Here is a 72,089-nt window from a genome sequence, read left to right on the forward strand (position 1 = left end):
TGCCTCTGAAGAGAGATTCTAGTACTTGCAGCAAACAAGATACTAGATGAAATGAAAGTATCAAAGTTCTTGAATGTGATAGGACAGAAACGGTACAGCGTTTTACCTGGTACAATAACTTATGAGGAATTAATGAAAACCCTTGAAGAACCCATTAATCATAGCATTTGGCATTAAATGAGAGACAACTGCAGATTCAGATTCAGATTCATCGAAGTAGTCAAGATGAGGATGAAATATTCCACAATTTGTAGCTCAATTTGTGTGCTGCAGAGACCAGCTAAGAATGGTAAGTTTTGGAGGGGGCGAGCAGGGCCCTGGAGTGCTCCTCGCAGCTCCGGCTGCCGATACGGGACCCTGCACATCCGGCCGCGTGTCTGTGCCTATGGTGGTGGCTCTACGCGACATGGCGCACCCATGCCTATAGGTTCCTGATAGTGTAGGGGTGGCCACAATGGAAAACTCCATTGGTCGACTGCAGGGACGAAGAATCCTGCTGCCAGTGGGAGCGCGCTGCGCCGAAAAACAGGTTGGCAGGACGAAAAATCCCCCCCCCCCCCATAAACTTTACGGAAAAGGAGAAAAATGCAAAATGTTCCTATCAGCAAAAAACTATCTTGGCCATGTAATTGGTAAGGAGGGGCTCCACAAGGAACCTAAGAAGATGACTGTATTTTAGATGCGCAAAGACTTCAGAATATATCTGTTGCACGTTTTGCTATGGGTGTAAAACGCGTTTATTGGAGTGTATTAACTTGCCTCCGTTAAAGGCCGTGTGCTTAACACTACTAGGCTCTGTGTATGTATTTTTCAGCTCAGGGGTCGCCAGATGCCGTATAGACACCTCACAAATATTCCAAGGTCAGGTTCAAAGTAATAAAACGATACACCGATTAGTGAGTTCCAAACGATCAATATTTATTATACAATTATAATAAATACGCATGCACACGCTAAGGGACTAAGCTATGACTAAACTAAGCAATCAGAATACTTAACTAAACAGGAACAGGCAAGGTCAGGGAGCGAGGCCTTCGTTCCGGTCTTGGTCTGCAACCTTCAGAAAGCGTGCTGGTCACTGGGGGTCTAGTGGGCTTGGTTCGCGTAGCGAGCGTCGTATTGGCACTTACGGTTCGGCGGCTGGTGCTCAACGGCTCGAGTCAGGATACAATTCGAAATTCTTGGTCAAAGCCGGAGCACGAAACAACAGACAGGACCATGGGTGGGGGTCTATCTTTTATAGGGGTCCCCAATGTCCTTGCCTTTTTCTGGGCGGGCTTTACCTTCAGGTATCGATTGGATCACTCCCAATTGATATCTTTTGAATTCCTCCAATGTGAGGGTCTCTCTTGATGGCGGGGGCGGTTTCTATAGTGGATACTTCTGGTGCCGCTCTGTCTGGACATCCACTCAAAGTATCTTATTCAAACCCAAATGTTGCCATTGTGTGTGCCTAGATCTGGACTGCCTCATTAGTATGTAAAGCGTTTTGCCATTATCACCTTTGGTTTGAGATCTTCCACCTGGCCAGAAACTAGTTTTGCTGCTTGCAAAATGCTAATGAGTGTTTGCAGGCTGCTGCCTTGGCTAAACTGCTTTTCCCTGCAGTCTTAGCGATTCTCCATTTTGTTTAGTTCAGTGTCCATTTTAGGTGGCTACAGTGGCTACATATCACAACTGAAATTTTGTTGAGGACTCATCAATTACTATGGAAAAATTTTTCCAAATCTCACTGCCATATTAAAACCACTTCATACATTATGTGTGAACCAACAATGGGTATGGTCTGCAAATAGGTATATAGTGAGGTCAAGAATGTTTTCAAGAAATCGGAAGTGTCTTAGTTCATTTCTACCAAAGCTGAAAATGCAACTCGCAAGTGGCACATTCTCTCTATGGGGTGGGTGCAGTTATCTTTCATTCAATGCCAAATGGAGATGAAAGACCAATAGCTTTCACTTCAAGAACAATGACAATGTTTTGTTTTTTTAATTTAGATTACCCAATTATTTTTTCCAATTAAGGGGCAATTTAGCGTGGCCAATCCACCTACTGTGCACAGTTTTGGGTTGTGGGGGCGAAACCCACGCAGAAACGGGGAGAATGTGCAAACTCCACACGGACAGTGACCCAGAGCCGGGATCGAACCTGGAACCTCAGCGCCGTGAGGCGGTTGTGCTAACCACTAGGTCACCGTGCTGCCCACAATGACAATGTTAAACAGAATTATGCTCAATTGGAAAAAGAAGCCTGAAATGTAATCTTTGGAATCAAACTATTTCATCATTACTTGTATGGAAGATGTTTTAGCTTATTAACAGATGACAGACCTTTGGCAACCATTTTTGGTCAGACAGAGGAATACTCCCACTAGCTGTGAGTCATTTACAGAGATGGCCCCTCATCGTATCAACACATAACCTTGAGATTAAATACAGAAGATTGGAGCAATATGTGAATGCTCTATCACACCTACCGATGTGGGACAGAGCCAAATCACAGGAGAACTATGTTAACTATCTGTACCTTGACCAGGTGGCTAGTGTACCTATTACAGTATCTCAGGTGCAAAGACACACATGGCTAGATCCAGTGTTAGGGAAGGTCATGGACATGATCTTGAAAGTTATTCCACTGTATAAATAGAGAAGAAATCCAGAACAAGGGAACTTGAGCAGTACAAAACGGAGTGCTTATATGGGGAATCGGGGTTAGCATTCCTCCATGCTTGTTGAGCCATATATGGATCAACTCCACGCAGGACATCCAGGAGTTGCACATATGAACAAACTCACATGGAGCTATTTCTGGTGGCCAGGACTAGACTCACAGATTGACGGAACAGTAGGTCAATGTTGGTCTTGTGCCAGGGTACGAAATGTTCCACTTCTGCAACCACTTCACCCTTGGAATTGGCCAAAGCAACCATGGCAAAGAGTACATTATCGACTTTGTGGGACCAGTTGAAAAATGTATGTTTCTTTTCCTAGTGGATGCAAATTCCAAATGGCTGGAAATCATGATAATGAAGACAACGACTACAGAAAAGACAATGGAACACCTGGACAAAGTATTTGCTTGGTTTGGCAAACAAGAATAACTAGTCAGAGATAACGGGACTCAGTTCATGTCAAAGGAATTCATGCAGTACCTTGAAACAATGACATACAGTATATAAAAACCACACCTTGTCATCCTTCCACAAGTGGATTGGCAGAGAGGTTGGCACAGTCATTTGAAAATGCTATCAAAGCCTCCAAGGTCTAAGGACCATTGTCTAAGAGCGTGAACTAGTTCCTCATTTCCTATAGAAATACTGCTCATGCAGCCATTCAAACCCCAATGGCAATATTGCTTCAAAGCGGAAGCCTGAGGCCTGCCCCACGATGCTCCGCCTCCCCCGACCGGACAAATTCCCGACGGCGTGGGACAAGCGTGGTCTCACCCGTTGTGAATTCAGCGTGCTGGCTGTGGACTCAGTCGGGTGTCGCCACAGTCGGGGGTGTAGCCATCTAAAATGGCCACCTGCAAAGGACCATGGGAATTGTCAATTTGGGGCACAGACTAGTACACAGCCTCTGTGTATTGTGCAAAGAAGCCAGACCTGACAGAAACTTGCACCTATTAAAGGTTAATCCCCATTTTCCCCATGACATTAGAACTCGAATCAAGGAATGGCAACAGTAGCAGACTAACCGGCGCTACTACCCCTTATTTGGAAAGGCAAACATGCCTGGGACAAGGACAGCTAGGACCCGGCCAGCCATCGAGGTATCCGCCCCTTAATTGGCCAGGCTCAGTGAGGGTGATCGAAAACCTATCGATCCATTGGATCTGGGGTTAGGACCGCCCCAAAGGGCACGAAAACCCAGGGGAATAAGAACTACAAACCGAGAGATCAGCCTCTTTTGGACCGGCCTGCGTGCGGCCAACTGCAGCATATCAATCAGCCAAGTTCAAGGACCTGCAATCGCTACCTGAAGGACGAGCCCAGCCGACCCATGTGGACACAGATAAAGGCCTTATCGCCATACAGAGCCGTTCACCCTGAAGTTAAGTAAAGGTCATCTTAGTTATTAGGTTTAGTTTAGTGCGTAGCCACATGTATCATTGCACATAGAAATAAGTCTTGTGTGTATTAATAAACTGTCTTTTGAACTAATATACTGGTTGTGTGGTCATTTGGTCAATATAAGAAACAGCTTGTGGTTCACGTAGAAATAAAGAAGTCAACAGGGGACGGCCGATCCGCGGGCAGCGGGGTCTTCAATCGGGGCTGGGGACACTGAGGGGCAGACGGTCCGGTGCACGCATGTGACCAAAGGGGGTATTATATTTGCGGTCTGGGTTCGTGGGGTGAGTCCACCGTGAAGCATGGCGCGGCCACTGCAGGCCGCCGCCGTGCGGATGCGTGGCCACGGACCCGGCAATGTTCCGGGCTATATCAGCAGCTAGAGCTGGAAGCTCTATGCTGCCCCCTGCTAGCCCCTCCCCCGCCCCCGGATCAAGGAATCGGTGGCCGTTTTGCGCCAGTTTTCTGGCGTAAAGCACCACCGTTTTCAAGCTGGTGTGGGGACTTAGTCTCCCCAATGGAGAATCCAGCCCCATGATGCAGAATTAGTTTGAGGTTAAGTCCTGGAAAGCACTAGTGGTTCAATGGAATGTGGACATGCTGTCCTCCCTCAGGATGATGGCATTTGTGCGTCTACCATTGCCCCTCCACCAGTGACTTTGTCTGTCAGCCAGCCAGCCCAGAAAGCTGCCACATAAACTGATGTGGTGGAGTCCGAAACTGGGCCCTCAAGACCCAGAACTGCTCAGCATCATCTAGCAAGGTCATCTGCAGTCTCAACCCATTTACAGTCAGCAGCCTCCCATCAGCCACGCTTGCAGTCATTGGGGTAACATTTTGTAGAGACACTAAATCAAGCAAAGGAATCCACAATACAAGCACTAAGGGAATGCAGAAGGATGATTCTTTGAGCATTGTATGAAATGTTGGCTGTTTCATGGATAAAGGGTATGGAATGATTTGGGTGTGGTGGCTTTTGTTATAGGATTGTGATTCAGGAAATTCCAATGGTCCATCACAGAGGGATGATAAAGTAAGGGACTGTAAAACCCATTGTTCTATTCAAATAGTACATTCACGGATAACCCAGCTGGAATGTGGATGTGGTGGCTCCCTCCTCCCTCGAAGGTATTTGCTGAATCCAGAATGAAAAGGGCTGTGCTTTCACAGTGGCAAAGTTGGAGGATGCAACTGACCACCAAGAATCAGGACACCTGATCTGGCGAGTAGTGGAAGGGAGTCATCCGAGGCAGCAAAACAGTTATATTAACACCCCAATGATGTAGAGTGGGTAACACTTTGTTTTTTAAAATAAATTTAGAGTACCCAATTCATTTTTTCCAATTAAGGGACAATTTAACATGGCCAATCCACCTGCCCTGCACATCTTTGGGTTGTGGGGGCGAAACCCACGCAGGCACGGGGAGAATGTGCAAACTCCACACAGTCAGTGACCCAGAGCAGGGATTGAACCTGAGACCTCGACGCCATGAGGCAGCAGTGCTAACCACTGTGCCACCGTGCTGCCCTGCTGATAGATTGCTGGATCTGTGGTCCAGCACACAGTTGATATATTACGGATTCTGCCAGGATAAAGAGCATTCACGAGAATGATGTACTCAGTGTGGTCACACATAATCTGCAAATTGAGTGAATAAGTAACCTTTGCAGTTTTAGTATATCTTCGCAATGAGATGTGATACCTGAAATGGCACCATGAGGAAGCCCACTAACCTGAAAAAGCCATTTATAGAGTATGCTTTTCTCTCTGCTTTAATAGAACAAAATGCAGCGGAATGCACATCCTCCGTTCCTCTGATCCAGCGATCGACAACAAACAGGCAGATGTTAGTCACGACACCTGCTGCACCCTGAGGGATAGGTCAGGGAGAAATTAAGAGCCATGATTACCGTTATGGCCAAAAGCTATCCCACTCTCACCTGTGATATGGCTGCAAATCGAATTCCAAAAGTTGGCAGAGTTCAGTGACCTCCTCATTGGTGAATTGCATGTGACACATATACTGCTTGGCTGAGGGGGAGGGACGACAAATGCTCCTGGACACCTCAGGCGGGGTAGGATCTCTTGCCGAGAGGCTTTCCAAAGCACCAACACAGCCCCCCACCCCCTCCAAACACCTCCACCACCACTCCTTCTCTCTGAAAGAAGCTTGGGCGCGATTCTCCGACCCCCCACGCCAGGTGGGAGAATTGCGGGAGTGCCGGGCGATTCACGCCACGCCGCCCTCGCACCCCCACGCGATTCTCCCACTCCCCCCAAAACGGCGTGTCGCGTTTTGCAACAGGCCGCTCGGAGAATCGGCGCTCCGGTCGAGCGGCAATTCTCCGGCCCGGATTGGCCAAGCGGCCTACCGAATCCGACCGGTTCACGCTGGCGCCAACCACACCTGGTCGCTGCCGGCGTGAACATCGCGCGACCGCTGCGTGTGGTGCCACCGATCGTCGGGCCGGCGTCTCTGAAAGACGCTCTCTTTTCCCTCCGCCGCCCCACAAGATCAATCCTCCATGTCTTGTGGGGCAGCGGAGGGGAAGACAGCAACCGCGCATGCGCAGATTGGCGCTGGCCAACCTGCGCATGCGCGGGTGACGTCATTTAGGCGCCGCCAGCCATGTCATTCAGGCGGCGCCGCTTTGACGCAAGCGTTAAGGCCCGGTGCGTGAGATTTACACGCCGCCGCTCCTAGCCCCCCGGGGGGGGGGGGGGGGTGGAGAATAGGGGGCGAGGAGCGGCCTCCGACGCCGGAGTGAAACACTCCGGGTTTCAGTCCGGCGTCGGCGCTTTGTCTCCCTTTGGGGGAATTTCGCCCCTTGTCTTTTTAGTTGCTATCTCTGCACCATCTCTTTCGCATGCTGCAGCCAAAGGGCAACTGTTTCTATAACCTTCACAGCTCAGAGCAAATGGATTGCTCTAAAGCCATACAGTCGTAAGCAATGCCTTCCTCGTGGGGACTTTACTGACTGTATCCAGTTCCTCAATCCTCCCAGTCCTTCCATTAACTTAAACAGAATCAATAGAAAGTAATTGAAACCTGTTGATGATTCTTTTAATTAGTGTTTGTGCAACTGAATGCATCTTCAACAGTGTAGGTTTAAGACATGGCAGTAACTAGAGTGGTAAATCCAAAATGGCAGGTTATACCCTATGGCATCTAAAATGGAGGTGTGCATTTCCTCTAGGGTGCCTCCGCCAACGTTCTGTGGGTCGGGGAGGGCTGCTACAACCGATTGGTCTAAGCTCAGAACTGTGAGCTTAACCTGCTCTCTCTCGTCCAGGCCGTACATGGTTGCCTGTTGCTTTACTTTTGCGAAAAATTGGTGGGGGTCTGCGGTGGGGAGAAACGGAGTGATCTTTTCACACGCGTCCCTGAGTTGGGTTACAGTTAAGGGGGTGGTGTAGGTAATATCGGGTGCGCCTTCTGTGGTCGCTTTCCTTTGGGTGGTGACTGGATTCATTGGTGCGGTAACTATCTGATCTGTGGGGGGTTAGGGTGCTTGTCGTTTCTGCTGCGCTGCTGGCGCATATGTTCCCTGAACATAACGCTGCGCTGTCTCGCTTAATTCCTTCCAGTCTGGGGCATTCTCCTCATCTAACTGTGTTCCAAAGGTGCTTTGGAACCCATTTTGCACTGAAAGCAGCGATTGCAGCTCCGAAAGTTTGTCGCAACAAAAACGCTTTCAGGTTTTCCTTACAACCCTGTTAGTACGCATGCACTAAACACACTTCCGAATTACGTTTATTCGTTTGAACACCTTGAATACTTGTGATTTCTTTCCTTTTTCTTTACTTGGATTTCTGATTCAAATTTCAGGGTCCTCGACGGAGTGGGGGTGCCACTTGTAACCGCGTCCCGTCAGGAAGTCGCCACTAAATGTTGCACGTTTTACTTGAGTGTATTACGCGTTTATTGGAGTGTATTAACACGCCTCCGTTTAAAGGCCGTGTGCTTAACACTGCTACAGCTCTGTGTGTGTATTTTCAGCTCGGAGTCGCCAGGTGCCGTATTTAGACACCTCACAAGTATTTCAAGGTCAGGTTCAAAGTAATAAAACTATACACCGATTAGTAAGTTCAAACGATCAATATTTATTATACAAATATAATAAATACGCATGCATACGCTAAAGACTAATACCTATTTCTACTATTAAACGACTAAATACTTATCTAAGTAGGAACCAGCAAGGTCAGGGGGCAAGGCATTTGTTCCTTTCTGGGCTGCACCTTCTGTTCGCTAATAGTCGAATAATGTATAAGCAATGCCGGGTTCACGTAGCGAGCGTCGTTTTGGCACTTACTGAACGATGGCTGGTGCTCAACGGCTGGTGATGGAAGACAGGATCTGGAGGCTGGAGTCGGAGTCGAAACAGTAAGCCGCAGCAACAACAGACAGCGAGGCCGGAGCAAAACAGACAGAACCATGTGCGGGGTCTACCTTTATAGGTCCCCCAATGTCCGTGCCTTTTCGGGGCGGGCCTTTACCTGCCATGTATCGATTGGGCCATTTCCCAATCGATATCTTACAAATCCCCCAATCTGAGGGTCTCTTCTCGATGGGTGGGGCGGTCTCTAGGGTCTTTTGTGATGGATACTTCTGATGCCGTTTCGTCTGGGTGTCCACACAAAGTATCCATTCAAACCCAAATGTTGCTATTGTGTGGGCCCAGATCTGGATCGACTCATTACTATGCAAAGCGTTTTGCTATTTACACCTTTGGTTGAGATCTTTCACCTGGCCATAAACTAGTTTCGATACGTGCAGAATGCTAATTAGCCTTTGCAGACTGCTTGTCCTAGCTAAGACTGTTTTCTCCCTACAGTCTTAGCAGTTCTCCATTTTGTTAGCCCAGTGTCCATCTTAGGTGGCTACAGTTGTAACATGTAGCATCTAACATGTTACACTTGCTGATCTGAACGATCCCCAGTAATGAACTGTAAGTTATTTCTCAATTAGCTTGCAATGATCATGTCATAATCATTAATCTATAAATATCATTGGCAGCGATAACCCCTGCTGGCAGCATTATAGAACAAGCCAAGTAAAGCTACTCATAACGTTCACTATATATACTATGAAAAACAATAACTAACCAAGAATAATTTCAAGGCTGCAATCTAACCTCAGGGAATTCAGGAACCATTATCTAAATTCCATCAGTAGATTGCTGACTTATAATTGGGTAGCCACAATTTTATATTTAATATATACGCTCAATGGATAACAATGAATACATTATTACTTCATTTAGAATACAGACAAATGTCCAAGGGAAAGCCATGATATATGGAAAGAAATGATTAAAATCACTTTATTCAACCTACCTAGATGCATTTATGACAGGGTGCGGCTCATTCACTCGAACAGTTATCTGATGTCTTATGCTCAGTTCAATTGTCTGTCCTTCAAATTGCTCATAATGTTAATCTATTTGCTGATAGATATTGAAGCGAAGATTTCGTAGGAGCATACACTGATCACTTGAACATGATCACTTTTGCAGCTTCCTAAATTGGTAATGACATTCTAACTGACAAATTTTCTGCACTTTATTTGAATCAATCTTCTCTAACTCTATTGGCACCATGAGATGAATTTTCACGTCCTGCCTGGAGCAAAAAAGGAGGAAGATGAGGGACTAGTTGGCATGTCGATTCCCTGCCACCATTCACGGCGCTGGACAGTTTCATCAGGCTGGGAGGGTGGTGACCCCAGAAATACGCTTAATCCATTACCCATGACAATTGAGATTATTAAAAAGCTCATTGACATGTCACTGAGGACAGTAAGAAGTCTTACAACACCAGGTTAAAGTCCAACAGGTTTGTTTCAAACACGAGCTTTCGGAGCACGGCTCCTTCTTCAGGTGAATGGAAAGGCTTGTTCCAGAAATGTTTATATAGACACAGTCAGAGATGCCCCGGAATGCGAGCACCTGCAGGCAATCAAATCATCAAAGATGCAGAGAGAGAGGTAACTCCAGGTTAAAGAGGTGTGAATTGTCCCAAGCCAGTTCAGTCGGTAGGCCTCTGCAAGTCCAGGCTTGTTGGTGGGGGCCGAATGTAATGCGACATGAATCCCAGATCCCGGTTGAGTCCGCATTCATGCGTGCGGAACTTAGCTATAAGTTTTTGCTCAGCAATTTTGCGTTGTCGCGTCTCCTGAAGGCCTCCTTGTAGAATGCTGACCCGGAGATCAGAGGCTGAATGTCCTTGACTGCTGAAGTGTTCCCCAACTGGAAGGGAACAGTCCTGCCTGTTGATAGTCGCACGATGCCCGTTTATTCGTTGTCGCAGTGTCTGCATGGTCTCGCTAATGTACCACGCTTCGGGACATCCTTTCCTGCAGCGTATGAGGTAGACTACATTGGTCGAGTCGCACGAGTATGCGCCGCGTACCTGGTGGGTGGTGTTTCCACGTGTAATGGTGGTGTCCATGTCGATGATCTGGCATGTCTTGCAGAGATTACCCTGGCAGGGTTTTGTGGTGTTGTGGTTGCTGTTCTGAAGGCTGGGTAATTTGCTGCAAACAATGGTTTGTTTGAGGTTGCGCGGTTGTTTGAAGGCCAGTAGTGGGGGTGTGGGGATGACCTTGGCAAGATGTCCATCCTCGCTGATGATGTGTTGGAGGCTGCGAAGAAGATGTCGTAGTTTCTCCGCCCCAGGAAAGTACTGGACGACGAAGGGTACTCTGTCAGTGGTGTCCCGTGTTTGTCTTCTGAGGAGGTCGGTGCGGTTTTTTGCTGTGGCGCGGTGGAACTGTCGATCAATGAGTCGAGCGCCATATCCCGCTGAAAGATGCCCTCGTACGAACGGGATATGGCGCTCGACTCATTGATCGACAGTTCCACCGCGCCACAGCAAAAAACCGCACCGACCTCCTCAGAAGACAAACACGGGACACCACTGACAGAGTACCCTTCGTCGTCCAGTACTTTCCTGGGGCGGAGAAACTACGACATCTTCTTCGCAGCCTCCAACACATCATCAGCGAGGATGGACATCTTGCCAAGGTCATCCCCACACCCCCACTACTGGCCTTCAAACAACCGCGCAACCTCAAACAAACCATTGTTTGCAGCAAATTACCCAGCCTTCAGAACAGCAACCACAACACCACAAAACCCTGCCAGGGTAATCTCTGCAAGACATGCCAGATCATCGACATGGACACCACCATTACACGTGGAAACACCACCCACCAGGTACGCGGCGCATACTCGTGCGACTCGACCAATGTAGTCTACCTCATACGCTGCAGGAAAGGATGTCCCGAAGCGTGGTACATTAGCGAGACCATGCAGACACTGCGACAACGAATAAACGGGCATCGTGCGACTATCAACAGGCAGGACTGTTCCCTTCCAGTTGGGGAACACTTCAGCAGTCAAGGACATTCAGCCTCTGATCTCCGGGTCAGCATTCTACAAGGAGGCCTTCAGGAGACGCGACAACGCAAAATTGCTGAGCAAAAACTTATAGCTAAGTTCCGCACGCATGAATGCGGACTCAACCGGGATCTGGGATTCATGTCGCATTACATTCGGCCCCCACCAACAAGCCTGGACTTGCAGAGGCCTACCGACTGAACTGGCTTGGGACAATTCACACCTCTTTAACCTGGAGTTACCTCTCTCTCTGCATCTTTGATGATTTGATTGCCTGCAGGTGCTCGCATTCCGGGGCATCTCTGACTGTGTCTATATAAACATTTCTGGAACAAGCCTTTCCATTCACCTGAAGAAGGAGCCGTGCTCCGAAAGCTCGTGTTTGAAACAAACCTGTTGGACTTTAACCTGGTGTTGTAAGACTTCTTACTGTGCTCACCCCAGTCCAACGCCGGCATCTCCACATCATGTTACTGAGGGGCAAGTTCAGATTTTGATGCATGTGCACAGGTTGCACAAGCTGCCTGGGACATACCAGTTGCATGTAACTGAACACGCAACAGGGAGCCAATCAAGACCAGCCAAGGGATTTAGATGGGCACCAGGAAAAGATGAATGGCACAGAGGAAGCCTTGACGGTTGGTGCATCTGCACCATCAGGTCAGCCTAGGTTGCAGAGTGAATAGTCAGTAAACAAATAAACGGTGCAGACATTCGTCAGTGTGGTGAATGTAACATGGTAATTCACACTGTATCTTTGTAAGCGCAGTAGCGTTATCCGACCACTAGGTGGAGTAGCTCTGGGAATGCTCATGAGTTTGTACAGGGCTCTACCCTTGGCTCCGCCCACGACTCCTCCCCCTTGTGCTGCTGTATAAAGACCCTTGTTCAGAGTCAGTCTGCAGTTCACCGAGAGTTCATCAACGGATAACAGGCTGGCTCTGTAGTAAGTAGATTAAAGCCTCTGTTCATATCGGAAAGCACGTGTCTGGTGAATTGATGGTTCCATCAGTCAGCACCTGCAGGAATCACATGGCAGTAAGAGGAGGGGACATGACTGCCAAACATCATTTGATAGCCACTTAAACACAAGGAAGGTAGCAGCTGGCAATGGCAGCATGACTCTTGTGTCTGCTGTGCACTCCATTTCATGGCCCCCGAGAGAAGAAGGGACCTGGAAGATAGTGAAGTGCTGAATAGTCACAGAACATCAAAGGGCAAGGATGTGACCTTGTCAAAATCGGAGCAAGAGACTGTTTCTCCACCCACTACCCCCCACTCCATCCCACCCCAGGAGCAGGTTCAAGACTCAGATATGGTCTCACCCCTTGGAGGTAAGTCCTGTGCCATATTTCGTATATACTGCAGCTGAATGATATATGCACGCAATTCATTTGCAAGCACTGTCATTGCTCCAAAAAAAATTAAAACAATATGACACAAGCAGCTACAATTCTGAATTTATCCTTCATATGATCTTCTCAATCAGCGATTAAGAAAAGCCACCATTATCACTCTTTGATGTGTTTCACAGCCAGTAATAAAGCTGAATCCATCTAAATAATTCTAATGCAAGTCAGGATTCAGTTAGAACAAATATGCTGCGGCAAATCACATTTACTGAAGCAGCATTAGCACTGTAAGCCTGCATCAGCTATTGGAATAACAGGAGGTCTGTGAAAGAATGCAGGACATTACTTGGACCCCTTTGGCATAGACATAAAAGTTATGAGGGGTTATAATTATTAGTGTAAAATAGTGCATTAGTAATAAAATACCATTTTCCTAATACACTGGCTTATTTGTAAGCACTAGATGCGGTCTGTAAGTAAGTCACTTCAGCACAAACAGTCCCAATTGAAAGGATAAAAGAAAAGGGAAGCCTGAATTTAAACCTAACTTGTTCATCCAGGACAGGGTAAGTTAAGATGTCCATATAATACCCCAAATAAATGTATGGCAGTGTAAATAGATAGTGTAGCATGTGTGTAAGAATCCTTCCTGTTTATTTCCTTTGTTTCCATTTTCTTTTCTTTTATTATTTTTGGTCCGTGGACCGTTATTTGAGCAGAGTACTCAAACTGAAGCAGCCTGCTCGTCAGGACATTGTGTTCCAAAATTTTATATTTTGGAAAGGAGAAATAGACTCGACAGCGCAGGGCAAACGTAGGAACCGGTTGTGGGGGTAGTCATCTGCTTCGCTGGCGAGCAAACTATGGGTTGGCCAGGGCCAGTGTTCTGCCTGACAACAGTTGATGATTGGTTCCTGTGTGATGCTTTCTGAGAGAGCTTGGCAGAAGTATTTAGACCTTGGAAGTGAAAGAGACAGTCCCTTTCTCTCTCAATGCTGAAGTATATAGAATCATAGATGAATCACTACAGCGCAGAAGGAGGCTATTCGGCCAATTGAGTCTGCACGACCCTCCCAATGAGCACCCTACCTAGGCCCACAACCCTACTCTTTCCTCATAACCCAATAACCCCACCTAACCTTTTGGATACTAAGGGGCAATTTAGCATGGCCACTCCACACAACCTGCACATCTTTGTTCTGTGGGAGGAAACGGAAGCACTAGGAGGAATCCCACGCAGACACAGGGAGAACACACAAACTCCACACAGACAGTGACCCAAGCTGGGAATCGAACCTGGGACTCTGGCGCTGTGAAGCAACAATGCTAGCCACTGTGCTACCGTGCCACCCCTAAAAGCCTGGAAGGGAGAAGTACTGAAACCAAAGCTAATTCCTTTCAATTTTATTAATAATTTCTTTACCTCCAAGCCATCCTTTTCTGTGTGTGTGTCTGTGTATGTTTAGCGAATGGGGTAGTTAGGAAGAGGGTATTAGATAGTTACTTTTTTGTCCGTTTAATTATAATGCTGTACATAATAAAAAGTTACCTGTGTTAAAGTTACAAACCTCTTGACTGCAGTTTATTGGGCCCAGCCAAGGTCTTCGGGTATTTTGAAATAATGGGCTGGGTTCTCCAGCCTTCCAGCTATGTGCTTCACAGCGGCGGCAGAGAGCCTGCCATTCCCTGGCGATAGGATTCTCTGCTCCCGCCGCTGTCAATGGATATTCTCATTGAAACCACCCTACTCCTTCAGGAAATCCGCGGGCAGGGGTGCGCTGCCAGCGGAACCAGAGAATCCCGCCGATAACATAGCATTTTGGGTTATGATCAAGGGTTTTTCAATCACAAGGGAAAGACTTGCAGCCAATTAGGCCACAATGGCGAGCAAAGGAACTTTTGCATGGCTTTTAATTTCTTTAGCAGAAATTAAGAAACTTAAAAGAGACAAAGTTCATTGTATTTTTGCCTATTCATAGAAATATAGAAAATAAGAGTAGGAGGAGGCCATATGGCTCATCGAGCCTGCTCCGCCATTCATTATGATCATGGCTGATCATCCATTATTTGCTGGATATTATTGTCTTGCATGTATTTTATTTATGGGGAAAGTTTCATTTGTTAGCTACCGTGTTCTTGCCTGAAAATGGCCGGCCAGCAATTGAATGTTGGGGCGATGTGTTGTGTAGAGATGCACCGAGGCCACATCACTGATGGCCAGTGGACCATCCAAGTATAAGGCAGAATTGCAAATGGGCGAGGAGCCCATCTGCTTGAAGCAGGCAAGAATTTGTTTAAATCTTCAAATCAGGGTCCAGTGCAATTTGAAGAACACCAACCGCGATTTTCTGGTTCAAATGAAAGGATCCTGTGTCGTGCATGCTCTGTTCATTTATTTTTATTTTTATTTTATATAAATTTAGAGTGCCCAATTATTTTTTCCAATTAAGGGGCAATTTAACATGGCCAATCCACCTACCCTGCACATCTTTGGGTTGTGGGAGCGAAACCCACGCAGACATGGGGCAAATGTGCAAACTCCTCACAGACAGTGACCCAGGGCCGGGATTCGAACCCAGGTCCTCAGCGCCATAGGCAGCAATGCTAACCACTGTGCCACCGTGCTGCCCCTCTGTTCATTTATACTATACGGTGAGCAGCTCAACCACAGTTCAAACAAAGCCAAGAAAATTTTCAATATTTTAAGGGGACTGGGGGACCAAGAGCTAGGTTTCCTCTTCTGAGTTTTGAACCCCCCCCCCCCCCCCCCCCCCCCCCCCCCCCCCAGGCCACTTCCAGACAGCTCCTGCAACCCTATTCACTTTTGCGATTCCAGGTTCCTACTGTCAGCATGGGAGGTGTCCGATTCTGCCCACTCCCACAATCCACAGCATGTTAATGAGACTCTGGCCTCAAGAAGGCTCCAGTGTCATGTGGGCACCAATAGAAGGAAATGGTATGTGACAAGTTCTGGACTGTTTTGGACAGAAGCCCAAGTTCATCTTTCTAATATATATAAAAAAATCTCATATTCTTTTAAAATAAAAACCAGGTGAATGCTGATAAATTTACTCCATGGTGTAGGTCACATCTCAAGAATATTCTTGAGGGCAGAATTTAATGTTCTACCTCCACTCCTTGAGGCAAGTTTGGAGGCGGGGACATTGTTTGATCAGGAGGGAGAATGCGGATTGAAGATTTCACTACCTACCTAACCCCCACCCCAGGTTATGCTCAGGTCGGTAAAGGTGGAGGGCAACCTTTCCACTTGGAGGCTAGGTAAAGGCCACATAAGGGCCTTATCCAGCCAGCTCAACCAGTAGCAGGCAGAAAAGTTGGCATGCAGGGAAGCTGCTATTCAAATCCTGTTGGGTTTGCCAGCCGTCTACCAGGAGGAGCCTCTTGATTATGGGCACACAGCCTGACCCAGAGGCCTTGAATTGGAAGGGGGGGGGGGGGGAGTGCCCTTAGGAAGCCACCAACCGGCCCTTACTGTTGAACCTCCTATCCTCTGCCTCCGACTGGTGACCTCCCTCTCCATCCTGTCCAACAACCTGCTCCCCAAAACCCCCCAACCTGCCCATAATCACCTCTGTCTGAGGAGGAATGGCTGATCCCTGCTGCAGGCTTGAGTGTGATACCAGGATTGGCCACCATTCCCGGTGGCATTAATGGTACTGGAGAGCTGATGGCCTCTGAGTGGCTGTCAGCTCTCTGAGACAGGATTTCATCCCAACTGGAGGCTTAATGAAGTGGGAGGTCTGATGCTGTCCAGGTAAGTGCCTTATTACCTGGTAATTGCATCAGCCTCTCAGAAAGAAGTGATGCAGGTTCAAACCTGTTCTCAAACAGTGGACACTTCCCTGTCATACTCATTAAATTCCTCAAATAGTGTCTTCTGAAGTACTTTTGTATGAATATCAAATTTAATTGATTCTGCAACGGGATATTTTATCAAAAGTGCCAAGGCTATTCATCATGTTTATCAAACAATATTTGAGTGTTCTTTTTACTAATGAAAATGAGACATGGGCAGCACAGTGGCACAGTGATTAGCACTGCTACCACATGGCACCGAGAACCCGGGTGTAGTGATAGCATGGTTGTATTGTAATTCACTCACTGGCCACTAGGAGTCTCATGAGTATACAATTGAATGTTAGAGTCAGGTGACCTCAGACTGACTGAGGAGCTGGAAGAGAAAAGTTGCGTGTTCATGTTAATACTGTTATTCATCTGTTGTTTTAGAATCATAGAATCATAGAATTTACAGTGCAGAAAGAGGCCATTCGGCCCATTGAGTCTGCACTGGCCCTTACAAAGAGCACCCTACCGAAGCCCACGTATCTACCCTTTCCCCGTAACCCAGTAACCCCCACTTAACATTTTTTGGACACTAAGGGCAATTTAGCATGGCCAATCCACCTAACCTGCACATCTTTGGACTATTGTATATATTTAACTCACAGTAAATGTTAATAAATCGTTGATAGCTTTAGCTACAAGTGTTCTTGTAATATAAATCAAGCCATCGACAAGAACATTTCACCGGGTTCGATCCCGGCTCCGGATCGCTGTCTGTGTGAAATTTGCACATACATTGTCCCCATGTCTGCGTGGGTCTCACCCCCATAACCCAAAAATATGTGCCGGGTAGGCGAATTGACCACACTAAATTGCACCTTAATTGGGAAAAAGAATTGGGTGCTCTGAATTTATTTTTAAAAATTAAAAAATAAAGTAAGGGATATTGGGCTGAATTTTCCCAGCCCTGTGGAGACAGCATTGGAGATAAGGAGTAGCCAGGAAAATAGGGGGGAGGGGAGAATGGGGGAGCAGTTTCGGGTCAGCTTCACAATACCCCCAGGCGAATTTTACACGGTCATGCTTGGAACAGGATCGCTGTTTTTTTTCCCCCAGAGGCAATTAGAGCAATTAATGTCCCTCATTTTCCAGCAGCACATCTTATTTCCCACAATTGGAGCAGCTCCCCAGATTCCACCACCACCTAGCATGGAGTCTGGCAACTCATTAGAGGTGGTCTCACAGCTGCAGGTCAGGTGACCACTGTCCCAATTACAGGGTTGTGGGGCCGAAAGTCCACAACTGAACCTTAAACCAATCCTTCAAAAAGGTTTTCCCTCCATCCCAATGGCACTTCCAGCTTCAGGGCTCAATATTTTCTGACTCCTCTTCAGACAACGAGGAATGCCTCCATGTTGAGGTACACTCGTGATCACCTTTCTGACACAGCAACGCTGTCCAGCCTCGGGGACTTACCGACGGCAAGCGAGGAGGTGGCCTATTAGGAAGCCGCTTCCCGGACGATGGTGGCAGCAGGCACGCTAACTACATGGCCAGTGTGCAGAGTCCCGTATAAACCTGACGCCAGTTTCCAAACACCTGCCAGAAGCGAGTCAGAAATTATTGCAAGGAATAAAGTAGCAATAATAGCAACAACACTTTGCATTAATGTAGCATTTTTAACATCAAAAACACCCACAGACAATCCACAAGAAAATTGTCAAAGAAAATTTGAAAACGAACCACATAAGGAGTTATTAGGTTAGGCTATCAAAGGTTAATCAATTAGAAAGTCTTAAGGCGCATTTAAAGCAGCCCAGATAGCTATGTAGAGAGATTCAGGGATGGTATTGCAGAGCTTGGGCCTGAGTAGTTGAAGGATCTATCGTAAATGGTGGAGGGGTTAAAATGGGAATGTGCAAGAGGTCAGAATTTGAAGGATGCAGAGATCTGAGATGATTGTAGAATTGGAAGAAGTTACAGGGGTAGGGAGGAATTTTAAAGCAATGGGAGAATTTTAAAATCGGGACATTGCTGGACCAGGAACCAATGTAAGTCAGTGAGAACAGGATTGATAGATAAATGGGACATGGTATAAATGAGCGGACAGGCAGCAGAGTTCAATCTTTATGGCGATATCAGGATCAGTTGCTTTTGGTTAATTTACAGCCCAAGTTCTTTGTAACCTTTCGATAAAAGAGGCATGAGAGGCAACACAGAATCAAAAATAATTATTCTTTCTGAAAAAGCTGTTCTACTTGCAATCTCAAACGGGCAACAGTCTGCATCAGTACTTCATTTCTTAGACAACTCTCCTTTTAGAATTACAGTGCAGAAGGAGGCCATTCAGCCCATCAAGTCTGCACCGGCTCTTGGAAAGAGCACACTACCGAAGGTCAACAACTCCACCCTATCCCCATAGCCCAGTAACCCCACCCAACACTAAGGGCAATTTTGGACACTAAGGGCAATTTATCATGGCCAATCCACCTAACCTGCACATCTTTGGACTGTGGGAGGAAACCGGAGCACCCGGAGGAAACCCATGCACACACGGGGAGGATGTGCAGACTCCGCACAGACAGTGACCCAAGCCGGAATCGAACCTGGGACCCTGGAGCTGTGAAGAGATTGTGCTATCCACAGTACAGCTGGGTTTATCAGCATATCAAAACATTAGTTCCACCAACTCAACATTCCTACTCTACCTCAGTTTCCATTTTTAAATAGCTCATTTAAAAAGCAAACATACAATCACCATTCCCATACAATCACCACGACATATTCCCAATTACTGGATTTCCTTGCTTTTCCATTTATCATGATTTCCAAACACAGTTTATATTAAGGGATAATTTTATGAAATCACACTCAATGTAAGGAGCCTTGACACCAAGTGCATATCTATAGAGAGTCCATTCACCTGTACTTGTTAGGCTTTGACTTGATAGGCTCCACCCCTATTCACTCAAATCCTGAACTTCAACTTTCAATCTCCTGGTGCCAATTTCTGCCAATTTGTACCAAATGATGGCCATTTTATGCTGTGTTCTCATGCCCATGATATCAGGTTATAACTGCCCAAGCTCATTTCACACAGCACTCTAATGTCCATCTGTCCTGACTGGACTCATGATCAGATCGCAGAAAAGGCTATCCCATTCACCAAGCAATTGAAATTTTATGGGAAAAAAATCTTTAATAGTTGTTGAATCCGCGGTAGGCAGAACACATATACAGAAGTAGAAATTACAGAATAAGTTTTATTTCGATACACTTAAAATACTCCTTCATCCCCTAACGATGTCTTTCCCCAACCTGCAGCTCGGCTGGGGTTTTTATGCAACTGGGGCTCTCCCTGTGAAGGGTAAACCCCGCCCCCTTAAAGGGGAAGGCCTGCCTGTCTTGAAGGGAAAGTTTATATTCCGGAGAGGTCACGGGATATCATATAGTCCTGATCCCAGGTGCTCCATTGGGGTTATGACAATAGACAAGAGGTTAAATGAATTGAGAAGTGAAATTCTGATTAAGTATGAAGTGATCATTAAATACACCATGGGTAGGTGGTAGGGCAAGAGGGTCAGAAATTATTTGGCGATTTTCATGAAAAATATCGCAGCAAATATAAAGTGGGATTTCCTGTTGTCACTCCTGCAGTTTCCTTTGTTGCAAATTTATGAATACTATACCAACAATGTTGATTCCTTGGCAACATTTTTATCCCATTTTAGCTGTTTAATTTTCTTTATAACAACATAATGTGCCATTCGTTAAATGGTTAATAATTGTATAAGGATTAAAAATGTGGTATTGGGTTAAATTCACTTTAATGTTCTTCATATTTTTGGAAATTGTATAAGCATGCTGAAATAGGAATTGCAATGGATTAAAATAATATGCATTGTGCAATGACAGCAAGACTTTTGAACAAAAACAAATTTGCATACTTTGGTTGTAAAATTCAGATATTTGGTATGACATGAAATACACCAGGAAAATGCTGGAAATAATAGTGAATATTCTTTAAAAATACTATTTAAAATATCAGATGGAATGTTAGGTGACACTAGTTGGTAAACGTTAAACTTTTCTTCTAACCATAATTTGAGTGAAATGGCTAACCTATTTGAAATAAATGCATTGACATCTCCAGTAAAATAATACAGAGAGGAATTTCAGATTTGCTTAACAACCTTACAATACTATTACATGGTGTAATTTCAGGTCTTTCGAGTTGTTTTGCTATTCTCCATTTCAAATTATGATATCTAAGCGGGTGTACTTGTTCAATATGGTAAGTAATGGTGACCTTACAGGATTTAAAATAGTTTTGCAAAATTGTGAAGAGTTTTTATGAATAGAGCCACAAAGTGTAATGGCTAGGGCATTATGCTAAACCTCTATAAAACACTCGTTTGGCCCCAACTGGAATATTGCATTCAATTCTGAGCCTCCAGCTTCAGGGATGTGGTAAAGGCTTTGGAGTAGGCTTACTCAAATAGTTGCAGGAATGGGGGATTACTGCTACGTTGGACTAGAGAAGCTGCGGTTCCGCTCAGTGCAAAGAAAGCTAAGAAGAATGATAAAGAGTTCAGATAAAGTTTGAAAAAGAGAGAATCAAATGGTTGAAGGGTGGATAACCAGAGGGCTCAGATTTAAAATGATTGACAAAAGAACCAGAAATGACATGAGAAAACACCATTTTACGTAACCAGTGGTTAGAATTTGGAATGCACTGCCTGATGAGGTGCTGGTAACTGAGGCAACAGTAGTTCTCTAAAGAAATTTAAATAGTTGAGGGACAAAACATTGTAAAGAAATTGAGAGAGAATGAGGGACTGACTGGATTGTGTTACGTTCTGGTGCTTGGCCGGACGGAATTAGTGCACTAGAGAACGTCTAGTTCATGACTAGTTGAATGTTTATTGATTAACAATAAGGTGGGTCAGTTAACAATATGAAAACTATTAAAACCACTCACTACTAAATTACTATTATAAAATTATCCAAGAGCTATTACAAATGCGACTATTCACTACGACGACTATCTCCAGACTTCCCAAGGTTGCATGTCACGTGGTTGTTCTTTACTGCCACCTGCTGGTTGGAGGTTGTATCTTTTAATATTTACATAACTGCTTATGCATCACATTTCCTTTTCTTTGGAAATGAAAATATTTACGTGCATTATTTAAATTCAATATACAATATAGATGATATACATAATACTTCAATTATTTACACATTCAATGTCCATCACAAATTCAATTTGTCTGGCTTTCTTCTGTGCCTTGTCAGCCTTTAAGCACTGGTTGAACGTGTGAATTTGACTGGCATTCAAATGTTTCTGAAAATGGTTCTTGCTGTGTTTCTGTGCTTTGCACATCTTCAGCTTGTTCTGTTTCTTTGTGCTGAGGTAGTGTTTGTTCATGTGGCCTCAGATTACTCTCTTCATCATCTGATGTTACTGAAACAACAGGTTGCTGAACCTTCAGCAAAGCCCTTCTGTTTCTTCGATGAACTTGCCCTTGATCAGTGATGATGATGTATGACTGCAGACCTGATGGTTGTATTACCTTTGCACACTTCAACCATCCATCAGGATCTTCTATCCTGACTGTGTCATTATTTGATAATGATTGCAGACATTTTGTAAATCTATTATAATATTTCTTCTGCCTCCTTTTTTAAAATTTGAGCATATTCATGAGTTTCCGATTGGTTGGCTCGTGGGAAATATATGCTAAGGTGGTTCAGCACAGTGGTTAGCACTGTTTCTTCACAGCACCAAAGACCCGGGTTTGATTCCCGCCTCAGGCCACTGTCTAAGTGGAGTCTGCACATTTTCCCCATGTCTGCGTGGGTTTCCTCCGGGTGCTCACACTTCCTCCCACAAGTCCCGAAAGACGTGCTTGTTAGGTGAATTGACATTCTGAATTCTCCCTCAGTGTACCCGAACAGGCAGCAGAGTTTAGCGACTCGGGGATGTTCACAGTAACATAATTGCGGTGCCAGTCTTTGACCTAGAAGCATAAGCAATTAGCTTCCAATTTTCATCACAGCATTGCTGCAATAACACTACTCCTAATCTTTCAATGCGTCAGTGGAGATTTTGGTCTTCCCTGTAGGGTCAAAGAATGTCAGCACTGGAGCTGTTGCCAATGCTATCTTCAGAATTTGCCACTCTTGCTCATGTCTTTCGGACCATAGCAAAATAGCAGCCTTTCTGATTATTTACCGCAAGCATGACGTTTTTACTGATAAATTAGCAATGAATTTACCTATGAAATCTATCATACCTCGCATCCTGAGAACTCCTTTCTTGTGTGTTGGATATGGCATGTTTAATATCACCTTTTATCTTCTCCTGATCTGGTTTTGCACCTCGAGCAGCCAACTTGACTCCCAAAAATGTAACCTCTTCAACACCAAACTAACATTTGGCTATATTTAACCTGAGACCATACTTTTTGATGCTTCTTAACACTTTAATGAGCCTATCATTGTGTTCTTCTTTTGTTGAACCCCAAACGATGACATCGTCTACGTATACTGTAACACCTGGAATTCCTTCTACAATGTATTAAATTGCCCTATGAAAAATTTCAGATGCTGAATTAATACCACATAGATTTCTGAGAAAACAGTAGGGCCCGAATTCTCGGGCCAACATTTCTTAAGTTTAAGGTACTTAAACTGCACAGCTAGCTAGCTGGTATGGCAAACGTTAATGGCATCGTCGAGCTGGAGTTCATTCTCCCTCAACAATCTTTCACGAACTTTGTCATTGTTTATATCGAACACAGCCTGATCTCTGATCATGGACGCTTGCAAAATTGCAAAGTTACATGTTTGAGCTTTCAACCTCAAGTTTGTTAGGAAGCTGTTGAACGATTCGCCTGCCAGTTATGTGTGCGTTCGAAAAATGTACTAATCAAACAATTCATTCTTTTTAGGTGTACCATGTTGATCGAACTGTTTTAAGACTCTTGTCAAAATTTTTCTTATCAGCTTCACTATCAAACGTAAAGAGATTAAAGATTTCAATCGTCTGAGGACCTGTTACGGTGAGCAGCAATGCTATACTTCCTTCATCAGGCTGTGCCTGAATCGGCGAGATTCTCCGCAAATGCGGAGAATCGTAAAGGCTGCCGTGGGACAGGCCGTGACCCACGGCAGCCTTCACGCCCACTTCCGGGGCCGATTCTCCCCCCCGGGCAGGGCTAGGAGCGCGGCCCCGTGCATAACGGCGGCGCGGCCTTGATAACGGTCGTCAAGGCCGCACGCCAAGCATCACGCCGGCTGACGCGGCCGATGACGCGCCCGCAAGACGTGGCGGCTTGATCTTGCGGGGCGGCAGAGGGAAAAGAGTGCGGAGGTGTGTTTGCTGCCATGTTGAAACAGGCGTGAAGGCCCGGCCGCTCGTCCCATCGGCCTCGGATAATCGTCGCTCGCCGTAAAAAACGGCGAGCGGCGATTCGTGGCGTGGGTCGGGCGTGAGGGGGGGGGTGAATAGTGGGAGGGCATGAAAAATGTCGGGAGGCCCTCCCGCTATTCTTCCACCCGGCGTGGGGGGCGGAGAATTGTGCCCACAGAGCTTCCACGTAGAATGTGAATTGCTGTTTAAAAGCACGCCAATTCACATCCACATTACCAGTAACCTGAAGCTGGTGTAGTGTCTTCAAACCATCCATCATTGACTTTGATGACTAGTAGTGCATTGAGCTATATTCTGTCAATGCTCTTCGTGCTTAGTAGAATTTGTTTTCTTTACTTCTTTGTTACCTTGGTTTCTGGTCTTTTAGATCTTCAGATCGCCAATCCTGGTACTATGTTATGTTCTGGTGCTTGGCAGGATGGAATTAGTGCACTAGAGAACGTTTAGTTCATGACTAGTTGAATGTTTATCGATTAACAATAACGTGGGTCAGATAACAATATGAAAACTATTAAAAACGCTCACTATTAAATTACTCTTATAAAATTATCCAAGAGCTACTACAAATGCGACTATTCACTACAATGACTATCTCCGGATTCCCCGAGGTTGCAGTGTCACATGATTGTTCTTTGCTGCCACCTGCTGGTTGGAGGTCATATCTGTTAATATTTACATTACTGCTTATGCATAGCATCACAGATTGCTCTTCAAAAGAATCAACACAGGTACAATGGGCTGAATGGTTTCCTCCTGCACTGACAGAAAATTTATAAAATAATCCACTCTCCTCTACTGACACACTTCACTTTGAACATAAATAAAGAGAAATTGAAATGAGTGAGAAATTAGGCTAAGGGTATTTTTACATCACAGATCAAATTATTCAAACTTGGAAACATCTTTTTTGAAATTATTATTTATTAGGTAATTAACCTGGCGTTCCCTTAGAAATACAAATGTACTTCCTTATTTGGGTGTAAGTGTGTAATGCGAATTTCATGACTTGCCTCTATATCATGGCGACAGTTCTCAGCACTTCCACTGATTCATATCAGAGGCCAAATAGGTTTTAATTCTGTTCTCCAAAGATTGAAAGTGACAGAGAGGAATATTTTATGTCATGTGTTAGCTCATCATTTCACGCCTCTAGCCCAAGGGTGTAATAAATTCTTCTGTAAAATTCAATAAATTATAAATTTTATGACTACATATGCCTAGCAAATAAGTTTAACCATAATATGCCTGAGTATATATGCCGAGCAAATAAGTTTAAACATAATCTTTTCCATTATATTTTCGGGAGCAATATTAGCATTTATTTTTAGGCAGCATACATCCCATTATAACATGAATCGAAAAGAATGACAATAATTCTTAAATTGCATCTAATGCTTCCTGTTCCTTCCTGGTGATGCGTAATCTTGAATCTCACTAAGTCACATAATTGTCAGCTAAGTTCAGGGTAAATGAATAAGACAGATTCAAGACTGTCTATTCAATAGACTTTCTTCATTCTTGAAGCATATGTATAAATCTCCAATATCTTTTCCCTTTCTCTTAAGTTCTGATTTTGGGCAATATTGCTCAATAAATTATTTCCTTTAGTTCGTTGACCCTGCAGGCTGGCTCCATCACACTGGAAGGCATTGAAATTTAGCTGTTTTCATATTAATATACAAGTGCTTAATATGAAATCATTTTGTATGTTATTTTGACAGAGGTTGATTTTTCAACTGGAGCAACATCTTCATTAAAATAGTGAAGAATTTCTCACAAATGTGTTAAGCAGTCAAATGATGACACTGACAAAATGTAACTTTCCAGGTCAAAGACACAATCAAAGTCGGGATAGGGTCTGTAATTTTTATAAAACAGAACACTAACAATGAGGCTAGAAACTTGACTTGATTTTCACTTGGCAAATGATGAGGGTGGTTTATTCGCAATCCATTTGCCGATCAGCTCTGCTTATACCATCTCCAGATTCGATGTTCCAATGCTCAACTAATCAACCCCTTTCACCTGCCTGCTGTAATCATCAGCTCATACAAAATTCTGCTACCTAAACACCTCACAAGTCAATCGCATCCTCTGCCTTTGCTATCCTTCATTGACCCTTGGTTTCCAGGGTGTTCAATTTAAAATTTCCACCCTCATATCCAATTCCATTTATGGCCTCATCTCTCTCTATCCTATAATCCCCGTAAACCTTACAATAGTCCTGAAACCCACCATTTGTCCAACTCTGGATATCTATGCAACCCCCACTTTACGCCGCTATTAACAGCTATGCCTTTAACAGCCTGGGCCTTAATGCTGTGGATTATTTTCCTATAACGCTCCAATTCACTTTCCTCCTTTAAGACCCTCAAAATCAACATTGTTCATTAGTTTTCTGGTTAGTCCTGCTAATATCTCCTCCCCTGGCTCAGCATCCACATTTTCCTGATTATCCCTCAGTGAAGCATCTTGGAATTTTGTTCTACCTTGCAGGTGCTATGTAAATGCATCATGTTGTTATTTTACTCGCACACCTCCCATGACACATGACCAGTTTGGGACTTAGATTGACGCTGAGCTGCAAGATTGGCCAATGGTCCTAATAAACCAAACTGGATAATTATACCGAGCTGTTGTATTCTCTAAGTGCCGCAAACAGAAAAGGTATGGAGGTGGCTATTGGATTGCTTATCAGCACAATGAGAGGTTTACTAGAAGATGCTGCGCATACAATCTAAATGGAAAACTGGAAGCCTGCACAAAACACACTGTTGAGGTTACTACAGATTGCATGATACCCCACCGGCAGCGATGTATTCTCTGATCCGGATTCGCCCCGCCACTGCTGTCAACGAGAATGGGAAATGTAGTGCCCGGCCAAAACTCCACTGCAACGGGATCGCAGAATCCCGCTGGCATGAACAGACGGAGAATTCTGGCCATTATTTCTATACATATATATATACAACTTAACAAGGCAGTCTCTCCGGTGGGCGTCTACTCCTATTAGGTTGTATTTGCCGTTCTGGAACCTAGCTAATCAACACCATGGAAGTGCCCTCTGTTCCTTCAGTAGGTAGTACTTCCTAGGAAGTTACTCCAGTTCCACCTCTCTAGGAATTGTGAAGTTCTCAAAAACAGGATCTGAGTTTGTGTTTGACATCTGTCCAAAAGTATCATTGTTCAGACTTCCTGATGGAAATGATTCCTGGGAAATGCTTCCTGTTTTAGCACTTTCACTTTGAGAAACTAGTAGTTGGTCAGTATGACATTATCACACTCTATCATCATCATCCATCTGTACAGTGTATGATTTTGGACCTATTTTTTTCTAGGATAACAGTAGGTGCGTATTCCTTATTTGTAGTGTGGCTTCTTGCTAGCACTCGCTCTTCTTGACTAAATACGCTCTTTTTAGAGTTTTGTTTCCTCCTAGCAATCTATGCTTCTTGTTGTCATTTGACAATCTGTGAAGTACCAAGTGGTATCAACAAATCAAACTGTGTTCTCAGTTTCTTTTTGAACAGCAGCATTGCTGGTGAACTCTCTGGCATTGCATGTGTGGTGTTCCGGTATGACATTAAGAATTTGTTCACTCTTCTTGTTAATGTTCCTTGATCCTTCGATGCCTTGATGGAATGTTTCAAAGATTGAATGAAATCTTTGGCCAATCCATTTGTTGTTGAAAGTTCCATTGTCACTTTCGACCGACTCCGGTGTTCCAAATCTTATGAATATTCCATCCAATTTTTCAATAGTATGTTCTGCCATTGTGGATTTCATAATCACTAATTCCGACCATTTAGAGTGCGCATCCACAATTACTAGAAACATAGGAATTAAGGGCAGAAGTAGGCAATTCAGCTCTTCGAGCCTGCTCCGCCATTCAATCAGATCATGGCTGATCTCTTCCCGGTCTCAAATCCATCTCCCGATTTGTTCGCCTTATCCCTTTAACCCGTTTTCTATCATAAATGTCTAATGATGACAATGAAACCATTTTGATTGTCACGGAAACCCATTTGGTTCACTAATGTCCTTTTGGGAAGGAAATCTATTGTCCTTACCCGGTCTGGCCTCTATGTGAGTCCAGATCCACAGCAACGTGGTTGACTCTGAAATGCCCTAGCAAGCCACTCAGTTCAAGGGTAATTAGTCATAAACAATAAATGCTTGCACAGCCAGTGACACCTACATCCCATGAATGAATTGGAAAAAAAAACTTGGGAAATGTTCAGAATGGAGTTCAGTTACGAGTGGCGTACCACAAGGCTCTGTTCTGGGGCCGTTGCTGTTTGCCATTTTTATAAATGACCTAGAGGAGGGCGCAGAAGGATGGGTGAGAAAATTTGCAGACGACACTAAAGTCGGTGGAGTTGTAGACAGTGCGGAAGGATGTTGCAGGTTACAGAGGGACATAGATAAGCTGCAGAGCTGGGCTGAGAGGTGGCAAATGGAGTTTAATGTGGAGAAGTGTGAGGTGATTCACTTTGGAAAGAATAACAGGAATGAGGAATATTTGGCTAATGGTAAAATTCTTGGTAGTGTGGATGAGCAGAGGGATCTCGGTGTCCATGTACATAGATCCCTGAAAGTTGCCACCCAGGTTGATAGGGTTGTGAAGAAGGCCTATGGTGTGATGGCCTTTATTGGTAGAGGGATTGAGTTAGAACATAGAACATAGAACAGTACAGCACAGAACAGGCCCTCCGGCCCTCAATGTTGTGCCGAGCCATGATCACCCCACTCAAACCACGTATCCACCCTATACCCGTAACCCAACAAACCCCCCTTAACCTTACTTTTATTAGGACACTACGGGCAATTTAGCATGGCCAATCCACCTAACCCGCACATCTTTGGACTGTGGGAGGAAACCGGAGCACCCGGAGGAAACCCACGCACACAGGGGGAGGACGTGCAGACTCCACATAGACAGTGACCCAGCCGGGAATCGAACCGGGGACCCTGGAGCTGTGAAGCATTTATGCTAACCACCATGCTACCCTGCTGCTGTTCCGGAGCCATGAGGTCATGTTGCAGTTCTACAAAACTCTAGTACGGCCGCATTTGGAGTATTGAGTACAGTTCTGGTCGCCTCATTATAGGAAGGACGTGGAAGCTTTGGAACGGGTGCAGAGGAGATTTACCAGGATGTTGCCTGGTATGGAGGGAAAATCTTATAAGGAAAGGCTGATGGACTTGAGGTTGTTCTTGTTAGAGAGAAGAAGGTTAAGAGGTGACCTAATAGAGGCGTTCAAAATGATCAGAGGGTTAAATAGGGTGGACAGCGAGAGCCTTCTCCCGCGGATGGAGGTGGCTAGCACGAGGGGACATAGCCTTAAATTGAGGGGTAATAGATAGGACATAGGTCAGAGGTGGGTTTTTTACGCAAAGAGTGGTGAGGTCGTGGAATGCCCTACCTGCAACAGTAGTGAACTCGCCAACATTGAGGGCATTTAAAAGTTTATTGGATAAGCGTATGGATGATAAGGGCATAGTGTAGGTTAGATGGCCTTTAGTTTTTTTCCATGTCGGTGCAACATCGTGGGCCGAAGGGCCTGTACTGCGCTGTATCGTTCTATGTTCTATGTTCTATGTATGTAAACATTTTTAATGGGGATTCCTATGCTAAAATGAGAATATTTATTTACCTGTTAATCTTACATGCAGTTATTACTTGCCATGGCACAAGAGATCCTGACATAGGGGCAGCTAATCAAGAATAGGAAAACGTGGAAGGAGGTATGTTTTGAAACAGTTGGCTGCATTGGGCAGTCTGATTAAACCAGAAAGCCACGAGGCAATGAGATCCAGAGAAAAAGGCTGCAATATAGATACAAAATGGCAGCTCATTATTGGTGATAGCCGTAGAAATTATTCTCGGAAATATATCTCCACTTCCTAAGAAAATGCTACTGCCTGGATTAAATTTGCCAAAGTGATAAATACCGCTCTGAGATTGGTAGCTCGGACAATTTTCAGAAGCAGCCAAACATATTCTAAAAATGTGTGGTACAGATTAGTAAAATGTGCCTGCTCTAGCTACTTGCTCAATTTCATTGGTGATTAATCACTCCTATAAGTATCCTGAGCTTTCTATTTTATTTGGGGTTCGACTATTACTGCCTTGTGTTTAATTGATATTGTAAGCCAGGGGCATAACAAAAGATATACATTCTCTTATGCTTTAGACTGGATATTCATGGCTGTGACACGTGCACTTCTTCGCTCTCCCCTCAAGCAAACCTTTGGTGAGAGTGGGCTTGATAACAGTCATTATTACCTTTTTGCTTCTGCTTTTTAATTTCAGGAGCTGTGAGCAGGAAAAACTCAGAGTGCAGTGTGGGAAGGTATCCATGGCTGATGAGGCATCCATGGCTGATGAGGGAATCTGAGGATAGCATAAAAGCAAAAGAAAAAGCATACAAAATGGCGAGGATTAGTGGGAAGCCAGAGGATACGAAAGCCTTTAAAAGCGAGCAGAGGACAACTAAAAAAGCAATAAGGGTGGAGAAAATTAAATATGTAAGTGCAAGCTAGTTAGTAATATAAAAGAAGACGGGAAGAGTTTTTTTCACATATATAAAAGGTAAGAGAGGCAAGAATAAACATTGGACCACTGGAAAATGAGGCTGGAAAAGTAGTAATGGGAAACAAAAAATTTGCAGAGAAACTGAATTATTACTTTGTATCAGTCTTCACTGTGGAGGACACCAGTGGGATACCAGAACCCCAGGAGAATCAGGGGCCAAAGGTGAGTGCAATGGCCATCACTAAGGAGAAGGTTCTGGGGAAACTGAAAGGTATGAAGGTGGATTAATCATCTGGACCGGATGGATTACATCCCAGGGTTCTAAAAGAGATAGCTGAGGAGATTCCAGAGGCACTGGTGGTGATCTTTCAGGAATCACTGGAGGCAGGAAGGATCCCAGAGGACTGAAAAATGGCTCATGTAACACATCGTGTTTAAGAAGGGAAGGAGGCAGAAGATGATAAATTATAGGCTGGTTAGCCTGACATTGGTCGTTGATAAGATTTTAGAGTCCATTATTAAAGTTGAGTTCGCGGAGTACTTTGAATTGCATGATAAAATAGGACTGAGTCAGCCCGGCTTTGTCAAGGGAAAGTCTGGTCTGCCAAATCTGTTAGATTTCTTTGAGGAGGTAACAAGGAAGTTAGAGAAAGGGGAACAAGTGGATGTTATTTATTTTTTTTTTTAAATTTAGAGTACCCAATTCATTTTTTCCAATTCAAGTGCAATTTAGCGTGGCCAATCCACCTACCCTGAGCATCTTTGGGTTGTGAGGGTGAAACCCACGCAAACACGGGGCAAATGTGCAAACTCCACACAGAGGCACACAGTGACCCAGGGCCGGTGTCGAACCTGGGACCTCGGCGCTGTGAGGCAGCAGTGCTGACCACTGCGCCACCATGCTGCCCCTGACATGATTCATTTAGTTTCCAGAAGGCCTTTGACAAGGTTCTGCATAGGACACAGTTAATAAGTTAAGAGCCCATGGTGTTAAGGGTAAAGTACTGGTATGGATAGAAGATTGGCTGACTGGCAGAGAGTGGGGATAATGGGATCTTTTTCAGGATGACAGCCGGTGCTGGGACCATTACTTTACACAATATACATTAATGAAAGAATGAACTGAAGGCAGTGTTTCTAGATTTGCAGATGTTACAAAGATATGCAGAGGGACAGGTCGTATTGAGAAAGGGGGAACTGCAGAAGGACTTGGACAGACTAGGACATTGTTTTTCAAACTTCTTTTCTGGCGACCCATTTTTACCAACTCGCCAACCTTCGCGACCCATGCCGGCCGACCTTCGCGACCCACGTCGGCCAACCTTCATGGCCCACGCCAGCTGACATTCGCAGCCCACTCCGGCCGACCTTCGCGACCCACGCCGGTCGACCTTCCCGGCCCACGCTGGCCGACCTTCACGACCCACCATTTTCTCTTACCTTGTTTGCTGCTGATAAAATGGAGGAATCGCAATCGTGCCCAAAGCACATGATGGCGGCGTTCGGGGGCCGTGACCTGCTCTATGCCTCCTTCAGGCAGGAAAATTACATAAAACTTTTTATAAAATCTTCTCCGTCTCCGATTGTGCAAATTTGTGATCGTCAACCACAGCAGCCGGCTTCTTCCATCAATTTTTATTTATCTTTTTAAAATTGTAACAATGTTGTTGCACGGCACGTTTAATCAAAGAGACCTGAGCCCATGTCATCGTCAGACTCTTCAGATTCTTCCTGTTTCTTCTCTTCCTTTTTCTCTTCAGCAGCAACAGGGGCAGCGGTGGAAACAACTGCTGCAGCAGCTGGGGCACTGCTACCAGCACCAACATTACAGATCAGACAAGGCCTTGGCAAACAGACTAGGCCAGAAAGGCTCAATGGTCACACCAGCAGTTTTAATCAGGGCATTGAATTTGTCTTCGGTGATGGTGAGCTCGTAGTCGTGCAGGATGAGCGTGCTGTAGATACAGGCGAGTCCAAGGTGGAGACCATGGCGGTGGATCTCTGTGGGTGGGTCCAATGGTGCTAATCGCTGGGGGGAAACTCAGCCTTAGCTTCGTTCATAGAACCGAGCACTTCCGAAAGGGGCAAAGTGAGCAGCAGCCGGCTTTTAATTGCTGGCTGCAAGCGGTCTTTTTACCATATTGAAAAAATGTGACCGCACTGCGCGTGCATGCCCGCTCATCGGTGCGCATGCGCAGAGTTTTGCACGTGCACACTGATGAGCGGGCACGCATGCGCAGTGCTCCCGCATTTTTTTTATATGGTAAAAAGACCGCTTGCAGCCAGCAATTAAAAGCTGGCAATTAAAGGCCGTTCGCAGCCGTCACAGTTAAAAGCCGGCTGTAGCACGCAAATTTGCGCAATCGGGAGCGCCGTGATGGACGGCTCATGACGCTCCCGACACCCGCCCATGACCCACCCGCGGGTCGCACCCCCGACTTTAACAATGCCTGGACTAGGAGAATGGGCAAAGAAGTGGCACATGGAATATAATGTGGCAAAGTGTGAGGTTATGCACTTTGGAAGGAGGAATGGAGGCATAGACTATTTTCTAAATGGCAAAATGCTTAGGAAATCAGAAGCACTAAGGGACTTCGGAGTCTTCGCTCAAGATTCTCTTAAGATTAACGTGCAGGTTCAGTCAGCAGTTATGAAGGCAAATGCAATGTTAGCATTCATGTCGTGGGGGCTAGGATACAGAGCATGGATGTACTTCTGAGGCTGTATAAGGCCCAGGGTAGAACCCATTTGGGGTACTGTGAACAGTTTTGGGTCCCATATCTAAGGAAGGATGTACTGGCCTTGGAAAGGGTTCAGACGAGCTTCACAAGACTGATCCTGGAATGAAGAGCTTGTCATATGATGGACAGTTGAGGACTCTGCTTCTGTACTCGTTGTGGGGTTTAGAAGGACAAGGGGGGGATTGTATTTGAAACTTACAGGATGCTGCTAGCCTGGATAAAGTGGATATGGAGAGGATGTTTCCACTTGTATGAAAAATTAGAACCAGAGGGCCCAATCTCAGACAGAAGGGAACGATCCTTTAAGACAGAAACGAGGAGGAATTTCTTCAGCCAGAGGGTGGTGAATCTGTGGAACTCTTTGCCGCAGAAGGCAAAATCACTGAGCGTCTTTAAGACTGAGGTAGATAGGTTCTTGATTAATAAGGGGATCAGGGGTTATGGGGAGAAGGCAGGAGAATGGGGATGAGAAAATATCAGCCATGGTTAAATGCTGGCGCAGACTCGATGGGCCAAGTGGGCTAATTCTGCTCTTGTGTCTTATGGTCTTATTACGTTGCTTTGTTCACAGCAAATGAATATAGGGAGCAAGAGTTCTGATCAGATTTACTGAGTTCTGTCAGAATTCCTCCGCAGTATTATACAAAAAATGGTATGCACGTAATGCTTTTTCAACATCAGTAGATTATTGTCTTCGATAGCATAATTGATATTCAGCTTTTTGTATTGTAGCTATATCATAGCCTTTCTGGAAATCTCATTGCCTCATGGCTTTCTGTTTTAACCTGACTACCCAATGCAGCCAACTGTTTCAAAACATACCTCCGTCCATGTTTTCCTGTTCTTGTTGTATATCTCTGCTTCTCATCGTCATGGACACATCCCATTTATCCATTACAATAGATGTGAAATGTTTTCAATTACCATGAGAAGCTGACTTTTTTTTATTCTTTACGTCTGTGAGAAAACAACGAATATAGTTCATTAGTACATAATAGTACATTAATACATATCATCTCATAAATAACTTTCATGAATTGTTTGAAACACAGCATTTGCTTTAAATATTTCCCCAATATCCTCTGTAGAAAAATGATGAAAACATTCCATAACCAATAGTCATGTCAGGTGTGCATCAAGAAGAGGAGTGGCCGATTCTCTATTTTTTTTACATCCTCTGAGGATAAGATGTTTAAATATTTTATATGGAGAATATTAACTTACAGATATTCCAATGTGACCCATATGCCTCCTGTAGCCCCCAAGCCCTGTTAATCTAGTTGTTTAAATCAAGGCATCTCAGTATTTCATTACTCATTGATTTGATCTGTTTGAATGTGTGAGTCTGGGGACTGAGAAAAAACTGCTCTTATCATTGTTTTCTCATTACTGAATAACTTCAAAATCAGAACACCAAGATCAATGAACATCAATATCTTGACAAATAAACAAATGGATAGGAACATAGGTTTAGGAGCAATCTACCAGAAAGGTCTCTAAGTGTGTCAGCGAGAGGGAACACCAGAATGTTTCCCGACGGCTCATCCGGCGAGGTTGTCACCGGTATGTAACGATAATTAGGGCACTTAATGATGCCCCACAGGCTTCACGCCAAAATAGACTTCCCCCCCCCCGATGATTCCCCTAACAAGGTGGAGCAGCTCTGAAACCAATCCCACAGAGCAAACCCCAGACAGCGTGCAGCCATGCCACTGGCCAGAGAAGTTCCACCAATCGGAGATGCTGACCTGGCCAGACTGCTGGATGCAGTGGAGTCCAGACAAGATACCCTGTTCCCCCGAGGGGATCAGAGGGTCAGCCAAAGGCCAACTGCCCCAGGATGTAGCTATTGTGCCCACTCCCTGGGAAACATCCACACACGCGCATGATCTTCAGGTGGTGGTCACATATAAGTTGGACATTCAGGGAGTCGAAACATCTTCTTGTTAATGAAGGGAGCTCCCGGACCATCCAGTGCATGCAAAGTGACATGTATTCCATCTAATATCCCCGGATCTGGGCATCCAGATGGTAGGAAAGAATCCGGTATTTTGATGGACCTGGTCCATTTATATAGTTGGCTGCCAGGGCAAATAGGGCATCCGTGACTTTATGGATGCACTTGTAGGCTGTTGGTTGAGATATGTCAGACAAGTCGCTGCTCAAGCCTTGGAATGAACCTAAGGCATAAACGTTCAGAGTTGTGGTGACTTTGACAGCTACCAGGAGTGAGTATCCAATTCCTCCACTTGGTGCCACAGGTACCACACCATCCCCTTGTTGAGGCGGAGCCTCCTGAGGCACATGCTGTCTGACATCTTTTCAAATGACCAGCGACTCCTGTACACTTTGCTCTGCAGCTGGATCCCTCTCTGGCCTCTGATGGGAGGCGGGTCCTCAGGGTGTGGGGCGGGCCTCTGCACATGGGATGCCAGCTCGAACCTCTGTCGATGCTGCTGCCGCCACCTTATTGGGTGTCTGGCCACCTGGACTGCCATCGTCACAATGAGGGCAGAGTCCACAATATCATCCATATGATGTTGTAAGGCATTGGGGAGGGTGTGAGACCGATGATCGGATTTGGCTCCACCCCATTACCCTCTAACCGCACAAGCCTCCCCCACCCTTACATTCCCCGCCACTTTGCAGGCAGCCATCCAACAACCTGTGTGTGCTAGGGTAAGCCGCTGTGCACATGCATCTCCGGCCACTGCAGGGACCCCTAAGCACCAAGCCCAGACTCCGAACCCCAGACTGCCGCTGGCAATGGAACTGGAAGCAGGCCTGGTACCACCCCGATCCACACACTCACCCTCTGGTCATGGGAGTATCTCCAAGTGTTATGGCTCAGTTCTTGGGTGTATGGTTCTTGGTTGCTGCCCATGCAGGCTGCGAACTCTGATTGGGGTGCCAGCAGCAACACGCGCCTGCAACATGGAATGTTCAAGCACGGATATCCACTTGGGAGCAGTGGAGTGCTCATATTACTAACATTGTCAATTCAATGTTAGCAATAGCCTTCAGCTGTGTGGCCAGAGGCCGCCACAGTTAGTGGGGGTTAAAGTGACTTGCACCATATTACCATGGACAGAGCTCTGTCCTGGGGGTATTCGGTGGGAAGGACAGGCAGAAGCTGAGGTTGCCCCTGATATGGATATACATGATCCATTGGTGGCATGTCGGAACCATGGCCGAGGGGTGCCCCCCCACCCCCCCCGCCCAGACCAGGGGCAACTCCTACCGATGGCGGTCGGCCCCCATGTCAGGCCCGTTCCCTCTCCCGGGGTGCTCCATACTTGCTCCGCTGGGGCAACAACTCGGTGCTCCCGGGCCGACTGCCCGTTTGCCAAGATGGCTACTCACCTCCTCCGATCCCCGCAACAGCCATTGCGCTAGCTTCACGTTTTAAAATTGGCGAGCTAAAGGAAGCCTGGGTGACTTCTCACTGGGGAGCCAGTTAGATCACAGGCGGTCGTTCAATAGAGGGTGCCTTTGTAGCTAATATGGCCACCTGCTAGGGGCAGCACGGTGGCACAGTGGTTAGCATTGCTGCCTACGGCGCTGAGGACCCGGGTTCGAATCCCGGCCCTGGGTCACTGTCGTGTGGAGTTTACACATTCTCCCCGTGTCTGCGTGGGTTCCACTCCCACAACCCAAAGATGTGCAGGGTAGGTGGATTGGTTATGCTAAATTGTCCCTTAATTGGAAAAAATAATTGGGTACTCTAAATTTAAAAAAATAAAAAAATAAATAAAAGATGGCCACCTGCAAAGGACCATGGGAATTATGACCAACCCAAGACTCAGGCAAATACATAGCCTATGTTTATCTAAAACACAGGTAACCAGATCTGACCAAATCCACCGCTCGTTTACATTTCAATGGCCCATTTTCCCAGGACAATAGAACTCCAATCAAGCAACCGGTACAGCCAAAGACTGATCGGCGCCACTCCCCTTACTCAGAAAGTACAACTGCCAAGGTCAATAACCACTAAAGACCCGCCCAGCCATCAAGGCACCCTCCCCTTTATTGGCTGAAATCGAAGAGAGTGATCAGAGCCCTGTCGAACTATTGGGTCCAAAGTTAAGGACCGCCCCAAAAAGCACAAAATCCCAATGGGATAAAAAAGAGAACAGCCTTGTGTTCTGTCTCTCTTGGATCCAGCCTGTGCCACCCAATTGCAGCAGGAACAGCCAGCCAAGTTCAAGACCAATGATCGCTTCCTGACGGATGAGCCCAGCAGAGACAGAGCCACTTTCTTCGAAAGTGCCGGTCGCCCTGAAGTTAACAATAGGTTATTGTAGCTAATGGGTGTGGTTTAACTCATAGTAGAGATTGTGTTTGCATGTTGAGATGACTCTTGTGTATGTAAATAAACCATCTTTTGAACTAACTAACTGGTTGTGTGGTCATTTGATCGATATAAGGGAAAGGCTTGTGGTTAACCGAGATAAATAAATAGAGCAACATCTTAATTGGTGATTGTTAGGATCTCGCCATGCCAACGTGGGATCCTAAACTCGCCAACGGGATCAGGCCAGTTAGATCAGAAACCGATCGGCGCCTGCCGCGCTTCCCGATTTTGGATTCTCCTGCGATCTGACCGCCCCGCTCGGATCTGTGCCCGCCGTGGCCTGGCCGTTAGATCGCACCCTTAGACTTTAGATGTGGCCACTGATGTTCCTTGCTACACAACTCTGGGAACTCCAAAGATAAATGTTTGATGCAGATGATTCTGGTAATTCATTGAGCCAAACATATGTTGAAATATGTTCGTCAGTTATCCATGCAAATTAAAAGACGTTATTTGTCCAGAGCAGATGTCAAACCTAATAAATATTTATGTAACATTTCAGATCATCACCTAATTTACAGCCAATATTCACACTCGTCGTATAAAACATATTGGAGGAGAACAGATTGTGCTTAGTTGACTCTATGTTCATCGCCAGTTAAACACACAGTAATTTACAACAACCATTAGTTTTAATCCATTCAGATGTGATACCAGACATTGAAGATTGCTTAGACCATCTGCAACCAGGTTAACAAGCACGGCCTTACCATAAATGCTGGGAATAGCTCATCACTATTTGAGGGCATCACCACCAATGAAGAAACTAGTATGGAATAGTGAGCATTCGTAACATCCATTCTGGATCAACCAAGCGAGGTAGCACCCAACAATAATTTCACACAGTTATTCAGAAGACTTCTGAGTACCTTGCCAAAGAAGACTTTAACACTTGCCACTTTCTTGTTGCAGTCATTTATACAGGCATTTGAAAATGCCTTCAAACACATCAGAGATGGGTGGAAATATCCCCCCCAAAAAAGTGTCATGTTTGGGATAAAATCGGTGTGATTTCTGTTGGCCCCGGCAGCACTTTGAAAATTTATATTCCCCCCACATGAAAAACACTGTGCCTGAAGTGCAAAGCGTCTGATTCAGCTGCCCCAGGGGTCACCTGAGCACTTCAGTGAAGGTGGCAGCATTGAAATGAATCCACAGCACTTGATCTGATTCAAGCCAGGAGGATGGCAGCAAGGAAACCAGGTTTTAGATTTACGGAGGGGCCCTCAGCCGTTTTCTAGGTGCTGTGGAGGAGAGGTGGGCCACAATTTACCCATGGGTTGGCAGGACCCGACCTTCCAAAGGCATCAAACTGCCCGGCACTCCTCATCTGAAACCTCCATCTTGGAGGGGGTGGGGGGAGAGGTTTGTCGGGCTGTCAGACAACATACTGATCCTATAATGTGAAGCAGTAATCGAAGAGGACATCCCTGGTTCTCCTACCCATATGAACCCTAGCACCTGGCTGTCCTGCTTCCTCCAACACCTTCTCAGCCACTTCCTCTACTCCCTCGTGGTCTTCCTCTTCATCTGAAGAGGCATTTCGCTCCTCCAGGTCTTCATGAGTAAGTTTGTCACCCTGCTGCTGAACCAGGTTATGTAGGGCACAGCAGGCCACCACAATGCGGGAGACCCTCTCAGGAATGTACTGCAGGGCCCCACCTGTCCAGGCAATGAAAGTCCAATCCCTTCGCAGAGTGCATCCGTGGCCTCTCGGGTGCACACATGGGCGGATGACTGCAAAATGCCACACAGATCACCAGTGGGACCCTGGAAGGAACACATTGTATACAAGTTGAGGGCTGCTGTGGCTGTCATGGGTACACGGAGTGGGTGTCCTTCACCTCCATGTGGTGCCAAGTTGGAAAGAATGTGGTACAGGTACCGCCTTGTCTCCTTGGTGAGGCCTAGTCTCTTGTGGCACATGTCCGTTAGCTCGAAGAAGGACACATGGTTCCTGTATACTCTCGGTCTCCTTCTTCAACTTTGAGCACTGTTTGGCTGCTGCAGTCACTGACCTTTCATTCTGCTCTGTGGACCCTAGTCTACAAGGGCTGGGTGTTCCCTGGGTACCAATACTTATTACTGCTGGAGTCTGTGCACCTCCAGCACTGTAATTAGCAGGATTACCAGCTCCAATACCCTCGGTAAGCTGTGAGGAATGACAGTCAGGTTGATGTCGCAGCTGCTTAACTTCAGTATCTCCTCTCATCTATTGTCCTCCCAGTCCTGGAAGCAGCCAGTCCTACACCTCATCCAGCAGCTCACTCACATCTCAGGTGCCCAGGACAGGCCCCAGTCAATGCCCTCACCCCATCAGAGTCATCCCTGGCCTCCCACCTGGTTGTCTCCTCCATTATTCTCTGCACATGTGCAGACACAATCACTCGTGATTCCTTGTGCGCAAGCGTTATCCTTGAACCCTCAGTTTTCACCCCTGTCCTGGACATCGAACTATTTCTGGTTCAACCAATTAAACTAAATTAAACAAATTGAGGGGCACTGCCCGAGCCAAAAACAAAGAGCAAAGGAAGCTTAAACCAAAAGGTGACTAAGGGGTCAGTAAAGCGCCCATGACCCTGTGGTGCTCGGCAAGCACTGAAGGCTATCCTGGACTTTGAGACTGTGGGCAGCTGACATTATTAAATGTTAACCCATGAAGGTCATGATGAGCATGAGTCTTAGGAATGGTAGGGGCACAATTGCTTTCTGCATTATGGGACAGGCAAAGCTAATAGGCACCCTTCTTACTCAGGCTGCATCATTCCAAGGTCTTGCTGTCAGGCCTTTACATTTAAGATCCCTGGACAGCCATCCCATTACTTTATTATGCATTGCCCCCTAGGCTGGGCACTGTTGGCCCATTAGGCCCACCTCCTTCATTCTCATCACATCCTTCCCCCAACCTCATGTGCTCTGCGTCCACAGCCGCCCCATTCTCCCATGCCACAATCATTTGACTAACACAGTGCTGTAAATATTTTTGGTGCAACACAAGAAGCGGGCTTCAGGATTTCACACACCAGCCATGACCCCGACCCCAGAAATTCCGGCTGTATGTCTTCAAATACTGTTTCCCAGCTTGTTTCAGCACCCCGTTGATCTCAGACAAGTCGGCACTGCTTTAAAGACTTAATTTCTTTCAACTGAACTTCAGAACGCAAAACTGTTTGATTTCTAGCTGCAGCTCCATACTGATCAGAACTGGACTGCTTTCTCAAAATGCCTGATACCTTACCTCCACTCGGCAATGACATTGCATTACCAAGTAGAAATCTAATTAACTCCACAGAGAATCCCCTTAAACAAAACAATATTGCATTAGCCTGAGCTTTGTACGGTGGTTTAATAGCACTGCCGGCTCCCAAAATATACATGCCTTTCAAGTTAGGATTTCAAATTAGTGGTGCTCACCACCTTCCTCCCTCTCTCAGGCCATGGTGCCTGGTTCCCATTTTTGAAAGGCAGTAGTAATTTGCACCCACATGACATCACGCAGAAGGGGTGGGAAAATTCCATGAGGTTTTAAGATTCGATGTTAAACTCACTGAGATTTTTTATTCATTGACGGGATGCGGGTTTCCCAGCATTTTTTGCCATCCCTAGTTGCCCTTCAGAAGGTAATGGTGAGTTTCCTTCATGAACCGCTGCAGTCTTTGAGGTGTAGGTACACCTACCGTGCTGGTAGAAAGGTAGTTCCAGGATTTTGCCCCAGCAGCAGTGAGTGACTTGCAGGGGAATCTCCAGGTGGTGGAGTTCTCAGGTATCTGTTGCTCTTGTCTGTCTACATGGTCATGGTCGTGGGTTTGGAAGATGCTGACTAAGGAACCTTGGTGAGTGCTGCAGTGCATCTTGTACATGGTACACAACGCTGCCACTGTTTGTCAGCGGTGGAGTGAACATCTCAGCAACCATTAATTCAAATACAACCCCCAAAGAATACAACATGAAGTAATCCTTAAGCAGTCCTTTTAACATCCATAAGACTTTAAAAAAACCTTTAAAACACAAAGATCAGGTTTAAATTCACTATTGAGAGCAGTTATTAGTTTTAAACCACCAAAGGATCAATTTACAATCTTTCGATTACAAAGAGAGAGACTAATACACCTTCTGGCTGTAACTGCAGCTATCCAGCTCTGAAAACTAAACAAAATACATCCTGCAGCAAACAGCCTAAAATGAAAGCAAAAAGCTGACAGACAGCCCAGCTCCACAAACACTCTGAAATCACTGATAAACACCCAATGCTTAAAGGTACATTTCTTACACACCCATTTCTTAAAGGTACTCTCACATGACAAGAGTCTGAGTGGAAACTATCAAAACTTTGAATGAGGTCTGTGCCCAGATTGCCAATTGGGTCTGTGGTCGCGTGGCCCCTTTAAGAGGCAAGTCCTCATGGTCCACATGGCCAACCAAGGATTATCACAGGGGAACGTGCAAATCCTGACAGTGAGGCTAAAGTGTGGGGCCCTGGGAGCAGGGTCCCAGGCAGAGGTGAACCTGGAGCCAGAGAGTGAAGACCTGTTTAGTGACTCTGTGCCTGTGTATAGTTTACTTTACTTATTGCCAAGAAACCCTTGATCCATTATAGTGGAAGTCTCCTCAGTGCTTCTACATTGGTGCCGAGTGTAAACTGGATTGAACGCAGGTCTTCAGTAGTTCAGAATTTGAGGGCAAACCTCGAGGACTAACAGAGAAGTCAAGAAGCATCATAAACCAGTGAGCGCAAAATGCCCATGATTGGGAAGCTTGACCCATTCGACCAGAGGGCTGAAAACTGCAACCAGTATATTGAGTGGTTCCGATACATTTTTCCATCAAACAAAATAACAGGGGAGGATAAACAGAAGTCGATTTTATTAACAAATTATGGGCCACCAACCTACAAGAAAAGTGAGTAAAACAGCCCCAATTGAGATAGCCCTCACAGTAAATGGAAGATCACGAAAGTCTTATGTAAATATAAAGATGTATTGCAGAATGAATTGGGTTGAATAAAGGGAGTAAAGGCCAAGATTTACATCAACCCTGATCCCACACCAAAGTTTTTCAGGGTGAGACCAATCCCCTAATCCTTACACCAAAATGTGGAAGCCGAACTTAAAAGCTGAGAAGAGTTGAGAATTATCCGACCTGTGCAGTTTTCTGAATGGGCAACCACAATCGTCCCTGTGTTAAAATAGGACTGCTCTGGGAATATGTGGCGTGTTATAACCCCCACGAGGACCACAGGGAAACCATTGTTGATCTCTCCGTAGGACTCGTGGAGTATACATTTCTTAGATAGGGGGCAGGGGCCATTCAGCTGGAGCTCATTATAGACTTACCTAAAAGCTAGCCTGAAGCAGGACGTGGTGTGGTTAGTTCTCCCAGCAAGAATTGGAGTGGGAGCGAGTTGCTGCCTTGAACAGAATATTATATATAGTTCAATAAATCTCTGTTCTGCTACGGCTGGTTTCCTCAAGTTACTAAACGGGGATTGCAAACTTATGATAAACCAAGCAGCAACCAAGTTGACAAATACCCAATTCCACAAATTGAAGACATTTATGCTTAGTTGGCAGGGGGCCTCACGTACACCAAACTTGACCTCAGCCACGCCTAATTGCAATTAGAACTGGATGGAGATTCACAAATTTTTTGCGACAATTAACAGCATAAAGGCCTGTTTCAATATACCAGATTACCCGTTGGCATCTCCTCGGCCTGTGCAATATTCTCACGCACAATGGACAATCTGCTGCAGGGTATCCCAAAGGTTATGGTCAACCTGGATGATCCAGTAATAGGAACATCACATGAAGAACACCTGACAAGCTAGAAGGGGCGCTCAGACAATTTAGAGATGCGCGAATTCAATTGAAGTGCGAGAAGTGCACATTTTAAGCGAGTGAAGTCGCTTACCTAGGTTTCAAAGTGGACTCAAAAGGCCACTCAAAGACAATGCGAGAGCCAAAAGAGAAGTCCTGGCACCTAAAGACATGACAGAATTAAAGTCCTTCAGGGGCAGCACGGTGGCGCAGTGAGTAGCACTGCAGTCTCACGGCGCTGAGGTCCCAGGTTCGACCTGTCCGTGAGGAGTTTGCACATTCTCCCTGTGTTTGTGTGGGTTTCGCCCCCACAACCCAAAAAGATATGCAGGGTAGGTGGATTGGCCATGCTAAATTGCCACTTAATTGGAAAAATGAATTGGGTACTCTAAATTTATTTTTAAAAAAGAATTAAAGTGCTTCCTGGCGATGGTAATTTTATACCCAACCTAGCAACGACGTTGGTGCCACTACATTTGCTCTTAGGAAAACACCAGTGTTGGCATTGAGAGGAAGCACAGGAGCATGCCTTCCAGCATGTCAAGCAGGCCTTAGTCATCAAATCTATTAGTTCACTTTGATCCGGATAAGCCAATCATCTTAACTTGTGATGCATCGCCATGTAGAATAAGGGTGGTCCTGGCCCATAAAATGGAACATGGGTCAGAGAGGTCAATTTTCTTCGCCTCCAGATTTCTTTCTGATGCTGAGCGGAAAAACACACAGATCGAGAAAGAAGGCCTTGCCGGAATCGCCAACGTCAATAAATTTCACCAGTATGTCTATGGCCGACAATGTATAATAATAACTAACCACAAGCCTCTGTGAGGCTCACCGTGAAGACAACTAGAACCACCAATTGACTCTGCCAGGCTACAACGGTAGTCCTTGTTGCTGGCAGCCTACAATGACATCTTTCGACACATAATTTTCAAACGCTGAATATGCTCCCACTTCCAAAGAACCTGGTACCTCCACCAATACCTCAAGAAATCACCTTGCCACTAAACTTTCTTGATACTTTGCCAATATCGTCGGGTCATATAAAGAACTGGATTCAACGTGACCCAGTCCTGTCCAAAGTGAAGCGCATGATCTCAGTCGGGTGGAATTCTGATAAATCTGACCAGTTAAGGCCTTACTTCACTCGCAAAGACAAACTCAGTTGCAGGGATAGAGTCATACTCTCTGGTTCTGAGGGGTGGTACCACCCCCAACAAGAGACCAATTGTTGCAGGAATTGCCCATCCCAGCCAAACGAAAATTAAAATACTAACTAGAAGCGACATTTGGTGGCCCTGCATAGATATGGATATTGAACACCTGGCGTACCAGTGCAAACTCTGCCAGAGATGGCAGATGTTGCCACCCACAGCCAACCTCCAACAATGGAATGGTCTGGTTGTCTATGGAAAAAGGTACATGAGGACTTTGCAGACCCTTTCTTGGGCAGAATGTTCCTCATCTTGGTTGATTCCCCGTCAGAGTGGTTGGATGCCCAAGACATGGGGACGATAACCTTGGCCACCACAATAGATTCCTTGCGGCAGAATTTTGCTACCCATGGCCTCCCCGAATAATCGTTTCTGACAATAGCATTGCATTCACTGGAGAAGAGTTTCAACACTTTGGCATTTGCCAAACTAGAACAGCCCCCTATTACCTCACCTCAAATGGGTTAGCACAGAGAGCTGTCCAGTCATGCAAAACAATCATGAATAAGCTGTCCAGCAGACCACTACACCTTAGGTTGTCCAAGTATCTTCTACATTTTAACACGATTACCCCCCCCCCCCCCCCCCCCACCCCCCCCCCCTCCCCCCCCCCCCCCACCCCCACATGTCACGATGGGTGCCACACCGGCGGCAGAATTACTTTTGGGCCAACACCGCCAGACCCAAATGGATTTATTGTTTATGAATTTGGCGGAGAAGGTGCTGGCAGGGCAGGCCTCCCAGAGCAAACAACACCTTTCGCACAAAGGAGACAGGTCAGTTCAAGTGGGCGACTTGGTCTTCGTCAGGAACTTTGCCTCAGGCCTACTTTTGCAACCATGCAGAATTGTATCAAAGTCAGACCCAGTCTCGTAGGTGGTGTATTTGAACGGCAGGACAGTGCAGAGGCACGTTGAGAACATAAGAAGCCGGGGGACCACAACCGCAATCTTGGAACAATCGGAGCCAGCCAGCAGTGATGGAGTCAGAGCAGTGTGAACCTAGGAGTTCTATGGCCCGTCGACAACCCATAGGACCTGGAGAAGGGAATATTCCTGATGTAGCAGTCTAATCTCAGAGACAGTCTTCCATGGATGACAAAGTTGTTACCTCAGAGTTGGAGGAGCCAGTTGGAGACTAAGGCGGTCTACAAGATCCAGAAAATCCCCCAACAGAGTGACATTTTGATGAACTGCTATGGACTCTCTCCTTTTGTGTTTCTCAATCTTTTTATTGTATGTAGTTACCGTCCATAACCTGTTCTGTAAATATGTTATTGGAGGACTTAAGGGGGGTGGATGTGATAGCGTGACCCCTGCAAGGGGTGAGCCTTTGTGGTGCACGTGGCTGGCTCTGGTGCACGTGACTGGCTTGGGACCTATCACACAGGAGCGTGTGGACCCGACCAATGGGGAAGAAATACGGGGCTCCTTGAGCAGGGTCCTGGACATAGTGGACCTTAGAGCTGGAGAGTGAAGGCCTGCTTAATAACTCTGTGCCTCCGTGTAGCTTATCTTTACTTGTTATCAATAAATCCTTGTTCCGTTATACTGGAAACCTCCCTAGCACTCCCTCGAGCCATCACAGGGTGCAAAGCGGAAATCTTAGTCAGTGGTTTTACCTTCAGTTTCTACCAAGAAGGTACATGGCCATAATAAAACACTTCATACTAATTGATAAAATGGGAAGCAATCATTCATTCAGTTCTGTTTGGCTTGAGGCTGATTATTATTGGCATCGGTGATCGAAAAGAACTGTACTTACCCACAAAAATTTACAATAAAGTGTTACAATAAAGATATTTACTTTTAATAGTGAATAAAGTTTAATCCAACCTTCAATTCTGTCATCTTTCTCAAATATTTTGAAAGGAGAAGCATGAGACAGAATAAAGCAGTAATGAATGGAACAAAAATGGTAAAAGTTGGGTACTAGTGGTATCCTCCACTAACAGGAGGCTGCTGTCAAGACAGAAAGTCGTTCTGCCCACCCAATGAGCAATGTGAATTTCAGCCCCTGCTGCGATGCCAGTTATGTGGGTTGTACATTCCAATGACTAGTGGATCATATCCAACAGAATATCCCTCTGGCTGTTTGTAACAGGTGAAGTACAGGCACTACCCATCCACCCCATGCTCGCAAAACTCAAAGCCTAAAAATCGGCATGAAACCCTCACCAATTCCGTCATCGGTGAGGGGCTGGCACCAGCGCCAACTGAAACTCCCGCTTCCCGCACCGAAAACAACTGGAGAATGGCCGGGGCCTGAGCCTCACATGCGCACGGCTGACGACCTACAGTGGTCGCGCCGTACAATATGGCTCCAGCAGTGCGCAGACCCAACACACCAGCCGCGATCCCACAGCCCAATTGGCCACCGCCTGGCCACTCGGCAACAGTTCCCCCAGGCCTCACAGAACCCCCTGGCCAACGGCACGGATCCCGACCAAGTGTGGCGGTGCTGGACACAGTCCGCAGCAGGCATGCTGGGTTCACAAACACTGGGACCACATTTGTCCTGCGCCATCGAGAACCCAGCACATTGGGGGCGGAGCATCATGGGTGGGCCAGCCGATGAGGTGCCAACGGCAATGTAAATGTACGTGGCGCGTGTCACGATAAACCCATTTAGGAGGGGACAGAGCATGGCGGACAGGCGTCATACCGGCGCTGGCCGTGATTTTGGCGTCAGAGCCCATTCTCCGCCTGATCGTCAAACACAATTTCGGCTTCGAACTATGGAGAATCCCACCCAAAGTGTCCAACATTAGATGTAATTCTGTGATTGGACAGCACTTGGTAAACAATCCTGATTGTGCTAAGAATTACACTGACAACCAATTTAAGATTATTAGTCAGGCTCACAGTGTGGCTTACGTACACATGCTATAAGCTACATACATTCACACACAGGGTCCTGTCCTTTGCAGACAGAAGGGGCATGTCCACTTTCTCAACTGAATAAAAGCTTGTTGGACAGCCATTCCCTTGTTCATTCCCCATGGCAATGCTGTGACAAATCCGAACAGACAGGTCTAGTTTGAATTTAAACAAAAGCATGGTCATTAAATATTCCTTGGTGCATTCTTCATGGCAACGCCTCTATTAATCAGCATCCACTTGCTAACTAATCATGACTCTCTTCTCATGCAGTATAAATTGTTGGTCCCTTTACACTTGACATTATTGCATACCTGCCCTGATGAATGCAAGATGAAAAACTTCTACAGCATGTAGGGTTTTTTCAACAATACTCAAATTCTGTATAACCAAACGACTATTATATATATATATATTTGTAAGTAAGATATGTCCCATTGGCTAATTAAATTGCATGGAATAATACACTATTGCACTGATTGAGTATCTGTGAAATGTTTCTTAAAGGTATGTGTACACATAGGTTGTTGGCTACAATCAATTGAATTGCGACTAGCAAAACAACAGAAATGCGTTTCACACTGAGTAGATGAGATTCGAAAACATTCTCGAAGCAATGGCCCAGATCTTTCAGGATTCATCTGCTAGGTATTTCAGGTAGCTGGGCTTTGTAATTCAAGTGATTGTTTTAAGGCTATTTTAGATGACTGAACTGCAGGGTGCTATCCAGTGTAACCTAACCTAGATGGATAATGCCCAGCAACAATTTCTAACAAGTGCGTACATCAGTTTGAGCCTATTGGTCAATCAGATTTATATGTTAAGAGTAAGGGTGTACTCCTCCCTCCTCTTCCTCCCTTGTTCATTCCCTTGCCTTGCCGTCTCTGATCTTGTTGTCCATTGCTTTACCACAGTTACTGCCATTGCTAGAACCTTTACCACTGTCAGACTGGGACAGGCGCATAGCAGTTTCTCATCTCTTTATGTTGCTTAGACGAATTTATACATATTTTGATCAGTATCAAGTTGATCTAAAAACAACCATGACTCAACACTGTAATTAATCATGGCAAATTGCACTGGTGGTGTGCTGAACATGATCGTCTTATATATGGTTCTAAATTAGGTTGACAGACAGAATTAATGTTTGTATCTTATGCACAGTGACAAATGCACACTAAATAGCAGTAATTACTACCAATTGTCACAGGACAATAATCATGTTGTTAATAGTAAAAAGCACAAATGATAAAGTCAAATGCAGTTAAGGGATTATAAACAAAGCTTTACTCTGCTGTTTGAGCCCCGTATGCATGTAACCTAGGCTGAAATAATTATGAACTAGCGATGCATCTTCAGTGGTCACATTTTCCATTAAAGTTCCATCCTTTTGAAATGATGGATGTAAAAGATTTTATTCCATTGATAGGAAAGCAGGTGGTTCTCCCAATATCCCGGTCTGCATTTATCCTCTAATTAATAGCACCAAAAATAGATTAACTGGTCATCCATTTCCGTTGCTGTTTATTTGTGTGTTTGCTGACGGAACAGAAGTGTTTAGATTCTGAACACATGAAGCATTATTCCAATGCAATGCTCTTTCCCTGATGAGGAAATCCATGCCATTGCCTAGAAGTGTTTGATGTTGACTTCCGGTGGCGGCGATGTACGAGTGAGCCGCACATTCGGTGGGCTCTCACTCTGGCGGGGCTGAACAGCTGATTCCCCGCAATAACGGGACCTCGGGGGCGGCAAAAAGGCTGCCGGGAACAGAAGAGGAGAGCGGGCTGCAGCAGATGGAAGTGTGGGAGGCCAGCAGGTGAGGAAGAAAGAGAGAGAGAGAGACGGAGGCAAGGAGGAAGCTAACCTGAAGGGTAAGATGGCGGACCCACGGACCTTCCTTCCTCCAGGACAAAGGAAAAAAAAAGTTTGGAGTTGCAGAGGAGGGACAGCTTGGACCCACTTCAGATGCCCAGGAGGTAAAATTCAAGGAGCTGGGCGAAGGAAAGTGGCAGCGAAGGCGCTGAGGAGTGGGCTGCGGCACATGGAACAGCGGGATTCCAGAAGGCAGAAGAAGAAGGAGAAAAAGGGACAGAGACAAGGACCTGAAGAAAATTACCTGGGACCTAAGATGGCGGACACACGGACCCCGGACTCAGCAATCCAGCAGGCGCTGGATAACATGCTCCAGGTAATGAAGTCCAGTTTTGAAGCGCTGAAGCGGGACAGCTTGGACCCAATCCAGAAAGCGGTGGATCAGCTGAACCAGAGGCTGGACGCCCAGGATGTTAAAGTTAAGGAGCTGGGAGAGGCGGTGGAGGAGCAGGCGGATGCGCAAACGGTTGCAGCGCTAGAAGTGGACGGCCTGAAAGAGCGGCAGAGAAGACTGCTGGACAGAGTGGAGGAACTGGAGAATAGAGTCCGCAGGAACAATCTGAGGATGGTCCCGGAGGGGGCGGAGGGAGCTGATGCTGCAGCGTTTGTAGCAGACCTGCTGAAGCAGCTGATGAAGGCCGAAGCCTTTCCGCGACCGCTGGAGCTGCAGGCAAGGCAGGGGCGGCCGGGCGGACCCCCCCGCCCGATGGTGATTAGATTCCACAGGTTCGTGGACAAGGAGCGGGTGCTGCAGTGGGCAAAGAGCGCCAGGAGCAGCACGTGGAACAACAGTGTTCTCCGCATTTATCAGGACCTAAGCCAGGAGGTGGCTCGGCGGCGAGCAGCCTTTAAGAATGTCAAGGAGGTGCTGTTCAAGAAGCACGTGAAGTTTGGTCTGCTGTTCCCAGCTCGGCTATGGGTCATGCACCAGGGTCAACACCACTACTTCTCCGAGCCCGAAGAAGCAATGGATTTTGTGAGGGACCTGGGGTTGGTCCCGAAAGGAGGCCCCAAGGACGCGAGTTAGGGCCCGAGGATTTCTGTGGGAAGGAACGCCGAATGTGCCTGGACTGCTGCTCAACGGTTTGCTGGGCCAAGGGGGCCAAGCGGAACATTTGAGACTCTTTCCTTTGTTCATGGACATTTATGTGCTTTTTCTCTTTTTTCTGTGGTTTTTTCTTTTTTTTTCCTGTTTGGGCTGGTTTGTGCTTTTTGTGCAGCTCGCGGAAGACACTGGAGCCGGCTTGCCCCAGTGGGTGGCGAGGAGGACGGGGAAACAAGGGGAATGGGACAGGAAGGCGCCGGAGTGTTGAGTCACCGGGCTAGCAGATTGGCTAGTCAAGGAAGTCAGATGGGGGGGGGGAGTTACAGCCAGTAGATGGCAGGGGTGGGGGTATCGGGGGATGGGGTTAGGGTAGGGGGGGGTTGTTCTGCTGAAGGGAGAGGGACTTGGAATAGGCACTGGAAAGGAGGTTGAGGGTGGAGGCAGCCAAAGGGCGGGCCAGGAATGGCGCGACACACGGGTCAGGGGCCGGCCCGAGAAAGGCTATGGCTGACCGGCGGGGTGGGGGGGGTGGGATGTGCCCCTCGACCAGGCTGATCACCTGGAACGTTAAGGGACTGAATGGGCCGGTTAAGAGGGTGCGGGTGCTCGCGCACTTGCGGGCCCTGAGGGCGGACGTAATTATGTTGCAGGAGACACATCTGAAAGTGTCAGACCAGACCAGGCTAAGGAAGGGCTGGATTAGCCAGGTCTTCCACTCGGACTTGGACTCGAAGTCCAGAGGGGTGGCAATCATGATCAACAAGCGCGTGCAATTTGAGGCAGAGGGCATATCCGCAGACAGGGGGGGCAGATACCTGATGGTACGGGGCAGACTGGAGGGGAGAAGAGTGGTGCTGGTGAATATATATGCCCCGAACTGGGATGACGTGGACTTCATTAAAAGACTGCTGGGGAAGATCCCGGACTTGGATTCTCGCAGGCTAATAATGGGAGGGGACTTTAACATGGTCCTTGACCCGACTTTGGATCGGTCGTGTCCCAGAACAGGTAGACTCTCAGCAATGGCAAGGGAGCTGAAAGGGTTTATGGGGCAAATGGGGGCAGTGGACCCCTGGAGAGAGGGACAGCCAACAGGAAGGGGCTACTCGTTTTACTCGAGCGTCCATAAAGTATATTCCAGGATAGATTTCTTTGTACTAAGCAGGGACTGTATGGGGGAGGTAAAGAACACGGAATACTCAGCAATTACCATTTCAGACCATGCCCCGCATTGGGTGGACCTGCAGTTCGGGGGAGCGAGTTATCAACGCCCGCAATGGAGGCTAGATGTGGGACTGCTGTCGGAGGAGGGGATCTGCGAGAGGCTTCGGAAATGTATAAAAAATTACCTGCAGGTGAATGACACTGGGAGGTCTCAGCGGCGACCGTGTGGGAGGCGCTAAAGGCAGTAGTGCGGGGGGAGCTGATTTCAATTGGGGCCCACAGAGCCAAGGCAGACCGGGCAGAGATGGATAGATTGGTCAGGGAAATGGGTTGGATAGATGAAGAGCACGCGGAGTCCCCGGGGGAGGTTTTACTCAGGGAGAGGCAGAGACGACAGGCGGAACTGGGGGGCACTATCCACGAGCAGGGCCGTGGAACAGCTTAGGAAGGCGAGGGGAGTGGTGTACGAGTATGGGGAAAAGGCCAGCAGACTGTTAGCGCAGCAACTCAGGAGGAGGGAGGCGGCCAGGGAAATAGGTAGCGTGAGGGACGAGGGGGGGCGCAAAGTGGAGGATCCAGCAGAATTGAATAGGGTATTCCGGGACTTTTATCGTTAGCTGTATACTTCGGAGCCGCCGGAAGAACCGGAGGGGATGAAAAGGTTTCTGGACGGGTTAACATTCCCAACAGTTGGGGGGGGGGGGGGGGGGCGAGTGGAAGAGCTGAGGGCCCCGATTAGAGTAGAGGAGGTATTGGGGGGCCTAAAGGCCATGCAGTCGGGGAAGTCCCCGGGGCCGGATGGATACCCAGTAGAGTTTTATAGGAAGTTCTCTGAGCTGGTGGGCCCGGTCTTGGCGAGGGTTTTCAATGAGGCAAGGGACAGAGGGACCCTGCCGCCGACAATGTCACAAGCCACCATATCTCTGATATTGAAGCGGGATAAAGACCCGGAGGTGTGCCGGTCCTACAGGCCAATCTCCCTGATTAATGTAGACGCCAAGCTCCTGGCAAAGGTACTGGCGGGTAGAATGGAGGACTGTGTACCGGAGGTGATTGGGGAGGATCAAACGGGGTTCGTGAAAGGTAGGCAGCTGGCGGCCAATCTGAGGAGATTGCTCAATGTGATAATGATGCCCCCGGCGGGTAGAGAGGTGGAGGTAGTGGTGGCAATGGACGCCAAGAAGGCCTTTGACCGGGTGGAGTGGGACTATCTATGGGAGGTGCTCAGACGGTTTGGGTTCGGGGAGGGATTGGTGGATTGGATCAAATTATTATATCAGGCCCCGAGGGCCAGCGTCAGGACCAACAGAGAAGTGTCGGAGTACTTTAGGTTGTACCGAGGGACCAGGCAGGGCTGCCCGCTCTCCCCGCTGCTGTTTGCGCTGGCCATAGAGCCGCTGGCGATTGCACTGAGAGCCGCAGAGTGTTGGAAGGAGATAGTGAGGGGCGGGGTTGAACACAGGGTTTCTCTTTATGCAGACGACCTGCTCCTGTACGTGTCGGACCCAGTGGCCGGGATGGGAACTATACTGGGAATGCTGAGGGAGTTCGGCCAGTTCTCAGGATACAAATTAAATACGGTCAAGAGTGAAATGTTTGTGGTCCAGGCAAGGGGCCAGGAGAACAGATTGAGAGGGCTATCGTTTAGACTAGTTGAGGAAAATTTCCGGTATTTGGGAATCCAGGTGGCACGAGACTGGGGCAGGCTGCATAAGTTAAATTTGGCCAGGGTGGTGGAGCAAATGAAGGGAGAGTTTCGGAGATGGGATGCACTCCCGCTGTCGCTGGCAGGGAGGGTGCAGACTGTAAAGATGACAATCCTCCCTCGATTTTTGTTTATTTTTCAGTGCCTCCCGATCTTTATCCCACAGTCCTTCTTCAAAAGAGTTAACGGGCTGATCATGAGCTTTGTCTGGGCGGGAAAGTCTCCGCGGGTGAAGAAGGCGATGTTGGAGAGGAACCCCAGCGAGGGAGGGCTGGCTTTGTCGAGTCTGGTCAATTATTACTGGGCAGCCAACATCGCTATGATAAGGAAGTGGATGGTGGGTATGGGGTCTATTTGGGAGCGGGTGGAGGCGGCTTCGTGCAGGGGCTCCAGTTTAAAAGCCCTGGTCACGGCTCCTCTACCGCTGCAGCTGGCCAAGTACACCACCAGCCCGGTAGTGGTGGCGACCCTGCGGATATGGGGCCAGTGGAGGAGGCATGTGGGGGAGATGGGGGCGTCTGTCTGGGCGCCAATCTTCGACAACCATCGGTTTGCCCCCGGCAATATGGATGGGGGGTTCCGAGTATGGCGGCGAGCAGGGGCGGGAAGGGTGGGTGATATGTTCCTGGAAGGGAGCTTCGCGAGTTTGAGGAGCTTGGAGGAGAAATTTGGGGTGGTAAGGGGAAATGATTTTAGATACCTACAGTTGCGGGACTTTGTTCGTCGACAGGTCCCATCTTTCCCGCGCCTCCCGCCAATGTGGATCCTCGACAGAATAGTCTCTAGGAGGGAAGAAGGGGAGGGCAGAGTCTCGAGTATATATAAGGTGCTCATGAGGGAGGAAGGGTCCCAGACAGAGGAACTGAAACTTAAATGGGAGGAGGAGATAGGCGGGGAAATGGAGGATGGGCTGTGGGCAGAGGCCCTGAGTAGGGTAAACTCGTCCGCGACATGTGCTATGCTCGGGCTGATCCAATTTAAGGTCGTTCACCGGGCCCATATGACGGTGGCTCGGATGAGCAAATTTTTCGGGATAGAGGACAAATGCGCTAGGTGCGCGGGAGGACCAGCGAACCAGGTTCACATGTCTTGGGCATGCCCTGAGCTGAGGGGGTACTGGGAGGGATTTGCGGGGGTCATGTCCCAGGTGCTAAAAACAAGGGTGGTTATGAGTCCAGGGGTGGCAATTTTTGGGGTTTCGGAAGACCCGGGCGTCCAGGGGGAGAAAGAGGCCGATGTAGAGTAGGAGGGAAAATATGGCGGGTAGTACCGGTGGGAGGGGAGCGGGCTTGTGCACTATGTTACGATGGAAGTATTGAAAGTACGTGGATGTTTGCACATTTTTGCCTTTTTTGCTTCCTTTCTGATGATGTCTGTAACTGTTTATAAAGCCAAAATCTACCTCAATAAAATTGTTTATTAAAAATTTAATTGTCTATTAAAAAAAAAGAAGTGTTTGATGTTGATATTTTAATAATAAGAAAGGGTTCACGTGGTTCTGAACTGGAAATTGGTTCGCACCAACCTGTAGACCTGGCGAGGGCCTTGAACTTCATTCACTGCTGGAAATGGAGAAGCAGTTTGTCGTTGAGTCATATTGAACCGCTCTATCACTAGCAGCAGCCCCCAGTAGGTGTTGGAAATAGGGGTGTGGGTGAGGAGAAGTGATTGTGATAGGGGTTATGGGAGACAATTGGGAGGGAGAGCGGTGATTGGGTAGGAGCGGAATGGGATCCAGCAAATAGAGACAATAGGAGAGCCTCGGCAACCCTCAGCTCCAGAATCAGCTGAGTGTTTCTCATAAACATATTATTTCATGCTGGTTTCCAGTAGTTCCTTTCGTAGAAATATAGGAAATAGAGGCAGGAGAAAGCAATTCAGCCCATGTAAAGGTCGGTAAGAGTCAGTGTAGACATGCCGAATTTCCTTAGTTTCCTGAGGAAGTATAGGCACTGTTGTGCTTTCTTGGTGGTAGCCTCGACGTGGGGGCTTTTTGGCGATGTGCACACCTAGGAATTTGAAGCTGTCAACCTTCTCCACCTCGGCCCCGTTGATGCAGACGGTTGTGTACAGTGACTTCCTGAAGTCAATGACCAACTCTTTAGTTTTGCTGGCATTGAGAGATAGATTGTTGTCATTGCACCACTCCACTAGGTTCTCTATCTCCCTCCTGTATTCTGACTCGTCGTTATTCGAGATCCAACCCCCTACGGTCGTGTCATCAGAAAACTTGTAGATGGAGTTGGAACCAAATTTTGCCACGCAGTCGGGTGTGTATAGGTAGTATAAGAGGGGGCTAAGTGACAACATGACTGTTCTTTATTTTAATATATCTTTAGATTAACCACAACATATCAGAGCTACATTCTTCTATCTTCCACTGCACCAAATACTAACTGCTTATTTTCCCAAGATTATTTCCTATCTTTTCCAGGTGGCATGGTAGCACAGTGGCTAGCACTGTTGCTTCACAGCGCCAAGGTCCCATGTTCGATTCCCAGCTTGGGTCATTGTCTGTGTGGAGCCTGCACATTCACCCCATGTGTGTGGGTTTCCTTCAGGTGCTCCGGTTTCCTCCCACAAATCCCGAAAGACGTGCTATTCAGTGAATTGGACATTCTGAATTCTCCCTCAGTGTACCCGAACAGGCGTCGGAGTGTGGTGACTAGGGGATTTTCACAGTAACTTCATTGCAGTGTTAATGTAAGCCTACTTGTGACAATAATAAAGATTTTTATTATGTGCAAGCTCTGAATTTGTAAGTTTGTGAGTTTTGATATTGACTAACTAGCCCATCATTCTTTGCGAACCATTAATGTTACCACAACATACTGGTGAATTTTAGAGGTGGTGCAGGAAGAGGGATGCCTGGGGATGTACATACACAAATCGTTGAAGATAACAGAACAAGTTTTTTGAAATATTTTTTATTCTCCTTTTTTATATTTTCTCCCAAATTTACACCCACCAACAATAAACAATAATCAGTTACAAATATGTCAACCCCCATATCAATAACAATGATCCCACCCTCCCACCAAACCCCAAACATTAGCCTGCATGTTCACATAAACAAATGACAAAAAGGAATCAGGAATCACCCAATGTCACCATTAACACACACTGCCCCCCTCCCCCCAAATCTCCCACCTACCCCCCCCCCCCAACTAATGTTCGATGTTATCCAGTTCTTGAAAGTGCACAATGAATAATGCCCATGAATTGTAGAACCCCGCCATCCTTCCCCTCAGTTCAAACGTAACCTTCTCAAGAGTCAAGAAGTCCAACAGATCCCCCCGCCATGCCAGGGCACAGGGTGGAGAGATTGCTCTCCAACCCATCAGGATCCGCCTTCGGGCAATCAACGAGGTGAAGGCTGCAAAATCTGCCTCTGCACCCGTTTCCAACTCTGGCTGGTCCGACACCCCGAATATGGCCTCCTGAGGGCCCGGGTCCAGTTTTACATGCACCACTTTAAAAATTACCCCAAAAACTTCCTTCCAGTAATCCTCTAGCTTTGGGCAGGAGCAAAACATATGAGCGTGATTAGCCCCCCCCCCCCCCCCCCCCCCCGGCAACGCTCACACACATCTTCTACTCCTTCAGAGAATCGGCTCATCCTCGCCCTCGTGAGGTGTGCTCTGTATACCACCTTCAGCTGTATCAGCCCCAACCTCACGCACGAGGTGAAGGCATTCACTCTCCAGAGCACCTCACACCAGAACCCCTCCTCCATACCCTCTCCCAACTCTTTCTCCCACTTTGCTTTGATCCCTTCCAATGGTGCCTTCTCCTCTTCCAAAATAGCTCTGTAAACCGCTGACACTACACAACATGTTGACACGGTTGTTTAAAAATATGTGATCCTTAGCTTTATTAATCGAGAGATAAAGTACGAAAGCAAGGAAGTTACACTAAACCTTTGTGCGTCACTGATTAGGTCCCAGCAGGCATATTGTACCCAACTTTAGGAATGATGTTAGAGGTGGTGCAAAGGAGATGCAAGGACACCAGGAATGTAAGGTTTCAATTACGTGGAAATCCTTGAAAAGCTGGGGATCTTCTCGTTTGAACATAAAAGGTTCAGGTAAGATTTAATAGCAATGTTTAAAATCATGAAGGGTTTTGATGGAGTAGAAAAGGAGAAACTGGTTGCAGTGGCAGCAGGGCGAGTAATCAGGGAACACAGACTCAAGATGATTGGCAAAAGAGCCAGAGGCATGATGAGGAGAAATGCTATAGATTCAAATGATATAGTAAAACATGCAAAATAGCATGGCTGTGTTTGAGAAAGAACTGGCGTACATTCCTTGAGTTGGTAACTGTACTATCCATGATTGTGTGAGGCTTACCAAGTGTTGCAGTGGACAACATATAGATTCCCCAGGCAGAGAAGCAGCTACATTCCTCTCAGAATAGGGCCAAACTGCTTCACCTTTCATTTTGTTTTAAATTTATATCAGCATTAACTCTGCTGTCAGTTTCAGAAAGCAAAAACCATCGTCAGTCTGCTCACAGAATAGCAACGAACAGATGGGATGAGCCACATAAATTCTTCCAACTTGTTCATTCTGACTTTGCACAGGGCTAAATAGCTGGCTTTTAAAGCAGACCATGGCAGGCCAGCAGTGCGGGTTCAATTCCCGTACCAGCCTCCCCGAACAGGCTCCGGAATGTGGCAACTAGGGACTTTTCACAGTAACCTCATTTGAAGCCTATTCATGACAATAAGTGATTTTCATTTCACTTCATTTCTAAAGCCCGAACATGATCAGCAATGACTGGCCGATGGCGTTATTATTGTTGGCCAAGTAATGATTTTGGTATTGATCCAGGTCCAATAATTGATTCAGTACCGGTCAGCAAGTCGACTATGCACTTAACAGACCAATCTATCATTGAGCCACCAATAATTTGCAGTACCTGAAAGCAAAACTGTGGCGCACACAAACGTTTAAAATTGTTATCTCAAATAAAACTGTGAATGATGATTATGATGTACCGAATAGTGTGAAAGTTAGGGGGAAATCCTAGAAAATTTAAAGAAGTAAAAACAATAGGAATGACTTTTGACATGAACCATTGCTGGGGTTCTAATGCTCAGCGTGGGTGAACAATACTTTGCAAAATTCTAGCATTATTACTATTAACTTTCAGCGTAAGGTTGCAACTAGTGTTTTGTTTAACTATTGTGGTTCTTTGAAAAACTGCTGGGATCATCCCAGATTGATTCTCGCCAGCATCCCCGAACAGACGCCGGAATGTGACAACTAGGGGCTTTTCACATTAACTTAATTGAAGCCTACTTGTGACAATAAGCAATTATGATTATTATTATTATTCAGTTAATATATTTTACAACTTATAAAATCTATTCGCCTGGATTGTGGGTCTTAAAAAAATGCCCCTAGTTCCATTGGAACATGAAGATGTTGAGGTAGCATTAGCCACAGAGTTTCATGTAAAATTGTCCTAACGAGTATGAAATATTTATTGAGAAGACTTTTGCCAAACAGCTAAATGTCAAATTTTCAACGGGACTAAAATGAAGTTGTTTGGTCACTTCAAGGGTGAGCATTGTGTATATAAAAGGAACTGGCAATGAGAGTACAGCTCCTATTTTCCTTTTCCTGGACAATAGCTGTTTTTGACCGAGAAAACAATAATTCAGTGAGTTTGTTTCATTTTCTTCCCCACACAGTTTTGAAATGGGCAGCACGGTAGTTTAGTGGTTGGAATGTTGCTTCACAGCTCCAGGGTCCCAGGTTCGATTCCTGGCTTGGGTCACTGTCTGTGCGGAGTCTGCACATTCTCCCCGTGTCTGCGTGGGTTTCCTCCGGGTGCTCCGGTTTCCTTCCACAGTCCAAAGAAGTGCAGGTTAGGTGTAATGGCCATGATAAATTGCCCTTAGTGTTCAAAAAGGTTGGCTGGGGTTACTAGGTTGCTGAGATTATCATATCATAGAATTTACAGTGCAGAAGGAGGCCATTCGACCCATCGAGTCTGCACCGGCTCTTGGAAAGAGCACCCTACCCAAGGTCAACACCTCCACCCTATCCCCATAACCCAGTAACCCCACCCAACACGAAGGGCAATTTTGGACACTAAGGGCAATTTATCATGGCCAATCCACCTAACCTGCACATCTTTGGACTGATAGGTCGGAAGTGTGGGCTTAAGTGGGGTGCTCTTTCCAAGGGCCGGTGCAGACCCGATGGGCCAAATTGCCTCCTTCTGCACTGTAAATTCCATGAAATAAATTTCCAAAAAAAATAAAATCTGCTCATATGTTGACAAGTGATGAAGCATCGATACCAAACACTGCAGGACTGCAGTTCCAGCCATGCTTCTAGCTAGCACAAGGTATCCTTGGTTTTTAAGAGCACCCTGTGAAAACTGACTGCCCTGAGGGACAACCATGTATTGTGTTTAAACAAGGCGAAGAGGACTGAATCTGGCCTCCTAAAAGCAGGTGGGGCTAGGATCGGAGGTTAACATCAAAAAATCCGGAACAGAACCGAACTTGCTGTTAAATCAGTTTCTCTCTGCAGATGCTGGCTGACCTGTTGAGTATTTTCAGCATTTTCTGTTTTTATTTCAGATTTCCAGCTTTATTTCTGCCTCAAACCTGCCCACTTCGGATTTTAATGGAGGCTTAGCCAGAATGAATAAGGCTGCAAAGTTCAGCACTGAAACACCAATAGTTGTGGTGCTGTGGGTGCTGGTTTAGTAGAGAAATGGGGCTGGATTTTACAGGGTCCAGCAGTTTCCCCTGCCCATCCCCAGTTAAAAATCCAATTGCTGATCCACATCAATTTAACATTTGGACATCCTTAATTACTTTAAGGTGAGATATCAACCCCCTCCTTGAGAGGAAAACCCGTCTCAGAGAGCTGCCAGCCAATCGAATTGAGCTGCAGGTCCATAGTCCCTTCAGTGTCACCATAGAACATAGAACATAGAACAGTACAGCACAGAACAGGCCCTTCGGCCCTCGATGTTGTGCCGAGCAATGATCACCCTACTCAAACCCACGTATCCACCCTATACCCGTAACCCAACAACCCCCCCTTAACCTTACTTTTTAGGACACTACGGGCAATTTATCAGGGCCAATCCACCTAACCCGCACATCTTTGGACTGTGGGAGGAAACCGGAGCACCCGGAGGAAACCCACGCACACACGGGGAGGACGTGCAGACTCCGCACAGACAGTGACCCAGCCGGGAACCGAACCTGGGACCCTGGAGCTGTGAAGCATTTATGCTAACCACCATGCTACCGTGCTGCCCCCTAAATCTAGTGGAGAATGTGGGCATGAGTGCTGACAACTACTGAGACCACAGAAGTTCCATCAATGAAGGTAACTTTGGGTTCAGTGATCTTGGTGAGGAGGTTGAGGGTTCAATAAGCTGGGGGGGGGGGGGCGCTTTTTAAAGAAGGGTTGCCTCCATTTGACTTAGGGAACCTACTCCCCCACTCCCCCCCCCCCCCCCCCCACCCCCACACACACACAAACACACACACACACACACTAGTCTGACACCATCTCACAGAGCTAAAACTGTAGGCCTCACCAGTCACTGGTAAAATATCATCTGTACGACATCGTAAGTAGCCATTAATTGACCATTTCCATTTAAGGGCCTCAATAAGCTCAAGGTGGTGGGCGGGAAGAATGTTGCTTCCCTGAAACCACCATAAAATTTCACACAGATTGGGGGCGGGTGGCTAGGTGGTAGGGAGGCCACCTGCTGGATATTTCATGCCCACCCTGCCTTTAAACTCACTGGTAGGGGAGCACACAGTCTAACCTATGGTATCACTCTCGGCAACTTCTGACATGTTCATGCCAAAAGCCATTTGGTGATGTGACAGCACAACCAGAAGCCTCAGAGTAGGCGGGTCGATACAAAAATCAGCAGTGAATGCTGATTTAACACAACCTACAATTCTTTGACCTTATCAGCCTAGTTAATGCATTCTGTTAAACTGGTACAGTTGAACAGAAATTCCAAATCATCAAAATAACCACTGCTAGTCAAAGACATCATCATCCAACTTTCAGGCTAGTTACTTAATAAGTTCCACTAGCTGTTGCTGAGTTTCTGGAAGTCGGAGTTCAGAAATGCTGATTAAGTCTATGGGAAATGGTGCTGGATGTTAGCTCGGTATTCTGTTCTTCTGAAAGGCCTCTGTGTACACCACTTTTCCTGGCTATGGGAGCTATAGTTACAGTTCCATTTGGGCTGCAGAATCATCGGGAGATGGCTCCAAGGTAGCAAAGTAGACAAGATGCTCACAGAGGGAAGAGGAGGAGGTGAAGCAGGAGGCCTTACCTATCTTGCATCTTCAGGGAATTCTTCTGTCTGTACCTAAGCCATGTGCAGTGTGTTCATTGGCTGCAATTCACTGATGAGTTGGTCTCAACCTCATGAAACCAGACCTGCAACTTCAGAGCAAGACAAGGATGTCACTGCCCGTGGCCAGGAAGGTGACTCTGCTGTTAAGTCCTTTCGCCAGCGGATCCTTCCAGTCTCGAACAGGTGACCTAGCAAATATCTCATAGTTTGTTTTCCATCGCTAGATCTGGGAGGTCAGAGAGGTACTGTACAGCAGGAGAGGGGGTTTCTTCACTTAGGAACAGGTGGAGAATGCATATGGCTTTGCCAGGATAGCTGGCTTCCCCATAGTGCAGATTGTCAGCAACTGCAGGCCCATGGCTTTGTTGGCACCGTTTCTCAATGGAGAGATGTACCAAAAGTGCAAGAGGTGCCACACACTCAATGGGTGGTTGGTGTGAGGCAATGCCTAGGATATCATGCTGATGAAAGCCCGCTATCCAGGAAGCAGTCATGAATCATTCATCCTCTGTCAGTCAACTGTTCCAGCAATCTTTTAGCCACCACATCAAACCAATAAGCAGCACCCACTATATGCACGGCTGGTGTCTCACCTCTGCAATTCCAGAACATGTGGCCAACACTCAGTGACCATCTCAAGAGCAGGAGGAGGGGTAGTGAAGGCAAGTGGCACACCCACCCTCCAGGTGGGCTTTCCATGTGCACATCATCAGATTCTGGTTCCCCTGAATGATCCATCAGATTCCCAATGTTTGCCAGCCTGACTGCTTCCCATTACTCTGTGATAAACCATGACAAGCCTCCTCTTGGCTACTGTCCTGAAATAGAAGTCACCATAGAACAGCCATTTCATTCCAATTTTATCCAATAACACATCAGCTACTCAACTCATCACCTATGTGCATTATCTTAGTGCCTGCCTTTACCTATCCCAGTGCTCCTAAAAAGTACTGCTCTGAAGATTATAGCATGGTTGGTGGAAGGCTGTTTATTTTCACTGGATAGAGAGTGCTGACGCGTGCAGGACACCCTCCAAGATCTCAACACTTTGAAAGTACAGCTTCTGTAGGGTTGGTTGGCTGATGGGCAACAAACAACCAGGGCCCTGGTGGAATGACAGGATTGGGAATACAAATAGTGACATCAGAAAGAGGACAACGGCCTGATGCTTTACAGAGACACTGCCACCAATGTTCTCTGTTTCTCTTTAGATCTATGTGGCCTGCTCATTTCAAAGCATGTGCCTTTTAAAGTTCTTGTACAGCATGTTATCTTAAATAACTTGCAAATGGCCTGTGCAAAACCTTCTGAGTTGCTGCTTGCTCTGGCACGCATGGACATTAGAGGAAGCATTGGCTGCACTCCCCCAGAAATCCTACTAAGCTATTCGAGCAAAGATTGCTGGACTGCTGCGAGAACATGAAAGCCCCTTTTATTATTGGTATCCACAACCGTAGGAGGTCCTGTGGTGCAGTGGGTAGCATCCCTGCCTCTGAGCCAGAAGCTCTGATTTTGAGTCCCACCCCTGGACTTGATGGCCAAGGAAGGTGCGTTAATAACACGGTCAAACAAGCTGTGCGTCAACCTGTAAATCCTGTCAAACCCGCCAATGGCTGGTGGTAAGAATGGAAGAGACGCCTGGTCAGCTATGCTTGATGTGGAGCCCTTCAAGCTATAAGCCTCCGGTGACAGACTAGCCACCTGTTCGTGGAGTAACTAGCTATGGAAACTGACAAAAGTCTTGCCTTATTGCACCACCAGAAGCAGATCCACAGCCATGATAGCAGCAGTCTGAGCCTATATGGGAACGAGCTTAGAACTCATGACTTCAGATAGTGGAAGATAAAGCACGACCATCATGGTAGGGTGTGCAAGTGTTCTCATGGAGTTGACCATCACCTTCCCACTGGATTCAAGCTCTATGTCAAGTCCAGTGTCAAATTGAATCCACCTAGATCCTTGATAGTGACTGCAGTCTTTCTGGTATGCCTGCCAAAGCACCAAGCATTTCTTCACATCAGCCCTATTGGAGTTAGATATAGAGAAATACAGCACAGAACAGGCCCTTCGGCCCACGATGTTGTGCCGAACTTTTGTCCTAGGTTAATCATAGAATTTTGGACACTAAGGGCAATTTATCATGGCCAATCCACCCAACCTGCACATCTTTGGACTGTGGGAGGAAACCGGAGTACCCGGAGGAAACCCACGCACACACGGGGAGGATATGCAGACTCCACACAGACAGTGACCCAAGTCAAAATCGAACTTGGGACCCTGGAGCTGTGAAGCAATTGTGCTATCCACAATGCTACCGTGCTGCCCTTAAGAAGAAATTAATCTACACTCCATTATTCTACCCTAATCCATGTACCTATCCAATAGCAGCTTGAAGGTCCCTACATTTCTTCACAGATCTATCCACTTGAGTGGCAACTTTCAAAGATCTATGAACATAGACCCCAAGATCTCTCTGCTCCTCTACATTGCCAATAACCCTACCATTAACCCTGTATTCCGCATTCATATTTCTCCTTCCAAAATGGACAACCTCACACTTGTCAGGGTTAAACTCCATCTGCCACTTCTCAGCCCAGCTCTGCATCCTATCTATGTCTCTTTGAAGCCGACAACAGCCCTCCTCACTATCCACAACTCCACCAATCTTCGTATCATCTGCAAATTTACTGACCTACCCTTCAACTCCCTCATCCAAGTCGTTAATGAAAATCACAAACAGCAGAGGACCCAGAACTGATCCCTGCGGTACGCCACTGGTAACTGGGCTCCAGGCTGAATATTTGCCATCCACCACCACTCTCTGTCTTCTATCGGTTAGCCAGTTCGTTATCCAACTGGCCAAATTTCCCACTATCCCATGCCTCCTTACTTTCTGCATAAGCCAACCATGGGAAACCTTATCAAATGCCTTACTAAAATCCATGTACACTACATCCACTGCTTTACCTTCATCCACATGCTTGGTCACCTCCTCAAAGAAGTCAATAAGACTTGTAAGGCAAGACCTACCCCTCACAAATCCGTGCTGACTATCCCTAATCAAGCAGTGTCTTTCAAGATGCTCAGAAATCCTATCCCTCAGTATCCTTTCCATTACTTTGCCTACCACCGAAGTAAGACTAACTGTCCTGTAATTCCCAGGGTTATAAAAATGGTTATCCCTATTCCCTTTTTTGAACAGGGGCACAACATTCGCCACTCTCCAATCCTCTGGTACCACCCCTGTTGACAGCGAGGACAAAAAGATCATTGCCAAGGGCTCGGCAATTTCATTTCTTGCTTCCCATAGAATCCTTGGATATATCCCGTCAGGCCTGGGGGACTTGTCTATCCTCAAGTTTTTCAAAATGCCCAACACATCTTCCTTCTTAACAAGTATCTCCTCGAGCTTACCAGTGTGTTTCACACTGTCCTCTCCAACAATATGGCCCCTCTCGTTTGTAAATACTGAAGAAAAATACTTGTTCAAGATCTCTCCTATCTCTTCAGACTCAATACACAATCTCCCGCTACTGTCCTTGATCGGACCTACCTTCGCTCTAGTCATTCTCATATTTCTCACATATGTGTAAAAGGCCTTGGGATTTTCCTTGATCCTACCCGCCAAAGATTTTTCATGCCCTCTCTTAGCTCTCCTAATCCCTTTCTTCAGTTCCCTCCTGGCTGTCTTGTATCCCTCCAGCGCCTCATAAGTCTCCTCAGCCTTACATAAGCCACCTTCTTCCTCTTAACAAGACATTCAACTTCTCTTGTCAACCATGGTTCCCTCACTCGACCATCTCTTCCCTGCCTGACAGGGACATATATATCAAAAACACGCAGTACCTGTTCCTTGAACAAGTTCCACATTTCACTTGTGTCCTTCCCTGACAGCCTATGTTCCGAACTTATGCACTTATGAACTTAGCCTCAAAATAAGGGGAAGTAGATTTAGGACTGAGTTTAGGAGGAACTTCTTCACCCAAAGGGTTGTGAAGGAATTCCTTGCCCAGTGAAGCAGTTGAGGCTCCTTCATTACATGTTTTTAAGGTAAAGATAGATAGTTTTTTGAAGAATAAAGCGATTAAGTGTTATGGTGTTCGGGCCGGAAAGTGGAGCTGAGTCCACAAAAGATCAGCCATGAAATAATTGAATGGCGGAGCAGGCTCGAGGGGCCAGATGGCCTACTCCTGCTCCTAGTTCTTATGTTCTTATGTCATTCTTGTCTGACAGCATTGTATTTACCCTTCCCCCAATTGTAAATCTTGCCCTGTTGCACGCACCTATCCCTCTCCATTACTAAAGTGAAAGTCACAGAATTGTGGTCACTACCTCCAAAATGCTCCCCCACTAACAAATCTATCACCTGCCCTGGTTAATTACCAAGTACCAAATCCAATATGGCCTCCCCTCTGGTCGGACAATCTATATACTGTGTTAGAAAAGCTTCCTGGACACACTGCACAAACACTACCTCATCTAAACTATTTGATCTAAAGAGTTTCCACTCAATGTTTGGGAAGTTAAAGTCACCTATGACTACTACCCTGTGACTTCTGCACCTTTCCAAAATCTGTTCCTCCACATCTCTGCTGCTATTGGGGGGCCTATAGAAAACTCCCAACAAGGTGACTGCTCCTTTCCTATTTCTGACTTCAACCCATATTACCTCAGTAGGCAGATCCCCCTTGAACTGCCTTTCTGCAGCTGTTAAACTATCTCTAATTAACAATGCCCCCCCCCCCCCCCACCTATTTTACCATCCTCCCTAATCTTGTTGAAACATCTATAACCAGGGACCTCCAACAACCATTTATGCCCCTCTTCTATCCAAGTTTCCATGATGGCCACCACATTGTGGTCCCAAGTACCGATCCATGCCTTAAGTTCACCCACCTTATTCCTGATGCTTCTTGCATTGAAGTATACACACTTCAACCCATCTCCTTGCCTGCAAGCACTATCCTTTGTCAGTGTTACCTTCCCCACTGTATCACTACGTGCTTTGGCGTCCTGAATATCGGCTTCCTTAGTTGCTGGACTACAAATCCGGTTCCCATTCCCCAGCCAAATTAGTTTAAACCCTCTCGAAGAGTACTAGAAAACCTCCCCCCCAGGATATTGGTGCTCCTCTGGTTCAGATGCAACCCGTCCTGCTTATACAGGTCCCACCTTCCCCAGAATGCGCTCCAATTATCCAAATACCTGAAGCCCTCCCTCCTACACCATTCCTGCAGCCACGTGTTCAACTGCACTCTCTCCCTATTCCTAGCCTCGCTATCACGTGGCACCGGCAACAAACCAGAGATGACAACTCTGTCTGTCCTGGCCTTTAACTTCCAGCCTAACTCCCTAAACTTGTTTATTACCTCCACACCCCTTGCCCTACCTACGTCGTTGGTACCAATGTGCACCACGACTTCTGGCTGCTCACCCTCTCCCTTCAGGATCCTGAAGACACGATCCGAGACATCCCTGGCCCTGGCACCCGGGTGGCAACATACCTTCCGGGAGTCTCGCTCGTGACCACAGAATCTCCTATCTATTGCCCTAACCATTGAATCTCCTAATATTATTGCTTTTCTATGCTCCCCCCTTCCCTTCTGAGCCCCGGAGCCAGACTCAATGCCAGAGACCTGGCCACGAGGGCCTTCCCCTGATAGGTCATCCCCTCCAACAGCATCCAAAACGGTATACTTGTTTTGAAGGGGAACGGCCACGAGGGACCCCTGCACTGTCTGCCTGTTAGTTTTCCTTTCCCTCACTGTAACCCAGCTACTCTTGTTCAGTACCTTGGGTGTGGCTACCTCCCTGTAACTCTTCTCGATAACCCCCTCTGCCTCCCGGATGATCCAAAGCTCATCCAGCTCCAGCTCCAGTTCCCTAACACGGTCTCTGAGGAGTTGGGTGCACTTCCCGCAGGTATAGTCAGCGGGGACACCAGTGGTATCCCTCACCACCCACATCCTACAGGAGGAGCATGCAACTGCCCTAGCCTCCATCCCCTCTTACTTTACAGAATTATCTGCCTCATAGACCAACTGGACCTCCACCCTCCGACTCTGCTTCCAGCCAGCTGTACTCTAAACTCCTGGCTCCCTTCACGCTCTTTGATAAATATAGGAAATGAAATGTAAGGAGCACCTTACTCCCTCCTCACCTAACTCCCTCAGTCACCAAACTCTCACTGTAGCACTCAAATGCAACCAGTTCAGCACTCCCTCAGTCACCAAACTCTCACTGTAGCACTCAAATGCAGCCACTTCAGCACTCCAGTGCAAACAAACTCTGCACTGTAACTAGCTCAGATTTATACTGAGACTCTAGCCTCTGAAAACTGGCCTAATCCAATTAACTCATTAACAAGCTCCAGATGCAAGTACCTACAAGTAGAACCTTGTTTAAAGCTGATTCAAAATTCACCTTCTTATAGACCAAACAGTAACTTTTAAGTTACTGATCCTTGACTTTCTGACCAACAGACCACAGTCAGTAAGAATGAACACCAACACCTCCTCCACAATAGTCCTCAACACCGGTGCCCCGCAAGGCTGCGTACTTAGCCCCCTACTCTACTCCCTGTACACACACGACTGCATGGCAAAACTTGGTTCCAACTCCATCTACAAGTTTGCTGACGATACGACCATAGTGGGCCGGATCTCGAACAACGACGAGTCTGAATACAGGAGGGAGATAGAGAACTTAGTGGAGTGGTGCAACGACAACAATCTCTCCCTTAATGCCAGCAAAACTAAAGAGCTGGTCATCGACTTCAGGAAGCATAGTACTGTACACATCCCTGTCAGCATCAACGGAGCCGAGGTAGAGATGGTGAGCAGTTTCAAATTCCTAGGGGTGCACATCACCAAAAATCTATCCTGGTCCACTCATGTCGACGCTATCACGAAGAAAGCACAACAGCGCCTTTACTTCCTCAGGAAACTAAGGAAATTTGGCATGTCCACATTAACCCTTACCAACTTTTACAGATGCACTATAGAGAGCATCCTCTCGGGCTGCATCACAGCCTGGTATGGCAACTGCTCGGCCCAGGACCGCAAGGAACTTCAGAGAGTCGTGAATACCGCCCAGTCCATCACACGAACCTGCCTCCCATCCATTGATTCCATCTACACCTCCCGCTGCCGGGGGAAAGCAGGCAGCATAATCAAGGATCCCTCCCACCCGGCTTACTCACTTTTCCAACTTCTTCCATCGGGCAGGAGATTCAGAAGTCTGAGAACACGGACGAACAGACTCAAAAACAGCTTCTTCCCCACTGTCACCTGACTCCTAAATGACCCTTTTATGGACTGTCCTCATTAACACTACACCCTGTCTGCTTCATCCGATGCCAATGCTTATGTAGTTACATTGTGTATCTTGTGTTGCCCTATTATGTATTCTCATGTATTTTCTTGAATTCTGTTCAATTCCCTTTTCTTCCCATGTACTGAATGATCTGTTGAGCTGCTTGCAGAAAAATACTTTTCACTGTACCTCGGTACACGTGACAATAAACAAATCCAATCCAATCCAATCCAATCCAATTAACTAAATAAAAGAAATACTAGACTTTAAATAAAAATGAACCCTTAAAATCCCTCAGTCACCAAACTCTCACTGTAGCACTCAAATGCAAGTTCTCATCCAAGAGCTTGTTTACACCTCCTTCACTATCCAGAGAGCTTGACGCATGAGTTTCTTCACCCGTTGCCTGGCTACAGCTCACTTATCCCAGTGACTCACCACATACGGATGTCACTTCAATACTGTTGTCCAAGGTTTGTGCTCTGACAGTATTTGAGCTGGTGACTGCGCATCTCAGATCGAGTGGCGATGGGTGGAAGCTTCTACTTGAAGATCCACCTCCTGCGCAAAGTTTCTGCCCGAGAACTCCCACATCCTGGATGCTGCTGCACAGAGATCCACATGGTGGATGCCCCACTCACCCACTGCTGCATACGGTGTTCCAGTGCCCAGTTGTTGGGGGCCTCCATCTTCTCTTCAGATCTTGGCAAGTTATCCCAAACCTTCTTCAGGTAAGTGTCAACATGACCGCCCCACCTTGGTCCAGACGTGTTCTGGACCGCTGTGATCAATGTGATTGGGGGTTGGAGAGAGTAGGAATGGAGACCCACCATGTTGGGGTGGGAGTACTAGTTAGTTTCATCATTTTACGCTGGCAGGAAACTAACTTTTCAGCTCCTACTGCAATTTCTCCCCAGCGCACACCATTAAACCCATCACGTCAACCGGAGAATTGGTACCAATTGTGCCCGCAGCACAGGTCGGGGGCGGCTGAAATAGGCCCCCACGGCGATTCTCCACAGGCGACGGGACGAACTCCCGCTGAGTTCCGCCAAGTCCCGCCGGCATGATTCAAACCTGGCATCACCTGGTGGGAGCTCGGACGCGCAGCCACTGTGGACATCCTGGTAGGGGAGGGGTAATCTGACTCCGGGGGGGGGGGGGCTCCACTGGATCCAGATCCATGATTGGGGGCTTCCGATTGGCTGGCAGCCGTGATCTGGAAGGGGCCTATCTCCTTCCGTGCGAGCCCACTGTTAGGTCCCCGCTATGTTGCTCCGCACCGGCTCAGAGACGGCAACCACCCGCATGCTCCGGCACGGAGATGGCTGTCGCGCACATGCGTGGACCCACGCCGGCCATGACACACATGCGCACACCCGGCTGGCGGTGCATGTCCGCCTTTCGACACGGAGCAGCGCGCGGCACTCTGGCGCCGAGCTAGCCCCCTAAAAAACGGTGACTTGCTGGGCCAGGAGTCCCGTTGGCGTCGGTGTACACCACTCCCAACTTGGCCAGGATTTCGGAGAATCCCGGCCCCTTTTTCTGATGGTGGGCACCTTGCTGTAAAAGCTTGGGAGAAATACAATAATCCTTGCCCCCCACTGGCCTATCCCCCAAGACCTCCATGGTCCCCAGGTGTCCTCTGCACCTCCATGTCCCAATATTGAGGCCCAAGAATTCAGGCCAGACAGTCACGCCTGTCCACCAAATGGTGAGCAGCTGCAATTTTTCCTGTAAAAGAGAGGGAAGTGTTGCAATCTGTTTGAGTGATGGTTATCAAAGTTGAATAACTGTGGGATGTGCAAACACAGATTGACTGTTGGTAGGCTAGTGAAGTAAATTTGGTGATTGGAACAGTGTGTGAGACCAGTGGTATAGTAGGTAGGATTTGGCATATCAGGATGCCTTCACTGACCTTAACTATTTCTGTGGGGCTTTTAACTGTCTGCAGCATTGCACTGGCCTGAGGCTGATAGCATTGATCGCCACAGCCACCTGCTCTTACTGCTTTCTCAGCACTATAAATAGATTTATATTATAAGATTTAGAATAATTTGCAGATCTATCCCTTAATTGATGGCCACTTGCTTGGATAAGATGAGACAAATATAACTTGGCAGAGTAATGGTGTTCGCTGAGCTGTAGGATTAGCTGAGGGTGCTCTGTTTTGACAGCTCAGTCAGGAGTCGGCCGTTATCATTTAGTCATATCCATAACAACACCATGTGGGGTGGGTGTCTCTTTTATTTTTCATTTTCTTCCTTGTGCTCATATAACTACAGAAATCTGGGCCTTTTTTGACATTGACAGCTTTGCTGTAAAAGGGTATATCTATCCATACAATCCCCCTTCCATCACTCGACAATTGCCTGCATCACCGAGAATTCCCTGTCCAAACTCCTCCATGGTTCCAAATCCCCCCTCGCTCTTTAAGACCAGGCTTAAAACTCTCTTTTTTATTTGATCATTCTCATCTAAAATCTCTTGCATAGATCAGCATCCATTCTCTGATTATGCTTCTGTCACGCACTTCAGGATTACTCATTTAAACCAGCAAGAAAATGTTTTGAAACATTTTATTTCGGAACATCAATAACCTTGAATTAATGTCACGTAATTAATAATTCTCAGCTACTTTGTTTTTTTCCCAGATTTATTGGACGGGATTCACCGTCGGCCAACGGCAGAATCACGAAACGCGATTGGGTGGAGAGTCGGTTTTGATGCCAAAGTCGTGCCAGGCGGCGGGCCCACGACTAATCACAATTCTCCTGCGGCGTTAATGCTTTCCACTGCGCATGTACAGTAAACGCCGTTGGCATATCACGAGGGGGCCTGACCCAGTATTCTCCTGGTCCTCTGCAATCCTCCACCTCCACCAGGGGGGAAATTCCCGATGGCGAGGTTCACTTGTGCTTTCAAAAATCGTGTAACAGGCACCGTGGCTGATGGGGGGGGGGGGGGGGGGGGGGGAGAAAGACAGTATGGAAAGTGTCCATAATCG

Source organism: Scyliorhinus canicula, chromosome 8 (assembly GCF_902713615.1).
Source record: "Scyliorhinus canicula chromosome 8, sScyCan1.1, whole genome shotgun sequence".
Lineage (NCBI taxonomy): Eukaryota > Metazoa > Chordata > Chondrichthyes > Carcharhiniformes > Scyliorhinidae > Scyliorhinus > Scyliorhinus canicula.